Source organism: Phallusia mammillata, chromosome 3, assembly GCF_965637545.1.
Source record: "Phallusia mammillata chromosome 3, kaPhaMamm4.hap1.1, whole genome shotgun sequence".
NCBI classification, from domain to species: domain Eukaryota; kingdom Metazoa; phylum Chordata; class Ascidiacea; order Phlebobranchia; family Ascidiidae; genus Phallusia; species Phallusia mammillata.
The window spans coordinates 14,623,954-14,696,042 of NC_137254.1; the positions used below are offsets into that span (position 1 = coordinate 14,623,954).

The 72,089-nt window shown below is 38.4% G+C and overlaps 3 protein-coding genes, 1 long non-coding RNA gene and 2 pseudogenes across 4 annotated transcripts; 4 read left to right on the plus strand and 2 right to left on the minus strand.

Annotated features, from left to right (window-relative positions):
- Positions 1 to 15,800: 15,800 nt before the first annotated feature.
- LOC145219632 (general transcription factor II-I repeat domain-containing protein 2A-like) lies at positions 15,801 to 17,210 on the minus strand. Its single transcript, XM_080086967.1, has one exon. The coding sequence runs from the start codon at positions 17,208 to 17,210 to the stop codon at positions 15,801 to 15,803; it is 1,410 nt and encodes a 469-aa protein (XP_079943093.1).
- A 472-nt stretch (positions 17,211 to 17,682) lies between these two features.
- On the plus strand, positions 17,683 to 19,412 carry LOC145219063 (uncharacterized). The gene is made up of 2 exons (XR_013857840.1): positions 17,683 to 17,779; positions 18,457 to 19,412. It is a non-coding gene; the product is annotated as an uncharacterized LOC145219063 (long non-coding RNA).
- A 3,180-nt stretch (positions 19,413 to 22,592) lies between these two features.
- LOC145219633 (uncharacterized) lies at positions 22,593 to 23,845 on the minus strand (annotated as a pseudogene).
- A 570-nt stretch (positions 23,846 to 24,415) lies between these two features.
- On the plus strand, positions 24,416 to 26,206 carry LOC145219634 (general transcription factor II-I repeat domain-containing protein 2-like). The gene has a single exon (XM_080086968.1). The coding sequence runs from the start codon at positions 24,416 to 24,418 to the stop codon at positions 26,204 to 26,206; it is 1,791 nt and encodes a 596-aa protein (XP_079943094.1).
- Positions 26,207 to 55,779: 29,573 nt separating this feature from the next.
- On the plus strand, positions 55,780 to 56,907 carry LOC145218991 (uncharacterized; annotated as a pseudogene).
- Positions 56,908 to 56,997: 90 nt separating this feature from the next.
- LOC145219635 (uncharacterized) lies at positions 56,998 to 57,825 on the plus strand. Its single transcript, XM_080086969.1, has 5 exons — positions 56,998 to 57,003; positions 57,123 to 57,301; positions 57,339 to 57,432; positions 57,510 to 57,645; positions 57,797 to 57,825. Exons 1-5 carry the CDS (start codon positions 56,998 to 57,000, stop codon positions 57,823 to 57,825), a joined length of 444 nt encoding a protein of 147 aa, XP_079943095.1.
- The last annotated feature ends 14,264 nt before the right edge of the window (positions 57,826 to 72,089 follow it).

The following is a 72,089-nucleotide window of genomic DNA, read 5'->3' on the forward strand; positions in this document are numbered from 1 at the left end:
GAAGACCGCACTTACTGCCCCAAAAAGACACATGTCGGCTTTCACAGGACAGGTTCCCCACCCCTGGGTTAGTGTTTTCAAAGTAAAGTTACCAATGAAATCATGTTAAGTATGCAGTACACTTAACAGAGTTTAATATAGTCGACAACAGCAAACATATTCAGCACGTTTACATGCCTGGAGCAACAGTTGAAGAATCTATAGTTGGAACTATGGGGAATAATAATTTTAAAGAATGTAAGTGAGACTAATGTTTGTAATAAAACGTGACCTTGTGTCTACCGATTTCAACAAAACATTTTTCTTCTTTCCTTGTGTGCTTTCAAGAAACACTATTTTTTAGACTTACATCTTGTATGGGATATGTGATCAACCAGACTACGTGAACAGGTGGACAATTTTTGCACAATTTTGAGTTGGACAGTTAAACACAAAAAAATGGCGAAACTGATATTGCGTCATGTGCATCTGTCTAGCTAGCTCCTAATAGCTTTCTTTTGTTTGCACAATATTTTTGTGCCAAAACATAGCCAAGTAACTTTTAACTAATTGCATAAAATCGTTGCTATATGTTGTATATGTCATCCTGATAGTTCAGATTTTTGAATGCAGGGCGGCCACCTTATGCCTGCCTCTCAAAACGCACAATTTTGGCTTACGTCCTAGATTTACTTGTGCTTGTTTTTGTTTCAAAAATTGTAAAAAATTCTCCGTTTCCCTTTTAGTAAAATCATTCATCCGGTTGTGTGATTCAGAATACCGCGTTTTAATGGCCGTTGGTACCTTGTCGTATTTTTTCTTCCGATCGGACGTAAAAAAGACTTGGGTAGGACTTCTCGCAGTCCAATAGGAATGAACTTTAGTCTGATTAAAAAAAATACAGTTATCGTCGACAAAACAGTTTGTAGAATGCATTGCATTGAATCAAATGTACAAAAAGCCACCACGCTTTTATAAAATGGCTTAGAAATAATGACCAAACAGCAGGGTGCGGTCAGCTGCACCCCCTTCTCTTGGTCCTAAAAGTGTTCTAGTTTCACCAAGGCGTTAAGCAAAAAGGGATTGAATTTTGATTGATATACTGTCATCAATAATATTTTGCATGCAGCTGGCAAACTCAATTAGCCAAAATTTTGTAATATCGCATTTTTGTTTGTTGAAGTCATACAATATGTTTTGTGTTGTGTAGGATGTAACTTTTAGTTTATATCACTTTGTACGATACATGACTTGTGCGCTGCTTCGGTCGCACTGTACTTTATGTGAGAGTAAAAAAAAAACACCTCACAGAAGTAAAAACGAAATCTTTCTTTATGCATGCGCCCTAAAATTGACTGCATGCCGCACTTTTGCAGTGTTTTGTTTTCTTAAAATCTCACAAGCTGTTATCACATAAGTTTCAGACAAACACTGCAAATCTTCATCTTGTAGCGAAGTTGCTTTTTTAGCGTGGCCGGTTAAGAATGAGCCGTGACACGCTAAAATGAGACACGTGAACGAAACACAGGGAAAAAGGCAAAACAAGTGAAAAGGCGCTTCTAACAAACGTAATGCGTGTCGTCAACACAATCTAATAATTTAGTCTTGTGTATGTGGTTCCATTATTTTGCCGTGTACGTTTGCATATACCCAGGGTTGCCGTACCGTCCTTATTTCTAAGATTTGTCCTTTTGTACCAGCTGGTTAACGCACCGCATATCATGCAATACACACATGTCACGATTTGGCACGTGTACATGTCGTTCGATAAACCTATATCAAGGGTTGGGCAGCTTGCAATAAAAATTTCATTAGTTTAGCGATGATGAAAAAACGATTTATACTAAAAAGCTATACTAATAAAACTAAAAACAATTGCAAAACTTTGGATCGATTTGTTAGTTGCAAAACCGAAAAAAAATGCTGTTTCAGCCGGGATATTTTTTGGCGGCCTATTATTTTCTGCACGAACGCATACCCCACTAAATACTTCCTAATCGACAATGCTTTGAAATTGCTGTCATTCACATTTTTGTCTCTAAGATATGCGCTGAATACGGACAAACGCCGAATTAAAAACAATATCTTACGGATACAGTACCCTATTGCGGCAGCCACATTAACAGGATCCAAAAAATCCAGGAGCAAATTAAAAGTTGCGTTCTGGTCCAAAACGTCGTACACATGATTTTATCGTGTAAACTGTTAATGCGTGAGTCATGTCATCCCAAAATTGTTCAAAAATTATTATAACCGTATCGTCCGCTAGTTTTACTATACTTAGCAACCGACTTCGTATGGTTCTAATACATTAACTAGATTCAATCGTACGAAAGCACAATTTACAAACTCAACTATTGGTGGTTTGCGTAAACAAAAAAACCTGCAAGTAAAACAACGTTTATTTGACAAAGTTTGTTCCGAACTTTTCGCTACAGAACAACTCGAAATTCAGTAACAACACAGTAAACGTTTGAATTCGATACAGAATAAATCCTACTTTGGTAGTTTACACCAGGGGTGTGCAACCTTTTTCGTCGGTGGGCCATATAACCAACTTCGGACAAGCGAGGGCCACACAATGTTTTTCATGTACCTGATTTACACGTTTTTTTACGCTACTGTTGGTGCGGCTTGCATTATAATATCATGTCGATATTATTTCCACACCCCTGCGTTTTGTTTTATTTTGCGTTTATAATCAACTTGAAAATGTTAGGTGCAGGTGCGCATAGAAGACCATAGGTCTGGGTGAATTAAGTTCCATGCGCTGGTTTAGTTTATTCTTGTTACGTATAGCAACTTAGGAGATTTACTGAAAACGCTAAAATGTGCATTTTTACTTGCTCTGAATCAGAGTGTTGTTGAGGGCCACACTAAACGGCTTGGCGGGCCGGATTGTGACCCGCGGGTTGCACACAGACTGATGGTTTTATCTATCTTGTTATCTATAAAATTACCTACAATAACCACTGCATCCTACAAATTAACATTTTAAGTAAGCGAGTGAGTTTGTGATCTCAGGTTTCTGTCCTATCTATTTATTTCATAGTGAGATCAATTTTTAACATAGGATAGAAACCTGAGATCACAAACTCACTCGCTTACTTAAAATGTTAATTTGTAGGATGCAGTGGTTATTGTAGGTAATTTTATAGATAACAAGATAGATAAAACCATCAGGCTGGTAAACAATTCAGTACTTTCTATGGGTCTAGTGTACAATTGTACGTACATAGGTTAATGACGTCACAACATAGTTGAGGTCATATGATGACGTCATGCAAAATTTCAGCTCGCTATGACGTCATTCACCTTGTTTTTAACAACATGAAAAACTTTGACGAAGCCTTGCCAACCATTGTTGCATGACGTCATCATATGACCTCAACTATGTTGTGACGTCATTAACCTATCACTCGTGCGAAGCCTTGCCAACCATTGTTGCAAAAACGTCGAAATAAACTGCCGAACTACAGTTAGGTACCATAACAAATTACAACTTAGGGATACGTGAAAATAAATGTAAAATTTTAAGTTCCACAAAAGCTTACAATAATACAGAAGCTTACATTATATCTCTGACAATATTGGGTTCCTTCTTACTTGTTTCAACACAGGTTACAGTGGATTACAAGACTAGAAAACCTATACGTTATGGGGGAATTTACAAAAGGCTATATTTCCGCTTTGCGATGAGCTGTATAAAAGCGGGATCCATCGCAAGAAAGCTTAGGGACCGTCGTTTGATGCGCCCTCTGTGGTTATGTCACCAAAGGGCGCTACGCAGTGAGTCAGTGACTCCTTTCTCGAATAATCTCTCTTAAAAAAGATGGACAGGAAGTTGGTCGAAAGGTCCGGCGCCCAAGACCCATATACAAACTACAACAGTTTGTTCGGAATTCGTCCCTCAGAAGCGCCCTGGGCTAAAACCTCTAAAAAATTATAAAAATGCTAATTGTGACGTTATACAATTTATTTTGCAGATCAAAGACGGAAAAACGGGACAAAAAAGCAAGCGCATAGAAAGCTCTTAAGCAATTTTAACTACAACTTGTTGATATTACTGTTTTTCTTTTTTTGGTATGCAAACATAGTTTTGTTAGAATTTGTGCAATAAATTCAACTGTTTGCTATTTGAACCCATTAAAAAATACTGCGTGTGCTTCATTACTTTATAAAATGGTAAGTTTTAGCTACTTTTTGGGCTTGCTACTGATTGAGCTGCACCCAAGGGCGCTACACAGCGGCTGACAGGGTAAAACCTGTTTTTCAAAAATTGACACAATAATGCAACACAAAAGACACAAAATCGGTCGGGCCGGGTGGCAAAACATAATGTCAGACCCCTTACAAAAGACTGCAAAGTTTCAGCGGAAACGTGTCAGTACTTTTCGTTCAGCGAGCCGACAAAGTGACGTACCTCGTCGCTAGGCAAAACCCTATAGTGCCGGGCCGCACCAAGTGTAGAGTCGTACGTAAAATCGGTCATGTTTGTTTGGCTACATCTCGGCTCTGAGACGAGCGAGAGACAAGCGGTAGTCGGTGTAGGAAAGGTGTGTGCACCTACTATCGATCGAGACCCCCCAGGACTTGCTGCCCCCTAAGGCCGCCACACAGCGTCTAACGCGACAAAACCTGTTTTCCAAAAATCGAAACAATGACATAACACAAAAATCAGCGAACCAAGTGGGTCGGGGAGGGTGGCACTGACCGTGAATTGTATATTTAACGTGTTTAATAAACACAGAGCTACCAAGCTTTGTGGTTAACGGTGACAACTCTCTTACTTCTGTAAATTAGGATAGAACTGCAGGCGTAGTTACAGACTACTACAAACACTGATGCCATAACATGGTATCAGTATTCCACGCGCACATATTTTGTTCTTTCTGCCAAAAACCTGTTGATGAAGGTAAGGTTTGTAATGTCAAATGATTTTGGATTACATCAGCGTAGAGGAGAAGAGATTAACCAAATAAGGATGCTCGTGTGAAAATGGAGAAACATCGTGGGGAAAAAGTTGTAATAATCAGAAGTGGGCGGATCGGGAAATTTAAGATCCCAAATCCGATCCTGAATTGTAATTTTCTGCTCCGATCCGATCCTGATCCAACATTTTCGAGCAACAATAAGATCCGATCCGAAAAATATCCGAAAATTTTCTAATTTTATTACAACTGTTTAGTTCACTACAAAAATCATCTAAATGTAACATCTAGCCTGAAACAACAAAGAAATATTAACACCGCACAACATAAAATAAATTAACCTCTATTGAACTAGAATTACTAGTTCAATGATCAAGCGAATATTTATTTGCTCTCCACTCTATCTGTTCTTTTAAAAAAAGAATTTACAACAAGCAATGAATCTACAGTTGAAGATAATAGTTGAATGCGCTTTTTTGTGACAGTGTTGCCACAAACACTAAAGGCTCTTTCAACTGCTAGTCTGCTTAATTTGGGAAATTTCCTCAATATTTTTTTACTATTTTTTTTTCCAAAACTGGATAAGATTCAACTGCCCTTTTTCATAAAATTCATTAGTAAATGCATCCTCAAATGTAGCTTTGGAGTATGCTTCAATTTCGGTGTCTGCAGAACTGAATGATCCATCTTCTTGCCATTCACTAAACTCATCATCAATACTAAAAACCTTCTTAATTTTGCTTGGTGGTGGAGCATAAGAATGTTCCAAAAGCTCCTGTGCATAACTGAACACTTCCTCTTTCTGTTCTGGACTTAAAGGAAGCAATGTTTTAAACTTTGGATTTACAAACAAAGCAAGTTTGTGCATGAGTGTAATTTCAAACTTATCATTTAAAGCTTGCAGTGCTCGTGACTTTTGCATTAAAGGTGGATCTAAGGCTTTTGATTGCATATCCTTCTTCAGTTTTGCACACCATAGGAAAACATGATGAATGGTTGGTTGCAGTTCACCTTCAAGGGCTTTGGTAGCTTCCAAAAATGGGTCCAAAAACTTAATTAACAGTCGTACAACACTCGAGTTAATATCTTCTAATCTACTTTGTTGCTCCTCAGCAGTAAGAATCTCATGAACTTTCTCATAAATGTCAACAAATGATTTTAACATTGTCACTGTGGAATTCCACCTTGTAGCATTTGACTGCTTTACTGTAGTAGATAGCTTGTTGTTAAGACCAGATCTTTTCAAATATGATATGACAGACTTCACAGCAGATACACTTGTTTGAACCTGTGTAACAAACACCATATCTGAGTCATCCTTGCTCATTGGAAGCACTGATTTACTTAAATGGTCCAACTGCAGTGTATGTCTAACTACTGTTGCCAGCATGTGACAAGCACACGGCTGTCTTTTGAAATTAGCCAAAGCAAGTTTAATGTTACTCCCTTGATCTGTTACAAAGCAACACTTCATTAATATTTCCATCGAGATTCCTAATTTGCTGCCTGTTTCACGTTCATCTGGAAATTCATGTACTGCAAGAACTTGTGCTTTTAGCTTTTTCTCCATTACATAATGCACTGTTAAGCTAATGTAGTGCCGGCTTTTCAAATCTGACCACATATCAGTTGTCACTCCAGTCAAGCCATGACATTCAATGGCTAACTTAACTTCCTCTGCCAGATTTCGTTTTATATCTTTCGATCTTTCAACAATTGTTCTCTTTACAGTATATCTTGATGGCAAAAGAGATTTAGCCGATGTATTGCCATGTTTCGCACATATCTGGATGCAAGCTTGAATTAGACCCACCAGGCCATCACCTTCTATTGCATATTTGGAACCGCTGGCTGGGTGAAACAACTGGTTATTTTTAGTTGGCGGTTGACAGAATTATTCTTGTATATGATTATTCAAATGAGTTATCCCACTTTTTGCTCTGTCATGTTTCATCAGCATTTTGCAGTTGTTGCAAATGGCATAACCAATATATTCGTCTAAATTACCATTATTAGGCCTATAGATCAGCTGGTGTGCTTCCACACTTCACTTTTTCCTTCCATAAGACAGCACTACAAAGTCTACAGAATTTGACAAGGCGCTCAGTGGCCAGCGCTAACCTCTCTTCCTTTTACATTTCCAATGGAAGCACAGTTTCCAAGTATTAGTTGTTTATAGTTAAGTTATTCAGTGTTTCGCCACTAAGTCTCGCATATATGCATTTTATTTTGTGCACTAGGCCTATGCAGTATGCACTTAGTATGCAGAGGGGAAAGAATGATACCGTATTTTATACAACAAAAATTCACAAATATTATATTATTTTTCCTGAGTATGTTGTACAAAAACTGGATCGGATAATCCGGATCCTGATTCGGCAGCTGTAAAGTAGTATCCGATCCGGTATCGGTCAAAAAACGAAGATCCTGCCGGATCCGGTATCCGGATCCATGCCCAACTCTGGTAATAATGGTGAGAAAGGTTTTTGGCGCGAAACAGCAGGTGCGTCATTAGTCGTGGAAAAATTTTATTGCGAAACAGCAAACGCGTTTTTTTTTCTTACTATATATTATGTGCAATCCCTCAAGCAGCATTATCGTTACAAGTTTACCAACATGGCTTCCCTAGTTGGAATTAACTCTAGAAGAATGTCACTTTGTGGTGCTTTTCTCGAAAATGAAAAGGCAATTGCGTGGACTCGAACCCACGGTATACTTTCCACCCGCAAAGTTTGCGAATGTGGAGGAAATATGGTCGAGCAACAGCTGAGGTAAGCTGTGTCCTTGTGGAAAAAGCTAGCTAGTTATTTTGGGGTTTTGCAGGTTATGTAAAAATTACTGCAAACGTCAAATTATCATGTTACATAGTTTTTTTTACCATAGATTGTTTTTTGCAGGACTGCAGAAAAAGGGACTCCGTCAGAGGGGGTCCCTGTTTCGATAAAAGCAACATAACAATGGTGCAGTTGCTTACTATTGCGTACCACTGGGCAGAAGAGCGGACGCAGGATGCAATCTGCAAAGAGGCAGAAATTAGCAATAAAACCTGCGTCGATTGGTGTGGCTTTCTTCGTGAGGTAAAAGATTAAAAGTAATAAACCACTCGTGTAAGGTTGCTTACAAAGCAAAGGAGAAAGCCAAGCTCAAATGCCCAGGCGCGACCGATCCCTCAACAGTGGGTTTTTGGTGGAATTGACACCGAAACTAAGTATGAATACAGTATACTTAAAAGAAGATCGAAAATGTAATATTAGAAACAATCGTTTTTTTAGGGAATGCTTCATGTTGTTGATTCCATCAAGGGACCAACAAACCCTGGAAGGTGTCATACAGAGGCACGTGTTACCAGGCACAGAAATTTGGTCCGATGAATGGCGGGCATACAACAACTTAGGAAGTAGGCAAAAGAGGTTTCATAAAAGTAATGCATTTCTGAAGTTCACAATCTTTTAGATATAGGATACATTCACCCGACAGTAAACCATTCTGTGCAATATGTATCGCCGACGGGGGTACATACAAATGATATAGAAAGCCTGTGGAGCAGTGCGAAGAGAGAGTTAAGACGGAGAAACGGTGTCAAACGGGACTTCATACCGACCTATCTGGATGAGTTCCTATGGCGCCAAAGAAGACCAAAAAACAGGTACTTTGCGGACAAATCCATTGCAGAAAAAACAAAATACCAGTTTTAAAAACAAATTAGCCTGTCTTCATTTTTTGCCACCCTGCCCGACCGATTTGGTTCGCTGATTTTTGTGTTACGTCATTGTTTCGATTAAAAAAAAACAGGTTTTGCCGCTTCAGCCGCTGTGTGGCGCCCTTAGGGGGCAGCAAGTCCAGGGGGGTCTCGATCGATAGTAGGTGCACACACCTTTCCTACACTGGCTACCGCTTGTCTCTCGCTCGTCTCAGAGCCGAGATGTAGCCTCACAAACATAACCTCATTTGCCTTGCAAATCATTCTTTTTTCAATGGGGAAATCCCGTTGTTGAAAAGTATAAAAAAGGAACCCAAAACGTCATAAGTCATAGAAATCAACGTTCTAAAATTATTTTTTTGCTTCACTTTAATTAACCGTTTTGCAATGTGTTCGGTGTTAAACATATCTTTTATTGTAGAAATGCACAAGAAAGCAGTTTTTATGGCAAATACGCAAAAGGTAAGTTTGTTTGCTCAAAAGTTTCTTTTTCCTCATAACGCTTTTTAGTTACTGCACCTAATTACTATTCTAGCCGTTGCTTTTACGGACTACGTAAGAGGTTGATGTAAGAGGATGTTGCTGACGTCATAGCGATTTGAAATTTTGCATGACGTCATAATATGACCTTATAACTATGTTGTGACGTAATTTCAAGATTTTGTGACGTCATTAACCTATGTACGTACAATTGTACACTAGACCCCTTTCTATAGTTAGTAAACGTTATGATAACAAGTATGTTTTGGATTTAAAGTCAAGATGAATTGTTTTTTTGCTCTTGTCCAAATTTACATTCTGTCTGTAGCCTACACTCTGTACGCATATTTCCAAAATGTTTCCGAATTCGAACCACAGGGCTTTTTCAGCCAATCACAGCAGCGCAAATCTGCGGGTTGCCGTTACGTCACGTTTAGGTTGCTAAGCGGTTATTTTGACTTCAGTATAGTCGACGTTGCAAGTTTTATGTCAGTTTTGATTCAAAAAAACGTTTTTACAAGTCAGAACATGGTGAAGACTCATGCATTTTGGATGTTCGAACTGAAGGTAATGTTTATTAGGTTATGTATAGCAGTAAATTATACACACATAATTTTTATTGAGTGTCAAATCACTTTTGTGCAATATATGCTTCATAAATGGTAAATTATACACTCATACTTTTTATTAAGTCTGAAATAGCTTTTGAGCAAAATATTTTCTGTTATTAATGGTATGTGTTTGTTTAGGATAGCAACGCATCCCCTTCAATCAATCAATGTCAAAATTTTTCTTTGTATATGATGAGCACGGCATGCAGTCAAGTTTGCATGGCATAAAAACAGTGTATTATGCCTCATTGTCTCTAGTGCAAGCACCTATGATCAACACAATTTAACACATTATGCATGTCATACCTTGGGATCAACAAACTGTTCCTAACCTACAGAGATGAATGGTTTATTATTGTACACAGTGCAGTTCTGACATAAATGTACACTAGGCACACCATTTGCATAGTTGTTCCAAACAACTCCCAGTATTTTCAGTTATGAATGTTGTTCTGTGCCATCAATGTATATGTTATTTTTATTGTGCATGCTGGAATTTTGTCGTAAGTTTACAATAAAACAGAAGTGATCTTGAATAGCAAATTAAAGTAGTGTGCTTGAGAGCCAATGCAGGATTAAAAAAAACTGCTACAGTATAAAGTAAATTATGAGAAGATTTACTTGTGCTAGCATATTTATTGTTTTTCTTGTGACATTGAAATGATAATAGTCCCAAAAAATGTTGTAATGAATAGCTACCACCTAAAAACAGCTATGCAGCAGTATCAGAATTTTATTTTCTTATCTCACCTCATGTGAGCAGCTTTTTCTCAGTTATTTTATCTTTTCTTGTTTACACCAGTTTTTTTTTATTTGCAATCTCATGTATGAAACAAAACACCTTTTTACTTACAATGCTCTAAATTAGGGCAAGCTTGGCTATTGACAGCACTCTATATGACCAGTCTTATTTGTCAGCAAGTTAAATTAGTTTGTCTTGACCTTGCTACACAGGCTAATTATTTTTCTTCATGGTTTACATCAGTTTATTTATTTGCAACTCTTTATATGGAACAAACAGTTGCACCTAAATTAAAACATTATATCACTCATTTCAACAGTCCTCCAAAAGTTTGTTTATTATACATGCAGTAACCACAGTTAAAAATAATCAGTCAACACTGTTCTATAAAGTAGATCCAATGATAATCTATTGGTATCACATTCTCCATGATAGTCAATATGTTTACTAGTACAATAACTTTAGTTATAGCTAAATGTCAAGCAAATGCCTTTTAACTTGGAGTGCTTGATGTCTCCGATCTGCCCTTTCCTTTAGTCCATCCCTTCTCAAGGTTTTATTTGTTTTGGCAGCGCAACTGCTCTTCCTTGGTTCCAGTCATACAGGCCTAAGCTCTGGTGGCTAAAGGCACACTAAGCTATAGGTATAATCACTTTGGAGCATGGAAAAGTAAATTCTAATTGTTAAACAGCAAATCTGATTATGCATCCATGCAGGTTCTGGAATAGCAAATAGCCCAACCTACAATCCAATAAATTAATCAAAAGCCAATTGCCCCAATCTACAAACCAATTAGGTAATAATAGTAAGCAATATGATATCTACCAGCAGTAACAATTTTATCCAAGACCCTTTAACAATTTATACAAAAATGCACGGAAAAGCTGCAGGAAAAAAAGTAAAACACATAAGGAAATGAATTTTTGTACCTCCTATACCAAGAAAATATATAATTTTAATGTCAGTACCAAAAAAAACCAATGTATTTTGCTCCCAGCATTGCGGCTGCCAATTGAGTTTCTTCTAAATGAATGAAGTGCTGATCTTATTTGTGCAACGAAATGAGCAGAAGAGATAGAGTTCTTAAACCTTTCTAATGCTTTTTTAGTTTCCTTTTAATTAAAGTCACTAGAGTGCTTGGTCTTTATAAACTCAGAACACTATTAAATTTAAGAAAAGTTCTCTGCAGTGTAGTCTGGTTTATGTGATGGTCCAGCAATGCTATCAGACAATGAAGTGGTTGGATTGATTTCCATGGCATTTGAACAGCCACCATGATCTTATGTTGATGTGTAGTGGCCAAATCACTAAAGAATTCCACTGATGGTGCCTGCTCTTGACCCAATTCAACGCCTGCATACATTTGCTTCTGAGGTGCTGATCCCTGATACATCCCCAATTGGAATACCACATAACAGGACTGTAAGTGAGGCATTAGTCTGAACCAGATTGGTTGTAGAAGCCACAAACACTATCTCAGAAGACTGTAACATCATTTTGTGGATTCTTTCCATGATCAGCCTTACAATGGCACAAACATAACAAAGCGGATCTTAGCCTCAGATTCTTCAGCATACTTCTGTATAGCACAAAACAAATTTATACCACTTTATGCCCCAAAGTTATATTTACGCCACTGATCCCAGAGATAGTACACAGAGCAGGGCTTTGGATTAGTTGTTAGTGACTGCACTTATTCCATCTGTAACAAGCAACTTGGTCTCATGGGTTTGTAATGCTTGAGACACTGACAATCATTGCCAAAAATACATGAAGAAAATCTTTCTTGTAGATTCACTGATCTTTAGCTAACCAAGGTTTCTGGCAGCTTTAAGCAAGTGATTGTGGTTAACTGCCACACTTACTATACATGGATGAGTAGAAACCAACTTATGTGATGTTTAGTTGACTTGGTGTAAAGTTTGATCTTAACATCCATAGACACAGGACACAAAGTGTTGAATTTGATACACCAGCTTCATGTTGGCAAAACTTCAAAGGTTTCCCCAAAATATTTTAGGGTTTAGAAATGTTTTGTATACATTCCAGCTAGTAATAGAAACTACACAAAAAGACTCAAGCCACTCGTCCCATTATTTTGCTGATTGTAAGGTCAATCTAAAAACCATTTCTTCATTTCCTTTTGTTACTATTTTTTCTCCAAGTTACACCATTTGCTGCTGGGAATCCACTTAACAATATCAGATGATTATTTGCAAGAAAGCTTATAATTAATTATTAAAAATGCCTTTTAAAATGCTTATATTTTAGTAATACAATTATAAAACCAAGCACAACCTTAACTTTCAAATATTGTAACTCGAGGCAGATTGACTGGTTACTACGCAAGCTGTTGTGAGATTGGTTCAATGAGTCGACTAGGCTGATTGGTTAGAAAGTCACATGACCCGGGAAAACCCGCCTTTGTGATTGGCTTAAAAAGCCCTGTGGTTCGAATTCGGAAACATTTTGGAAATATGCACTCTGTACACCGTGTCAAAGACCAAAACGCTGAAGTTGTTTGTCTTAGCTGCACTGCAGGACATGTAAAATGTTGTGATGCTTTACATTAAAGCTTGCTAATAAATAGGCTCCATTGTCAAGCAATGTACATCACACTTCCTATTATTGTTTAGTTTAAAACAAAGGTCCAACTACCCTTTGTGATACCTTCTCAAAAAAAAATGTCGGTCACATCGAACTATTTCGCTTTATAATGCCAAAGTGAAGTAGGTAAACCGACACATATATTTAAATCAAGTCCCAAAAATTCAAATAAAAAAATTGATTTTATTTGTGCCCTATTCGTAAGTAGTCCTTTAGATACCATTGCTGCATATGGCTTTATTAAGCCTTCTTCCTCCCGTTTACGACTAAACTGTACTTAGCCCGCTCCCAATCTGTCCACATAGCCCTTACTTAGCCCCAGTGGTGGAATTCAGTCGGTTCGCACCGGTTCTACAGAACCGTCTCACGAAATTTTATGAGATCAGCGAACCGGTCAGAATTACTTATTACTGTCAATGGACTTTTTGTAACAGAACGGCCTAAAAACGTGACTTTTGTGATAGAACCGGGTGACAAAAAATGTGAATCCCACCACTGCTTAGCCCGTGTTAATTTTGTTAAGCGATTAGTTGACCTTGTTTCGCTCGCCAAGCCCAGACTTAACCCGCTTAGACTTGGCCCCTGTTCAATGAACTACGTCAGTGATTTTCAACCGGGGCCCTCGGGGCCACCCGTGTCGGTTCACTAGAAACATTCGCCAAGAGACATTAAGTCATGTTTCTGTCGTGGCGTAACCCCTTTCTTTCGCAATGCACAGAATTAAGGATATGTTACAAATGTCTTGTGAGTGAGTTTTTTATCTGCGTTTTTTTGTGCAGGGGTCACCGGGTCCTAAGGGGTTACATATTGGGGGCACAGGTCCTGAAGGGGGCCACGATCTGCGCCAAGTCGAGAACCACCGCACTAAGCCATCGCTTAGCACACCTGGCCCGGGCAAAGCCTGATTAGGCGATGGCTTAACAAACTAAACATGGCCTTGGTGAGCGAGGGCTAAGCCAGCGTGTATTTTTTTACGGAATCCTTAAGCTCGGACTGTAGCCTCGCCTATTACGTCATTTTGCAATTTCTGACACGCCGTGTAAGTCTGAGTTGATGGAGCCATAAATGTTTGTCAAAAAAAGTTTGCAACAAAAAAACTTTTTTGCACTGAAAAATCAATGTTTGCACCAAAAATAAAATGTTTGCATCGAAAAATAAATGTTTGCATCGAAAAATAAATGTTTGCACTGAAAAATAAATGTTTGTCAAAAAGTTGTTGAATTGCACTTGTGAGCCACCGTAGGTGGCATCTAGGTTGCGCGACTAATTATACTAACTACTTAATCTAATGGTAAACGTCTGGTCATATCAGCTCAGTAAGGCTATTTTTTTCTGTAGCAAGGTGAAACTGGTTGGTAACAAAAGTGTTTAATAACAGCGAAATTTGTTGAATACTAAAACATGTGATTACAGGTGTTAGTGAATGTGATCTTGGCAATCTAGGCTTTTGGCAAAAAGATTTTGGAGAGAAAGGTTTGTTCCAGGGGGTTCAAATAAAACGCCTAATGTTGAAACACAAAATAGGAGAATAACATCAGGACATGTTTGTAGAAAAGCCTTTTGAAAAGGACCCATATTAACGCACACCAAAATACCTTTGCATATGTGCTTTGTAAGAAAAGATTTAGTAATGCAGGAAGTTTAAAAAAACACATGTTGCAACACAAAGCCTATTCATGTGTTGTTTGTGAAAAGAGATTCAGTCTCGTGGAAAATAACAGGTTGACGAATATTAAACCATTAGCCAACTTAACAGTAATTTGATGCTATTTTTGTTCCAACTTAGCAGAATGCTACCCCTCGTATACTGCATATGTCAGGTTCTCACGTTTAAATGAACAGTTCATCAAATTCATCAGCTAAGATAAACTAACACTCTTGATGTTCGGTTACAACCTTTCTTGTAGCTTATAATCGAGCTGACATAAACAACTTCCATTGGACTCACAGCCAAGTACTACATTTTAACGAACTTAAGTTATCCAGAAAAAACTAGTTCTTTATTTTTTGACAAAAAAAGTGATTATTTGAGTAGAATTTTATAATTGTTTTATAAATTTCCCACCAAACGAATCTTTTTTTAACAACCATCACATCGAAAAGATTTCTCATTGGAGTGTGTACAACATGTGACCTTTTCAAATTATCGCTTTAGTGCAGGGGTGGCCAACCGGTAAGAGTTTAAGAGCCATATTTTTTACTGTGTTTCCACAAAGAGCCACATTATACAGATGGGCCCGCATGTTTATTGCCTCGTCTCTTCTTCACACACAGAGACCTGTGCTTAGCCGGATTTATTCTATATGTCGCACACAAACATATTAACGACACAATTTGACTTGTACACACCACCGCCCAGTCATTTTTAACAACGAATGGTTTGCACACACAAACTCTCATTTCAACGAATCCCACAAACAAAAACCTAATAATTAAATTATTTATTTTTTCCTCTTTCGATCAGTAACGTGCGGTAAAATTCATGTCTGGTGAGGCATTGAAATCATTAAAGTCAAATTTACAAAAAATGAATATTTGAAATTAGCATTTCGTCATTTGAAGTCTCACGGTGAGCCTCAAATGCACGTCTCTTCACGTGATTAAAATCGTAAACACGAGAAACTTAAGATTTCCAAAAACTAAATGAAAGTTAAAAACTAAAAGAAAAGAATTTTAGTACTGAATAAATATAACAGTCGAAGCCATTTTTCCATGCCTCCTTTCACAGCACTGCATATTATGCATGTTGCTTAGTGGGACTTCTGGCATTCCTTGCCTTGAAAAATCCTCTTCGGATCTGGCTTGTAATCAGTAGTTGCCACTCGAAGCAATTCTTTAACATGGGTGTCAGTCAGAACAGATCGGTGCTTTGATTTCACGTGTTTCCGGGTAGAAAACACAGACTCGCAGACGTATGTTGATCCAAATATTGACAGTATCTTAAGCGCAGCCCGTTTGACATTGGGGTATTTTTCCATTGGCACACTTTTCCAGAACTCGATGGTCCCTTCCCTTAAAGCGGGTTTCAGTCGGTCCTCCTCGCAAAGATCACTAAATTCTAACTCAGCCGCAGCCTCATCTGTGACCAGCGGGGCTTTTAAACAGTTGGTCTCTACATTAAGTGGATCAACGAGGAATGACATCTGTGGCCTTTTGAGTTGTAGATCGCGGAACCGGGTCACGAAATTTTGATGCAGGTTTTCAACCAGTGTTGTATATCCAGCTGTTTTCTGATTCAGGGCGACACTGGTTACTTGCCCGCTGGCTTTTAGCAAAGTGGGAAAATGCATTAAATCTCCCTTCTGAATATGCGCCTTGAACAGCATCAGTTTGTTGACAAACGCAAACACACTTTGCACTAGGTCAGGCAGCATTTTAAACTTACCCTGCAGGGTCAGGTTCAGTCTGTCCAAGTGACACAGCAGGTCAACTAAAAAGGCCAAGTCCATAATCCACTCGTGGTCTGAGAGGACGGGATAACCCTTATCCTTCTCTTCCATGAACAGTTTCACGGCATCCAAAAGCTCAAAGAAGCGAAAAAGTACCTTGCCATTTGATAGCCACCTCACAGTGCAGTGCAGCGGCAGGTCATCTGGAAGCCTTTGGTCCAGCTCGGCGATAAGATTCTTGAATTGCCTGTGGTTAAGCGCATGTGTGCGGATGTAGTTGACGATTTCCATCACAGGCTTCATGACATTGTCTAAATTCAATGATTTAGACACGAGTTGCTCCCTGTGAATGATGCAGTGAAAATTCCAAAACTCGGGAAAGGTTTGGTCAACTTTGCACAGCCCCACAAGTCCGTTCACAGACCCTATCATGTCTGGCGCCCTATCTGTGACTATTGCAGTTAGTTTCTGCACAGGCAGATTTGCATTCGCAAATACAGTCATCATTGTTTGTTTCAAATCTACACCACGAGTTCTGTCTTTTAACGGCACAATATCAAGAAGTTCTTCTTTGGTCACACAATCGCTTGACACGAATCGTGCAAATATTGCCAACTGAGGTTTGTCTTCAATGTCACAACTCTCATCCAATGCGACACTAAAACACTCACATGCTTGAAGGGCAGAGTGCAACTTTGATTCAATAGTGGTATTAATGTCAGATATTCTGTGTTCAACAGCGTGGCGGGACAGCTGGACTTCGGATACCATTCGCTTTAGCTTGCTGTTTTCAGGAGATAAGATTTCAATAATGTCACTGAGGCACTTTTTGAACGTCGGTGGAAAGTAATTGGCACTGGCATTTACAGCCAACCAGATGTAGTAGCCCCTGTATCGATCGCGTGTTCAAATCACGTGGTCTTCCGAGATTAATCAGCAACCATCTGTTCTTTTCTCGAGATTGCTTTTTTGTAATTTATATTTTTCCCTTTTTGGACGACCCTATTAACCTTGAATCAATCAAGCGTAATGACTTTGGTACATTGATTTCAAATCCCCGTGTGTCCTATTTCTTTTCCCTCGAGTTTCGTTATTCGTTGTTCGTTCGAGATCGTCATCGATTTTAATCTTGATTTAGTACTTTTTCAGTTTTTTAATCAAGGATTTTCCATGTATAAATACCATGCCACAAACATTGAAATTCATTCTAATTCGGATTCTAGTTTTAAATTCTATCTTTCAACCGTTAAAATTCTGGTCAAAGTGCGAATACTATATTCTGTCTTTATTCGCCAACGTATGCGTCGATCGTGAACTTGATGTCCGCTGAAATCGTATAAGTAAGTTATCTGTGTTCGTTTGTTTGTTATGATGCTTGTAATAAAACTCGTGAATTAGATACTTAAGTCTGTGCTATGCTCAGTTATTAACCGGAGTCAGCTTTGCATTCGCTGCACCCCAATACGTTTCAAACCTTTTGTGTTGTTTTGACAGTTGTCCTCACTCCAGTTTCATCACAGTTATAAATTTCGTGTCTTTTAAATTTAATTTAGTTTTATTGTTCGAAAAGAAAGTGCTGCGTTAAGGCCTTGAATCAGTCAATCTCTTCATCCGATAGAAAGTACATCCCGGCTCCAGCTTGTTGGGTGTGTTATTTTCTTTGGCAAATTGCCAGGCCATGAAACTGCCTGGCTGCACCTTGAATACACTCAGCAATTCTTCATGGGTGGCACTGAAAACTAGTCCTGTCTGTCTGTATCAACTGATTTTTTTAAAGAATCGCTGCAATGTCATGAAATTTACCTGTAAATAAATGTACACAAATCAACTTTCTATTACGACCAGGAAAAGAGTAACGGTAAAAAAATCTTTTAAACCACATAACCCAGGCGTCGTGCTTTTTCTGATGCAAGATTTGTTTTCTGGTCAAGCTAAGCTTTGCATAATTGAGAAATTTGGAAATCGCACTTTTTTTTGCTGCATTTAGCATGATTTTCGCATAATTAATGTTTTACAGGCGAACATGCAACCTTTGCAAGATCTGTTGTTCCACTGTACCCAAAAACCAGTAGACGATAATTGCCTTATTCGTCGTCGATTCCAAACGATCTGGAAATACACTTATGCAAAGTTTATTGAGCCATTACCTTCACTGATGTATAACTTTTTTTTTGTAGCAAGGGGTAATTGCAATTTACGTTTACAAACTGGCAAAAACATGTACTGCTGCAATCTTCTTTTTTTCAGTTCTTGTCGAACTGCCCATCCTGTAATGAATGCATGCCAGACCATTTTTTTTAACAAACATCACCTTCCAAGTATACGGTTTCACTTACCCAATTTCAATGACTTTAAAGATGTTCGATCTAAGTATACTTATTATTGTATTATTATGATATGATTTATAAATCTAATGAAATTTGATTAGACCTCATGAGTTGGTCACGTTTGGCAATAGACTTTGGAAACAGTGCGCCGATTTCAGTCCCTTATTTTCTTGTTCCTTTAACAGTTTTTTAATCCAAAATATTGAAACCTAAATGTTACTTCGGATTTGACAAAACACTGATTGTTTGACATTCAAACCGTCACAACCTTAGCAGTAAGGACAGAGTAGGCTACTTACTTACAACAAACTCCGGCATTACAATTTCGTGATTAAGCAGGCTGTTCTGGTGTTTTTGTAAACGTGTGGCATATCTGCTATGGAGTAGAGTTTTTTTTTCATCAGTTGGATGTGGCACTAATGAAAATCTATCTGCATTTTTTAAATATTTTTGCTGCATTATCACTTTTTACCCATCACATTACCAATATTTTGTTGAAATCCCTACCTTCTACATACTACCCCAGCTGCTGTCCACATACCCTGATTACATCCTGCCATCACACTCACAATTGCCCTGCCTGACATGCCAATCTTACTTAAAATTAAAATCAAGTTTTTAGCGACAGCCCATAACATTTTTCCATCTACTGTATTTACGGTCAAATAGTATGCTGTTGAAGGAAATAAACAACACATTTACACAAAAGTTTGGTCTTGTTTCCACTTGGTGCTGAGGCCGTTTAACATAAAACACAACACATGAGTTGGTCAGTTGAACAATTGTTACTTTGGAAGGCTGGGGCCAATATATTGATTTAGAGTAGACCAACATCGTAGTCAACTACAGCAAATGTCTGTACTTTACCGAGAAGTGGACAGCTTTTCTTCCTTGTACTTGGGTGGGCATTATGCAATTTTAATCCAATCCACTCTTGCTTGATGTTGTTTGCCAGGAGTCATGGCCAAAGGCAAGAATCTTCTGCAACGGGTTGAGTAGGATGGAAGCGGGTGGTGAACGCTTCTTAAATACTCGCCTTTAAAAGCAAATATTTTTCAATTTGAAAACAAAAAGAGGATTCGTTAAATCGGTTTATATACCTCTTTACTCCAGTGGCAAAATGGCAAACCTAGAGCTTTTTGTTGGTCACTAGAAAAACTTTGCTTTCTTTCTTCACGTTTATTTATTTCTCAAGATGCCTGATCTGAAGTATATGTGGTAAGTTTGGTTATGAATTTTGGAAACTTGTAGGAATATAATTATAAAACTGACATTGTGCATATGTGCAGGTGAAAATGTAAACACAGCCAAGGTTGTATTTAGGAGTTTAAAAAATACAAACGGAAAAAGGATAGCAAACATTGGTTTCTTTTATTTCTAAAAACTTTACAAAATACTTTTAACAGGAAAGCATGAAACACCAGTAAAAAAGAGGTTCAGGATAGATCATCACTCTAAAAACTGGCTGATGCTGTAAAACATTGTGCTACCTATCTTGGAAACACTGCAAATGAAGGTATTTTTTAATTGTAAAAGTATAATTTCTGCCAATATACACATTTACAAACAGATAGACAAATGTTTACTCATCTGTTTGTTTTCAGATACAACTGATCAGTTTGTGCCACACTGGCCTATTCTAGTTTTCGAATTAATTTAACGCCAAACCCGTCCATTTGTACGGCAATATGTAGTAGTCGCTTAGTGAGTTCGAGACTAATACTACCACAGGCAAACTTAAAATTATTATTCAACAATCAAAATAAACATGTTTCCCTTCAACTCCATCGGATACAGTTAAAATGACTAACGAGTTACCTACTATCACTTCAGTAACATATGGAGATACCTTAAGTTGGCCTATAATACAAAAGGACCGAAGCTACCAGCACAAATGGAAATCATAGGAGATGGATTGTCTCTATCATTTTTGGCAGACATATAATCAAGTACTTTTTTTCAAGTCAAGTTAGATTTTTGAGCATGGTTAACTTCATCATATTACACTTTCTACGTAAACAGCGGTGACACAGAAAAAAACATGGCTTGAATTTTGGGTATATTTTGCCGTAGAATCCGTCCTGATTGAAGACGCTGGTTAAACCCGCGGCTCTAAATGAAACTCGCCTAACGTAAATACCAGTGGGGTTGTTCGGAACGTTTCCTGTTGTGATCCGGTAGACAGAGCTGGGGTTCCCGAGGAAAATCATTTACGATGATGGAAGCGTAACATCTGCTTTCGTCAGGTCGATATCTCAGATGGTGGTTCGCTGCGGAAAACGTGGCACTGCCTTGGACCTGGCTGATCTGAAAAGACCGAATCCTACGGCATGTTTGTCTTCTTTTGTTTCTGACCAACTTATTTAGCTAACTGGTATGATACTAAAAGGTACATCTGAGAAAAAATAAGAGCAAAAAACAAAAGTGAAACTTGTCGTCCTGTGGTATTTCATCCTATACTTAAGTAATTTTGTCACGGTGCTGACTTAACAGGTTTTATAGGATTGGCAAAAAAACGATGGGTAAACTTTGGGTCTTTCTTTTCGGGTTTTATAATAATCCTTTCCGATCGTCATGTCGAAATATTAATAACAGTATACCATATCTTTAAAATGGTCCATCACTGAGCTTTAAGCGAATCGCGTATAGCAGAAAACACAAGATCAAACAATCTTAGTCTGTCAGTTTTCCTCCATCGACTCCCGTCGGAATCAGACCAATGATTACCTCCAGGTTTCTGGAAAACGACTGATTCAACTCGGGAAGGCCAGACTATTGTGAGTCATTATGTTAATTATACGAATCTGGTTCAAATATATTTTTGTGTTTGCAGGTTCAATTGAAAATTATAATGTAAAATGAACAGCAAATTTATTAAAGCATTTTAATGCGTTTCTTTGCAATAACCAAACAACCAAAAAACGGGTTTCTTAGCCAGGTGTTTAGGAACCCGTCCCTCGACACAACCTGGATGATACCAGTCTTCGTCGTTGCAAGCTAAACGACAAATACAGTATACAGTAATCTGAAAACTCTCACTGTGGCACTTTGAAATACTTTTCCTTTTAACTAAGTCTTTCTGATGTACTGTTGTATTTTGAAGCCACCATGACACCACTTTTCGCAAACTTTTTTTCTGGAGGAAAACCCAAACACACAGCGGCTGCAAACATTGAAAAAGGACCACAATTTCCAGAATTCTTTGATTGTTTGATAACACCAGGAAAAATACAATTTAGCTATTTATGTTCACATGAAACAAGTTTGGATAAACTGAACTGATCGTAAGGGCTATACTGCGCTTTAGGGGCGCTGTCATAAACAACAATCGTTTGTTTGGTGAAAAAATATTAGATACAGTTACCCAGTGATTTCCGTGTACATTAACGATTTGGAATTTTTTTGTGGGCGTGTAACCGGGTTATTATTATCCGCATACTTGAAGAAAGCCAAACAACTCTGTAAACCCATAGCATTTAGAAGCTGCTGTGCCAACATGTGCGTTGCCGAGTCGATGTGCGAATCACCTAACCATTCATCTGCTCGCAGCAAATCCGAATAATCTTGAGAATTCATTGAAAAATCTGGTATAGACTTGTCAGCACAGTAGCGTCTCGCCAAACAATCTTTCGACATGCGACAGGTACACAACTCTATCTTGCTTTTTGTGAAATCTGTTTTCTTTTACTCGTACAACCCCGCAAGTCATTTACAGGGGCCTGCATATACTTGCCTAGATTTTTATTTGGAGTCGCTACTCTTGTTCGCTTGCTCCACTTTTCCTCAGGCTCTGACTACTCTGTTTTTGTTCTCTTTTCTATTGCGGCTAACTTTCTGCTGCAAAATCTTCCAGCTGCCCTCTGCGTGGAGCGGATCTCGCGTTGAAAACAAAGTTGTCATATGATACACAATTTGTTCTATTTCCTCCATGGAGTCTGCACAAGTAAGTAGGTCCATTATATACATGACTTTCTGTCGACGTTTTTTGACTAAACAAGTATTTCATGTTCTTCATTGTGTGGCTGCCACACAAATGCAGAAACTGCTGTGCAAGCATTTCTGCGGTTGCCTTCCCTGTTACAACATAAATACAATGAGTCAAATAGGTGTCCAGACTTTCCTCAAAAAACTCAAAACAGATTGAATCAGGGGAACACTACCGTCGCAAATTAAAAGTCTGGGCGCGTTTTCTCGCAAATTTTGTTTGCGTCGCTTTTGGAAGTCCCGATAAAATGTTGAATTAATGTTGTGTTGTGAGAATTGGCGATGTACGTTCCTACAGCAATCGGTGCTCTACCCTTGTGCGAATGGCGTACGAAGATTTTGTATGTAACTTCCTGTTCCATCAAACTGGGAAAAGTTCGCAACGTCTCGTCTGACCAAAGTATAACAGAACGCGGCTCGTCCGATCATTTTTTGACAAACCTGGAAGCTTTTTCCGCCTTTTTTGTCCATCAAACATTTTTTGCTACGCCTCCTCGGTTCTTGGTGTGCTGCTTTCTTTGAAACTGTCTCATTTAGGGCTAAATCTCTGTTGCCCGACTCAAAAACATTCTCAGCCAGTTTCTTTCAGAATATGGATTTTTCAATTCAGCGCGACGAGAACCTTTCAAGGGGCAAGCCACAATTGTATTCATACGGTGTTTTATGTACCCGCTGTTGGAAACGTAAAATTCCTTTTCTGTCTAGGTCTTTTTAATCAATTCGAAATGTTCACTGACAAGCACCAAACCTACACTTTCAGTGACACGTGAAAACAAGTTTCGAATCGGATGGTTTGAAGTCTCATTCATTCATAGGCAGGAAATTTGAAAGCGTGGAATATATACACAAAATTTCAGTATCGTATATTTATGAGTTTTTGTGTAACTGCTGTTGCAATTAGACGCTACCGAACTATTTATGAAAAAGTTTAAGGTGATAATATGCAATGTAACATTGACCAAACTTGGTCGTCATCATCCAATGATTTACGTTGTTGGTGATGAGTGCTTTTAATAGGTCAAACTTTACCTGACACTGTTTGCCCCAGTTGGAACACACACACAACCGTTCTATGAAGCTTATTTTACGGTGCATTTTTGTTTCCAAGTAGTCTTATTTCATGAAATGCATCTTTCAAGTGCTCCTTATTGTTTCGAATTACTTATCTAATACAGCCTTGCATCCAATTCCCTCAGCACTCTGCAATCAATCGTTTATTAAGTAGCACATAAAACAGTAACAACCATTGGCCATCCCGAGATGAGGAAAGGGGCGACCAGCAATAATAGGTGGTCACGTGGGGAAGCAAGTAGCATAATTGGTCGATTGCTTTAGGTCAGGGGTGGCCCGCGCGGTATTTTTGAAATGACTTATATTATCAACTTAATCGCTACGTAATTTATGGCGTATTTACATTCCGAGAAATCGGTGTTTATTGGTTGCTTTTTCCTTTTATAATCGAGCAATACACAGCTGGTCAAGTTACTTCTATTGCATCACAATGCAATTGTTACGCATCACATTTTCCACATTGTTACGTCAACAATCTTATTCGTGCTTCAAGAGTCGGTCAGTAACATATCTTGCTTTGTTGAGGTATATGTGATATCAGTTATAACGTATTTAGCAGTAAAATTTCTTCTGAAGTCTGCAGTGATATAGATTATGTCAAATAGAAAACGAAAAGGAAGTAACGCGAACAGAATATTCCAAGAAAGGTGGACATGTGACTACTTTTTTGTAGATGTCGATAATAAGCCAATTTGCCTGATATGTAATCAACCAGTATCAGAATGCAAAGAATACAACATAAAGAGACATTACGTCAGCAAACATTCATCAACTTATGATAAATATCAGAATGAATTTAGAAAAGATAAAGTGAAAGAATTAACAAAAGTTCTTCGTGGACAGCAAATGTTTTTTTCGAAAGTTTCTTTGCAGCAGGAGTCGGTTGTGAAAGCGAGCTACTTGGTGGCAGAAATAATAGCAAAAAAATCGAAGTCATTTGCAGATGGAGAATTTGTTAAGGAATGCATTGTTCGTGTTGCTGATGTCATATGTCCGGAAAAGAAAGAGACATTTGCCAAAATAAGTCTGTCAAGACAGACCATAACTCGTCGTGTTGAAGAGCTCGGAAATTCTATAGAAGAAACACTAATTGCAAAAGCGCAAAAAATGTCATCGTATTCTTTGGCGCTTGACGAGAGCACCGATGTCAAGTCTACTGCTCAGTTGGCAATCTTCGTGCGAGGAGTTGATGACGATTTCGAAATTACCGAAGAACTTGCAGCCATTGTCCCAATGAAAGGCACAACTAGAGGCATAGATTTGTTGGAAGCTGTGATGACAACAATCAAGCGCCTTGGTTTATCATTGTCGAAGCTTTCGGGAATTACAACTGATGGTGCCCCAGCAATGGTTGGAAGACAGCAGGGTCTAGCAAACTTACTTAAACTTGAAGCAAGCAAAGTCGGGAATGACACTGTCATGCAATTCCATTGCATAATACACCAAGAGAACCTTTGTGCCAAGTCATTGAAAATGCAAAATGTCATGTCAGTTGTTACTAAAACGGTAAACTTCATTCATTCCAAAGATCTGCGCCACAGGGAGTTTCAAGAGCTACTACATAGCATGGATGCTGACTTCGATGACATTCCATACTACACCGAGGTCCGATGGCTGAGTCGTGGCAAAATGCTAAAACGAGTGTTTGAACTCAAGGATGCAATACAGAGCTTTATGGAAAGCAAAGGAAACAGTGTTGAAGAATTCATGAACGAGCAATGGATAGAAGATTTTGCATTTTTGGTGGATATTACTACCCATCTAAACGAACTAAATTCACGTCTGCAGAGAAGAGGGCAACTGATACACTCCATGTTCGATCATGTCAACGCCTTTGCTGTGAAATTAACCCTGTGGGAAGCGCAGATAAACAACAAAAACTTCGTTCATTTTCCCACTCTTCAGAGTCTTCAAGTTCAAAACTCCCAGAAATACGCAAAACTAATAACGGAACTAAGGAAAGACTTCGATCACAGGTTCGCTGACTTCAAAAAGTCTGCTATGCATTTCAATGTGTTTTCCTGCCCCTTTTCTGTAAAGATAGAAGATGTACCTGAAAACCTACAGATGGAGAGCATTGATCTTCACTGCTCATCTGATTTAAGAGAAAAGTTTAAGGACTTTCCATTGCTAGAATTTTACATAAAATTCGTCTCTAAAGAAAAATATCAGAAGATTCACAAATTGGCAGTATTCGTGACCTCATTTTTCGGCAGCACTTACTTGTGCGAGCAAGTTTTTTCGCGGATGAACCATGTCAAATCACCTGTGAGGTCACTAATTTCTGATAGCCATATGGAAAACTCGCTTCGTATTGCTACATCGTCCATCTCGCCGAATATTGCCAAACTTGTGAGAGAAAAACAGTGCCAAACTTCACATTGAAATGTCGCCGTGTAGCACAAACTTTGTTGACTTTATTTTATCTTCGTATCGTTATTGTTCTTATAATTGTAAACAAGGATAATAAACATATCTGACATTAGAGTTTCGGATTGAGGGTTTTAATTAGACATTATCAGATAGCCATTTGTAAGATTACAAATCAGCAGCAACAGTCAAGTGGCCCGCGCAAACTTTCGTAAACCGCATTTGGCCCTTTGGCCAAAAAGGTTGGACACCCCTGCTTTAGGTTAATCATGGCAAAACAAAGACGAAGGGTTGGATTTGTTACCATAGTTATGAAGAAGGGCGTCAGTATCCTTTTTAGTTGGGAGTGGTTCTGAAAGTAAGTTGCAGGCTCCAGGTTATTTTTGTGTTGTCTGAGCAATTGTATCCTAAAAATATCATTTTCCAATGTCATAAATCAACATTAATTCTTAATAACCCCAATACCTTTTTTTCCACCTTTTACATGATTTGAAATGTGTATTACGGTCTGTCTGCAATTTGGTCATAATTTCATGCAACTATGGGTCGTCGTTTTGGTTAGTAATTTTGTAGGTCCCAAACATCTTTGTTGGTATTTTTATTACGCATCCTTTACCCAAAACAAAGCATGAAAATGGGGTCAACCTATAACAAACCTATAAAAATATTTTAACTTCACATTTGGAATTTAGTAATGAAAAAATAATCCACTATTTATCTAAGGGGTTTAGAATTACTGAACATATAATTGGAGAAATGCTGTCGCTGGAACAAATTGCTGAGATCGTTACGCGTATATTAACTTCCGAAACAGAGTCGGACATTTGGACATTCTGCATCGATGATTGGCGCACAGGATTCATCGTTCGAAGTTGTAATACACACGACAAACCAAAGGCAACCCAGGCAAGTAATATTCAGCTTCACCGGTTTTGTACCTTTTCGGCATTGGATTTTCAAAGGCATTCGATTGGTCTCAAATCATGTGACACTCTACAGAACGTCCGAACCACGAAAGAAAGAAAATCTATTCGACCGTCGGTTCGTGCGAGATTAGCCAGACAAGAATCTTCGTCGGAAAGGGGTGCACCTAAACAATACAGGATCATTTGGACCGCTTGGTGCACCTTTTTTATATTATAAGATGGTTGCACTAGAGGTTACCTACCTTGATATTGTCTTAAATTTAATCGATCAAGAGACCCAAAGTTTTCTTTTTAGCGATTAAACCGCTCCTTGCGTTTAACGTTTATGTTATGAAGATAGTTGCAAAACTCACGCTTTTCCTTGTCTGCAATAAATGAATGAACGCAGAAAAGCTGGAATACTAGGCTTCTCTACCAACAATAACAATCGCCGTTTGTGTCAAATCGCTTGCGTTTGTTGCAGCCAGGGGATATATATTAAAAACGAAGTAGGCATAAGCCGAGTTCTTACAATTAAAAATATGGCATCACAGGTTTTAAGACCCAAGCATGAAATTAAACAATTACAAACTCGTTGTGGCCGTGAGAACTTTTCACTCTGTCTGAACTAACCGAGAGAGAGCACAATGGAATTTTTTGTTTGTTGCACAAAATTCGGTCGTAGCGGGCGATACGCAAGTGTTAAAGCGAACATGCCAACTTTCCTTTCTTTAAGTTACTTATTTCTAATGTTGAGCTATTGTTGGTAGTTCCATAAACAACTATGTCTATGTAGCCCAGAACATTACACCTCTTTGACCTTTTCACGTCCTGTGCGAATAGCATCCAGCGGTTAGATATTTAAGACGCTTGTAAACTGGTGTGATGCTAAACGAAATACTACTTATTTTTGCTGACGCTTCGCCCACCAGAAAAGTAAGTCTTCTTCAGAGCAATGAATGAAATATTGCGAGCACACACTCGAAAATACACATGAGCATCAGGATACGAAAAAATAATTACATATAAACCGAAGGCTTTCCGTGAAGAGTTGCAGTGCGCAACAAATGTCCGATAGTTTGTGGGAAAGTTGGACGTAATAAATCGCGGAAAATAGTTTTTGCCGTCATTTCCAATCTCCAAAATGTCTTCACATAAGGCGGACTTTTTAATTTCCATGTTTTTACTGCCACGTAGTGTTATTTAGATTCCGCTTGGTTTGGCCAAAGTAAATCATATTGCAATCACGGCAAGGCGTAGTAAACAATTCCTGTACGGTGTTCTGGTATCGTGGTTTTGGTAGCAACTGCCCGATTGTTTTAAGAGGTTTCATTGCCACTTTTACCCCAGAAACGTTGAAGATTCGTTTTAGGCGCTCAGAGACACCCTGGACGTATTGTAAGCTAGTGAATGATTTAAAGTAAACTGTCTGTTTTGTGGGGTATTAGTGCAAGTTACGCGGAAAACCGCGCGTGCAATGTTCTTGCATTCATGTTTGTGAATAGCCGTATTCCTGATGTAGTTTTGGCTCTCTTGTGAAGCGTTTTGACGACCGTAAGTTTTTGGTGCCTTGGATGGTAAGACGTGTAGTAAAGGTAGCGGTCAGTGTTCGTGCGCTTCTTGTATGTTAGTGGTGAGCCTTTGGTCTGGCTGCCTGGTGACAGTCACATCCAAAAACGCTATGGTATCGTGTTGTTCGGTCTAGGATATTTCACAATTCTATGAATTCCTTTTTTCAGAAATTGCACACTTGAAATTTGTGGTCAAATTTGAATACAAATATTATCGATAGGTGACTCCTATCTATGTGACGCCGAGGTACTTCGCTACTAGCGTCTTCTGCAATATTTGTTGTGAGAAGTAAAATAGCTGATCACCATCAAATAGTCCGTTGTTTAGAAAAAAATTATGAACAAAGGCTATGATAACATTTCAATAAATAGTGGCTCGGAGAAAACAACTGTTTTGTGCAGCATCCTTTTTACCAGTTGGTTCCCAAACTTGACAAAACACATATTGTAGCAACAAAACTAATAATTTGCAGTAATAAAGGATTATGACAAAGACTAGTCACTAACGAGTTGGTTGATAATATCTCCAACACTCGTCTGTTGTTGTGTGTGTTTTTTCTCTGCCAAAGCACAGAACAGCATTTCCAGTATATCAGTTGAAAGGTCATCAACATGAGTTGTGACATCTGGACAAACAAACGAAGGGATCTTTCACTGCTTGCAATAAGGACATGTTTCGAGCCGGTTAATTTGCAAAAGGTTATGTTTTTTTGCTGAGGGTTGGTACCAGGCGTTTTTGTACAATTGCGCAGTCAAGAACACGATAATCGTTAGATGGGCCGCTGCGTGACCCCCCTTCAGAAACAGACAATAAAAGTTCACGACAAAAACGCCATCACACTCAGCCCACCAGTTTGACCTAGCCAAATTGCATGGTTGTGTCTGTGCCAAACAATAAAGGGATTAAATGTTAAGATGATGTAGTATGATATAGGAATAAGTTGCGAGATCGAATTTGAGTAAACGAATTTGCGTCGAAGCACAAAATTGATTTGGACATCTTAGCAGGTCGACCATAATGTACAGAAATATTGTCCCGGATAAGTCGATGAAGAGCCTGGTGTCTTTAACCAGATAAGAAAAAAATGGATGTCTGGACTCACCCCTGTCATGAGATAACGAAAAGCAAGTCCCGGGACACTAAGCTTCCAAAATGGGTCAACACCGATCCCCTGGTTTCAGCTACACTGTGACGGCACTACATCTCAGTTATTATGGTTTTCATCCCCTCCCGTGCCCATGAATATCCATCGGAAATAGTACGACATATAAGTGAGCTGAAATTGGCATAAACATAGTTTCATTAAGTTTTTCAACATTGTCCATGCATTCATTAAGGAAAAAAGCCCTCCTGGGCAAACAATTGAAAGCATCCCAAAATGTAGCATATGAGTGGATCGAGACCAAGTAGTAGTTATACATGTCAAAAATTAAAAAACGGTGGTTTGAACGTACATAAAGTTATTGTTCTTTTTAAATACGAAATTTCTCCCTCATCCAAGAGCACTGGAATAAAGCACCGTTTGGTAATGTTTATATCATACTTGCCCGCGTTAAAACTGATCACAGGTAGCACAGTCAGGTGTTTGATAACATCACACTTCAGTATTGTTAATGTGTGCTTTGAGATGTCATCACATTTTTCGTGTAGTGCATCGAGGCTTTCAAAAATTAAACGAAATCGGGAGGTCGTAATTTCGTGAGTGGCGGAATGGATTTCGTCAAGTACAGAAATAAAATTGTTAAGCAACGCCTGCGATTCGCCCGGTGTAATGAAACACTTTGGTTCGGTAAAACCAAGGGACATTGGAACATACAGACACACCTTAAGGGAAGTGTTCCGCCGTCCAACAGGTTTTCTCAGCGTTTGGGAGCATGTTTTTATTGCAAAAGTATGATTCAAAGTGAAAAGTCGCGTAGAGTAATGTCTCAAATGGAGATTAAGGGTTCGGTCATGTCTGACTTTATGCCTTCGCACACTTCTTCAAACTATTTTGCACTTTATTGTGCCTTCACCCCCCATTAACTTAAACACGTTGATGTTAATGCCAAACAACTTTTCAATAACGTGGAGATTGTTAAGCGACACACCCCTGAATTTAGCCACGCTTCCAAGCACCAACTCAACAGAGCTCTGATGCAACGCGAGTTATGGGTTTAAGAAACAGGCCCAATCAATGCAATCAGTAAATTTATTATCTACTGTTTTCACGTCGGACTTGTGCCCATGCGAGGATATCCCTTCTTTCTATCAGCTCACCTAGAGATGCCTCGTCAGGACTTCGCACTAAAACGGGTGCATCAAATACATTAGTGAAAGTGGCGCTCTTCATTGTTAAGGTTTCTCAATATGGATCCAAAGCGGTAATTCAGATTGCACCGGGCCACGCTTCCAAAATGTCTTCGGCGATATCTTTTAAGGAAAGCATAAGTGGAAGACGGTAATTAAATGATCTACACTTACTTTCCTGATCTGACGAAAAGAGCGAATGGAGGTCCAATTTTCCGATATCAGTCCACTTGAGGGCGGCAGGACATTGTATGTCACACCACAAGGTTGTCGGGGCTCCTGCCCCTTCTTCTTACACCCGTCCTGACTGACAGGACCTGCTTAACAAAACAGTTCAATACCAAGTATAGGTATCAAAGCCGGATAAACTTATGTATATATATATATATAAGATAGGTAAACATACCTACCCCCAAAGTGGAGGGCGACAGTTGTTGATGCAGACCATCGCTTGTCGTCGCCGGGCGCAAGTATGTTATGTCTCCTAGTTTTAATCCTAAAACATTTTCATAGAAAGATTAAACATCTCATCGCAACGCAATTTTTTTTTTAATATACAATCGGAGACATCCATTCTTTAAACATTGCTATGTTGGTTTCTGGAGACACTGGGGAAAAATAAATCAATACACGTCTGTTTAGCCTGAGGACCATCAGCGTCTGCTTTAAACGTAAGCATCAAAAATCATCTGTTAAAAGCATTATTTTTACTAGCTAGGTAACTTTAAACAGTTTTAAACAAAACTAGAGCTGGAAAAGCACGTTGGTACTATTTTTTGCAAAGCACACGCAAGGAAAAGACTCCCTTAAAGAATATTAAAACTTATTCGTGTCAACCGATGAGGTTTCATTTAAAACGTTGCCAGAACCACTGGATGGCATTGCATTGGGAGAACTACTAGGTGGGGTTGCATTACGAGAACGTGTGAGGTTTTGTTCTTTTGCTGCCCGGTAATTAGACAGACCTCCAGAGTCTGCTTGAAATCTAAGAAAAAAACTTTAAAGAAAAATATTTATTCAACATAAAATGCGGCCACAAACTATTTTGAACGAAGGCGCTTTCCAAACCAAGTGGCACCATACAGTTTTCCAAAGTCTCGCAAAGACTAGAAACTTCTGAAGCGTGGTAAAGTCGTGGAACCGCATGTTTTCATCATATTTACGTGATTCAAAATTAGTGTAAAAACTTATCAACAATCAGTTTGTTGTAATACATTTCATGAGAGACCAGACAGAATATAGAGAGTTCGTTAAGTGCTTTAAGTTTTTATTTATTTGACATTTGTATGTCCATGGGGTTACACTGGGTTACAAATTACACTGGGCAACAAAAAAATATTTTTTACTGGTGTCTGGAATGTTTTAACTGATTTTGACTAATTCTAGTGCTCTGATTTCAAAAATGCAATCAGTTTATCTGTATCACGTCTAGTTTTCCTGTTATGGTACATCCACATTTGAAAAACAATCTATATGTATACACAAAAGTAAAACTGGTTTTGAGTATTTTATTTGGAATCAACGTTATTGCAAGAACAAAATTTCGAATTTAATTTTAAATGTAACAGGTGGACACTCCTAACAAACAAAATTCAACACAAAAAAATGTTTCAAATTTGTAAGTTATCAGGTATACCCCTACACATGTACTTTGGTAACTTTCGGAACTGAGTGGCAGCAATATCGTCCCGTTTAATTGACCAACAGCAGTTAGCCAGGACCACTTTATTCCCTCTTCCCTGACACGTTTCGTTTTACTGATATCCTGTTGGAACCTTTCAGCTTAATTCTGATCATTTATATCACCTACGTTTTAAGGGAAGTGTAGCTTTATACTGATTTTCGTACCGAATTTTTCAGACCGCTTAATAACTTAGTTATGTACTCTTTCTAATAATTTCAGTCCCTTTCTGCTGTTTTTGTCCATTACTGCAATATTCCAGTCAACATTAGGTAAGTGGAGCCAATTGCTTGTCCTAAAGGCCACATCGAAGTGTGCAAGATATGCACATTTGATACAGACCTTTTTTTTCTTTTTAGTTGTGTTGTATGGGTTTACACCAGAAATGTAGCATAAAACATCTTGGTAATTCATGCAACACCTTATAGATGACCTAGCCACTATTAATTTTAGTTTTACCACCTTGCTTTACTAGTCTGAAAATCACTCCATAAAACATGTATAGTTTAAAGTTACCACTAGCCTGCACCAACCATTTTTAGACAGAGCATAAGCATAGAACGCATATTCATGCTATAAAACTGACTGCACTGTAGGAAATTGATGTGTATAAAGTAACAAAACTTTAACAAACACACAAAAGCATGATTTTAAAGTCATTGAATCAATATGGTCATAAATTTTGATTTGGTAAATAACTTAAAAAGTTGATCTGATTGAAGAAAACTGTAATGATTTTTGAAATCAGCACCCCAAAATTAGTCAATATCAGTTTTAACATTAAAGACACCAAAAATTGTGTTGGCCAGTGTTATCATCTTACCACTTTAACGTATTTACGTTCTGCATATATTAAAAAATGTAATAATCTATGTGTTACATTAACAGTATTTTACAAATTTTTTAACAATAGACTTCTTATCTAGTTCTAACTTATCAAAATCAGACAAAAAATCTAAAAATTGCCTATCGATTCGTACTATGGCGGAGATTCAGATTCTCCTTGGCTGTCTGCTAGTTTCAGAATCTAAAAGATACGAACTTATAGACCACATGCTTCTTGCTTCGTCAAACCCTTAAATACCTTTTGGTCCCATTTAAGTAGTTGGTATCGTAGGAGGAATGTTCTGGGTCGCCCTTTATTAAACAAACTGAACAAGATTATTTCTTGGAAAAAAAGGGTATTGCAGTATGTGCCTATTTTATTATTTATTTAAGTTCTAACGAATTTGGGTTTCTGTTTTGTGTGACAAAATGATGGGTCTACCACACCAAAAAAGGAACAAAACTTTCCGAACTTTGTGCCAAATGCTGTTTAAAGATACTCAAGATATAGCCAACTTGATGGTAATCAACTCAATACAATTCGTGCAGATTCAACTAGTTTTCCTGGGTTTGTAATGTCATAAAATTGATCCTAAACTCTCTAAATGGCTTTTCAGCCCTCGCCACAGCTCTTCGTAAATTCTTTGGATTATTACAGTGGTTCTTAACCCAGGTTCATTTGAAATATGGGTAATAATCGTCTTTCTTGTAAGCAAAATATTTCATTTTATGGGTCCCCTTTCCTGAAGGGGACACATATTGATTTTACTCGATTTGTTTTGTTTTTTCTTCTGCCCAAAGTTTGTCCATCTCGTTTTGCTTGGAAATGTTTGATGGATTACTAGACCCCTAAAATGGGTAAATTTTGAACAATGTCCGAATTGGATGAAATTTGGACAGTTTGTTTATTGTGTCATTTTAGGGCATCGTTTGTTGTGTTTTTACCCTGTAGCCCCAATATTTACCCCACTAGACCCCTAAAATGAGTGATTATTTAAACAATGTCCGATTTGGATGAAATTTGGACAGTTTGTTCATTGTGCCATTTTAGGGCATCGTTTGTTGTGTTTTATCCTGTAGCCCCAATATTTACCCCACTAGACCCTAAAATTGGTGTTTTTTAAACAATGTCCCATTCGGATGAAATTTGGACAGTTTGTTCATTGTGCCATTTTAGGGCGTCGATTATTGTGTTTCACCCTGTAGCCCAATATTTACTGCTTAAGCCACCTATTTGTTTTAAAACGTCCGATTTAGGTGAATTTTTGATAATTTTTTGAATTTGGCATTTATAGCTGTTAAATATTGTGTTTCACCTTCCAGCCCTAAAATGGGTGAATTAATCAACAATACTTAGTGAAATAAGTTAGGAACACTATGCACGGACTTGAAAAGTAGTTTAATCATAAACATTACTGCCAAGGTAGTGGTGTATATAGAATACATCGTGTAGACGTTTCGACAATCTCTGTTGTCATCATCAGTACATGTTGCTGATGATGACAACACCACAATATTGATATGTGCCGATCTCGCAGTTCAATAATTCCATGACCGAGATGGTTCTTCCTCCAGGAATGCTTAGCGCTGCAAAATCAAAACAAAATTAAGTTGAGTTGATTTCGCCGTTGATACAAATCGTAGCAGCACAATTGCGCTAAAATACTAACCAAGTCGGAAATAGCGGCGCAACGTTCATTCAGACGTTAAAAAGCGCGACAAAGTTGAGGGTACAATTGGTGGAGGGATGATAAACACGCTGCAGCTACACCGTTACTAAAAGCGTTATATGGCAGGGACTCATAAAACGTTTGTGTAAACCAGACATGTTGGGACCGAGAAGCTCACCACCCGTGTTAAGGAAATGGGGTCGAGTTCAACAGGAGACGAAGGTTTTACCGTGCAAGGGACCAGATTCCTTGTGTTGCTGTCCGACACAATTAACACGCTTTTCAGCTTCCGTGGTTCGGACACGATCCATTCAAGCCACAAACAGCACTGTTTTGCAGTTAAGTCACACCCGGCTGAGCCACTTTTGTCATCGTCCGAGTATTCAATCACGACGTTGCCTTTAAAAAATTACACGTGATTAAATTCACACCGATGAATGAGAAACACAAAGCGTCATTATCTTATGGGAGGATGCCACGTCGCACCCGATGGTGCGGTAGGGTTGGTTTTTGCACGTTTTTACCAACACGTGGTAAGATCTTCTCCAATCGTTCTGTGAACATTAATCAAGTCCATCAATACACCCAATTTTCATTTTTTTTTTCAAACTGCTAATAAACTTTTATTCCTTGTTTTATTCAAACCACTTTTTCTTCTTGTGTAGTTTGAGTTTCTTTTGTTTGTTCTCCAGTTTGAGTTTCTTTTGTTTGTTCTCCATTTTCTTTTTCTGCATTATTTTCGTTTAGTTGTTCTGCATCAGATAGTAGCGGATGTGGGACGTCATCTACAGAATTTGTTTCTTTGAGTCTTTTGGCGTTCGATGAGCCTGCTTCTTTTTTAAAATCTCACAATGTCTAAAAAAGCATTTGCGCTTTCCCTTAGGCAAATTTTCTTACATTTTGTCTTAAATTATATCGACCAGTATTCACACCGTTTTGTGACATGATCAATTGATAAACCTAATTAGATGAGATTTAATCTTATTCAAATAGAATTTTCACGTATGTATATTTAACGATGGGTTTGTACAAAAATTCAACTTACCGTTTTGGGGCGCCACCATAAGGAGCAGGTCGCTCGCTGTTGGTATCACTGGTTCGGGATCTAAAAATGATAGGTCACATTTAGAATCACCACAAGGTGTCTACGGGTACACTCGCGTATAACGCACATGCGTGCACATACACACGTCCTAGATTTCTAAGTAGCTGTATTTCGTACTTGGGTTTTATTTCTCACACCCTTTTTTGAAACAAACTCATGCTTCTGTTTATTGATGCGCAATAACAAACGAAAATAAAAAGTGCATGTATACATATACACATTAAACTTACCCCTCACAAGCCGGTTCAGCTTGCTCGATATCGGGGTGACCACCCCCCAGGTTCGGACATTCATTGGTCCTCGGCAAGGATGCTGGCCAAAGTACCCTCGCGTAGGGAGGAGTCTGTGGTCGCAAGCTCGTTTGGCATGAGTAATGTGGGGGATATCAGCATTACCCCCGCTTGAGTTCCTCACCGGGGTTGCCAAAGAGCAATCGATCTAGATCAGCCGACATCCTGACTCCCGAATGGTTATTTTCAACCGCTTTAATAGGGCTGTGGATAAATAGTTAAGAGTTAATACCGAAGAATCAACCTTTCACTCAAAGGTAACTTTTTCCACTCAATCCGATTCTCAGCAAACCGTTTCGCGTTGCTGACTCTTTAACAAAAATGTTGTTCAACTGGTGTTAATGTTAAACAAAAATACTAGTTGTTTCTATCCATAACTTGTATTTTCGCTGACGTTTCGTCCACCAGAACGGTAGGACTTCTTCAGAGCAATGAATGACGAATGCAAGCAACAAGCGAAAGGCGCAAGAACAGCGTGATATCATGAAAAATAATTATATTATAACAAAGGCCATCCGAAAAGAGTAGCGTCCGTTGCAAAACGATGAAGCGGCACTAATGTCCGAAATTTGATGGATTGGTCGGGCGTCTTGGGTGGATTCCTTTTCAAACCGTTGGTACATCGAGCTGTCCCCTAGGAGCGATTGAGCCTAAGTTCGTAATGTAGTCTATCCAAATCTGATGTGGCCATATTCTTTTTTGATGGTACCGATATCGACTGCCTTGACATACCTTCTGATATAATCTCTTCTGATAATAGAAAATGCTGTACAGGCGTTTTCGTCCACCAGGTTGCATAACTCACAGTCCACTGACGCTAGCAACTGCTTCGTCCGGGACATTTCGCCGTCGAGCAACCTTACCCCCTTGCCATCTACTTAAAAAGACGGGAAGTGATTAGACATGTTTATGCTTAGGGTGATTAGTGCAATAATAAATCGCTAAACAAACCTTCGACTGGTTTCTTCACCTGCAGCAATATCCCCACTGTTTTCACGCTTCTGTCGGAAGCATCTTAACAAACGCATGTGACAACAACACAAATTAAATGGGTACAAGCAACCAATTCTTTCGTCATTGGTATGAAATATTCCTGCGCGATCCTGGCAAACCGCGGAAAAAGGGCTTTAGCGAACACACAAAAATCGCGTAATTTTGTTGTAGAACAGATAAAAAAGGTCAAATTTCACACCTGTACTAAGTCGAGCACGCTGAATTCAAATATATTCGGCAAAAACCTAGTCATGTTTTGTCCTGAAAATGACGAAAATGCTTTTTAGTCAGGCTCCGGGTCTTTTTTAAATTCTACAACGGGCGCTTTTACAGCACTGAGTTGTGTTATCATTGCGTGGTGCGAGTTTGCGCTAAATCCACTTTTTACTGTTAGTTTTAGCTTTCTTTTTGAAATGTGGTTCGAACGCTGTGAACGACAAAGGGCAATTTTCAGTTCTCGGACTGCCGCCTGATTGTCGAAAAATACAATAAAAAAAATCTGGGTAATGAACAACCATGAAGTCTAAAAAATTGAACAAAGTTGCCAAATACACAATTTTGTTTCTTCCGAAGTTTCATTTACTAGCTTATCCTTAACTGTTTGTAAATCTTTTGGGGGTTTGATAAACAACTCAAATGTTCAAGCATGCGATTCCAATTATTGTCATCGATTGCTTCATACTATTTAAAAACAGTTTGTAAAGAACTCGGTTTTGTACATTTTGGCCCCAAATTTTAATTTCCTTTTTTTTAAAGCAGTGGTTCCCAACCTTTTTGTTCTGTGCACCCCTTTTTGTCGATGTTCAATTCTAATTCCCCGCCCTACAATTTTAGTTTGCTAAAATATCGTTTACATATTAACATTTTAATGTACTTCAGCTCATATATGGCAGATGCAGTTAAATACATAGCACATATGACACAAATTCCCCCACCCTGGTTGGGAACCGCTGTTTTAAAGTCTAGATCCTTGTGCATTTATTGTAAGGTGACTGCAATAAATCTTTTACAAAAGCAGCCTTGATAACCACTGTGTTTTTTTCTTCGATTTGTATACCATGTAATACCAAAAGTCTTCAACTGGGACATCTGGAACATTTTTATAAAATTGGCCACAGTCTTTAACTGGACATTTTCTCCAGCATCTGCTGCTTTCACCTCTGAAAAAAATTATACAATATATATAATAATGTTGACAGCTATGACAAGGGGCTTCTTAAAAATACTATTTTACAGTATATATGTCTATGTACATACTGAATTCACTCATATTAAAATTGAAGAAACTTACAAATACATATATACACATACATGTATGTGTGTAAATGCCTCACATGCCAAAGTATGACTACATAATGATGCACAGCCAATGAAAACTGACACACCATAATAAGTTTACCACAAAAAGAGTTATAACCATAAAAAAGGTTTCTTGTTGACATAAAAAGCAACCACTCGGTGAATTGATGTTTATTTCCTTTTACGTTCTTGTAACTTTTTTTTAAATTCAAGAACTATGTTTTGCCCATGATCAAGTACTATCCTGCAATTTGTAATACAATAACATGGATAACTTTATGTCACCTAGTTGCAACTCATACAAATGCGAATGTGTTTCAAAACTGTTTTAAATTCTAAGTACTATGTAGGTATGTGATATACAAATAAAATTGGGTTGACATTTGACAAATTAAGAAATTAAACGAACTGTCGCACTTTTCAGAATTAAGCCGAGGATTTATACGGGACATCTTGATCTTACAGGTGACATATGGCCATATAGCAGGGGGGGTGGGGAACCTACTTTATGCTGCGGGCCGCATGAATTGCACAACAGTTCGGGCGGGCCAAATATTTTTTTTGTTTTCAAATTCCGCATAACATATCCAAAGCATTGTTTCATATAATTTACGAGCGGAAAAAAACTCTCAGTGAGATGGCTGATAGTTTTAAGTCGAAGATGTTGCTACTTGCAATTAACGTTTTCATCAGTTAATCTCGAGCGAAATCGACTCTTCGTGAGATTCAGTTTAGAAAAAAAAATTGTTCGCAGCAGTACGTGCTTCCATAAGGGACAAAAATTTGAGACCATGTTTCCGCAGGATAGGAAAATCATTGTAGCGATTACGTTGTTTCTAACTTAACCCCAACGCAATCAGCCAATTACAGAAATGCTTTAACTGAAGCAACCGCTTCATTAACAGAACCCTACAGTACGCTTAAACAAGAAATAATTGATTCGGTACATGGGGGGTCGAAATTAAACTGGTTAAAGCATTTAAAATCCATTACGTTTATGTCGCCTGATGAAAGACCTTCTGCTTTAATGCAACGTTTAATTGAAGCGTGCAAATACAATCCCCAAAATGACGCAGTTACGCGTGATTTGTTGGATGAAGATTTCACCTCGCTAATGCCACCAGATGTCCAAAATATCATTAAGGCTCAAAAAATTTTGAGACCCTAAAAGATTTGGGAAAATTTTCAGACAAATATTTTGACCCCGATAAAGTAAACTCGCCCAGGGATTCGAACAATGAACAAATTGCAATGCTAACTGCTAAAATGGATGAAGTGTTAACTTCTGTATCTCAATACAAACAAAACCAGTCACAAATGTATGCCCAACCTCAGGCTGCGCAATTTCAGCCCCAAATGAAGCGAATAACCAATCGCGCAATTTTTACAATAATTCACAAAACGGCAATTTAGGCATCAAGCGCCCGCCAATTCTTATTCCCAGCCCCGATACTTCCAACCTCAAAATAGCCAACGTTTCCATCCACGGTTTCAAAACCGTGGAAGCTTCTCTGGATACCGTCACAAAAACCCTAATTTTTGTTACCATCATGATAGATATGGGAAAGATGCATACAAATGCACAAAAACCTGCAAATTTGAAGAAACTCAAAACATAATAAGTCAAGGAAATGAAAACCTGCCTCACGTTTTTGACACGATAAACAATCAAACATTCCTAATAGATTCAGGAGCCACAAAAAGTTTTATGCCTGTCCCTCCAAATGAAAAGAATAATGAGTCACAACAGCTTTTCGCAACTGCCAGTGGCACCCCAAAACCCTGGAATGTAATCAGGCGTAAAAGTTGACCTAATCATAAAACCTGATAGCGGATCACAAATGCCTATTTTAAATGAACAAAAGTACTTGCAACTTTTGGCCAATTACCCTGAATTGACTAAAACACAGAACAACAACATTTACCGACAACAGGTCGTCCGAGTTCATCCTGAGCTTTACAAACAAATGAAAACACAAATTCAAGAAATGTTGAATTCAGGTTTGATTAAAAGATGTAATTCCGAATACGCGAGTCCATTACAAATAGTTAAGAAGCCAAATTCAAGAAATGTTGAATTCAGGTTTGATTAAAAGATGTAATTCCGAATACGCGAGTCCATTACAAACAGTTAAGAAGCCAAATTCAAATGACCTAAGCTCTGCGGCGATTTTGGAGAAATCAACAAACAATTAAAGAAAGATAATTATACACTTCCGTCACTACTGCGTGGCTCTACCATTTGTTCGACCCTTGACCTTAAATCTGCTTTCCACTATGTCCCAATTCGTCCAGACGACCAAAAGAAAACTGCCATTCGAACACCCCTTGGTACTTTTTGTTACACGCGGTCCCCATTTGGATTGTCCACTTCCGCACAGGTGTTTCAACGCGTTACTGACCTTGCCCTATAGGTTCTTTGCAATTCTGCTATGCGTATTTAGATGACATAATCGTATACAGTCAAAACGAAACTGAGCATATGGAGCATTTAAACGAAGTCTTCCAAAAGCTCAATGAATACGGGTTACATTTGAACATTGACAAGTGTTGCTTTGGCCGCAAACAAGTCAAATTCTTAGGCCACTTGGTGACGCCAGAGGGTGTACAGCCAAACCCAGACAAAATTGCGGCAATCAAAACTTCTCCCAACCGACCACGACCAGACAATTAAGATGGTTCATTGGCATGGTTCAATTTTTTGCCCCAAGTGTACCCCATTGCTGTCACGTAAGTTAAGACCGCTGTACCAATTGCTTAATGGAAAAGACCCCCGCAATAAAAAAATAACTTGGAATGACACATTACAGGAAGCGTTTGAGAGCGTAAAACAAGCCCTTACTAATTACACCGCCCTCGCTTATCCTCACCCAAAGGGAGAACTAAGCTTAGTTACAGATGCGAGTGATAATTCCGCTGGAGGTGTACTCCAACAAACAATAGGAGACGACACTCAGCCACTAGGATTTTTCTCAAAGTTGTTCAACAAAACGCAAATGAAATATTCTGCCTTTGATAGAGAACTCACGGCGATTGTATTCGCAATAAAGCATTTCCGTTATTTTCTTGAGGGTCGAAAGTTCACCGTACATACAGACCACAAAGCAATTGTTGATGCATTCAATGCAGACAAACCGCGCGAAAACGCAAGACAATCCAGAGCCTCCTGTCCGGTGCTTCAAATGTGGTAGCTGACACAAAGTCACGCCCTAACATAAACTCCATGTTCAGACATGCAGCAGAAATTGACTGGCAACAAATAGCTATTGCCCAAATGCGTGATTCCCTCAACCTCACCTGACTTGACTTTACTGTGTGATACTTCCATACCTGGAACAAACAGGCCTTTAGTACCCACAGGTTTCAGGAAATTAATTTTTGATAATGCCCATAACCTCACCCACTGTGGTGTGAAAGCAACGCTGAGACTAATTTCTTCCAACAACTTGGTGTAAGACGTGCATAATTTGTCAACGCACAAAAGTAACAAGACACACTGTAACAACTCCATTCGTTAGATATCCTGTTGTGTCAGACAAATTTAAAAACATAAATGCTGACGTCATTGGACCGCTCCCACCATCTGCAGGTTGTTCTTACATATTTGTAATAATAGACAGGTTCACAAGATTTCCTGTAGCGATACCACTAAGCAACATTAGAACTACGACCCTTTTAAATGCATTCATGCATAACTGGATAAGTAATTATGGCATACCGGAAGTCTTGTACAGTTCTGTGGCAAAGCGTGGAAAGACGCGGAAATTGATTTTTGATAATGCCCAAAAGCAACGCTGAGACTAATTTCTTCCAACAACTTGGTGTAAGACGTGCATAATTTGTCAACGCACAAAAGTAACAAGACACACTGTAACTCCATTCGTTAGATATCCTGTTGTGTCAGACAAATTTAAAAACATAAATGCTGACGTCATTGGACCGCTCCCACCATCTGCAGGTTGTTCTTACATATTTGTAATAATAGACAGGTTCACAAGATTTCCTGTAGCGATCCCACTAAGCAACATTAGAACTACGACCCTTTTAAATGCATTCATGCATAACTGGATAAGTAATTATGGCATACCGGAAGTCTTGTACAGTTCTGTGGCAAAGCGTGGAAAGACGCAATGCAATTTTTAGGAATTAGACACAACATAACCGCCACTGCTTACCATGCTGCTGGGAATGGTTTTTGTGAACGAGTGAATCAAACAATTAAAAAAAGCCTCAAAACCCTTTTACATGATGACCAATGGTTTTTCTATTCAGCGGCGGCTCGTGCCTAAAATTTCTGAGGGTGCTGCTCCAATTTTTAGCCTTTATTGGACAAATATAAGTTGGCAATATATAGAAAAGCCACATTTCTAGTTTTCTAGTCATTGTCGAAAAACAAGTAATACAAATCCTAATTAGCAACTCCATTGTGACGTAATGGTTGTTACGCAATAATGTACACTGGTATAAACAGCAGACGGTATCATTGGGGAATTTTGTTTACTGCACAGCGACAGGCCAAACTCAATAACATTTAGTCATATTTTGGTACTTGCACAGCGACAGGCCAAACTCAATAACATGCAGTAATAATGTGGCACAAAAACACACGTGACACAGACTCGAAACAAAGCGGTTGTAAATACGGTAAAACACAACAATATAGAAAAAAAATATTAATAAATGAATCGAAAAAGGTCGAAGTATTTCAACTGGACAACATTTAAGAAAAACTGGTTATAACAATAACTACTAACTAACACACTTGCTATTCAGTCATTATTATGGTCATGTATCATTTAAGTACCTTATAGCCACAGTCAGCATTTTCAACATATTCCATGACACGTCACAGATTATAATTGCCACACAAAAAAATTGCCGTAAAGCTTTTTATCCGTACCATATCTGACAAAGTCAACAACCACATTACATTTGTGTCAGAACTTGTTTATTCAACATCTTTTCTTAATTTTTGTGTACAACTATTAATTGTTTGTAAGTTTATTGACTGCTAAACTTGCTGCTTTATTTGGTGGCAAATAGCTTATAATTCCTTTTTGAAGTACAAAACTCTGCAAGCTTTGAAAATTACAACACTCTCACTTAAATTTAAAACATATTATTATACCTTGTGCTTCTATTTTACAACCAAAATGAATCATAAATTGATAGCTTCTTCCTTGATTTCCAAAAGACAACCAAGAAACTTTTTTATTTTTATTTAGTGCTATCACTGCAAGTGCAAGTCTTTTTGGAAATAATGGTGTTCCTTGAAAAAGTTTGCATCCTTTTCAGTGTTGACATCCTTTTCAAGAACCGTTTTGCCTTTGAGAGACTCATGGAAATTGCTGGCTAACTGGCTTTTCCTTTAAAAGTTTTAGTAACTTTTCTAACAACAGGACATGTTTGGTGGTCACTACTATCTCCCCTGTAGAATTCTTAAGAAACATTTCCTGTAAAGCAATAGCAATTTAGCAGCTACTGTTTAAAGAAACATAACATGTCCATTATATCAATACACAAGATTGCACTTGGTTGCAAATACTGTCCACATAATGTGTTAAGAAACCAAAACTTGAAATTGTCATCACTAAGGTATTTCAAAATTCCTGTTGCTTGTGCAATTGTTTGTTCTGCATTTAATATTGCCTGAATTTCAGTGAAGCATTTAACTTCACAGTGTGAGTAGTTCTTGTGGTTGCTTATTCCTGCATGACATTTTTGGAATAGAAGATGTTTTATCCCATTTTTCTTAACTTATTTTTCAGGTTTTTATTATAAAGGTTAATCGTGACTTTTCAAAGTGTTAGATGACCTTTTTATTTTTCAAGGTGGTAGATACACTTTCTAATTCAATGATAACTGCAAAAACTGAAGCCCACTTACAGTCATCTTAAAAATTCACGACTAACCTTCAAATTCAAACAAATAAATTAAAACATGGCAAAAAGAATATTTAACTGTACTACTCACTGTCGAACTTAGAATATAGTACACGGGTTTGGCTTTGGAGCACAATAAACCCGGAACAGACAACACAACTACGCGGCCGGTTCACACGCTGCGTGATTGGTGGAGCTGCGCGAGCCGCAGCACCCAGTCACCTATTTCGCCCGGCATGTAGCTTTTCCAACTGCGCACAAGTGCAAAACGTCACGATTCGTCATGAAACTGGAGCTGCAGTTCCACCATAGATAACATATTAATGCCATAATTTTTTTTAATGAAAAAAATGCCGATCAAGGCGGAAATTATACTTAGGTGAGTATGAAAGTTATCTGTATTGTTGTGGCAGGAATATTAGGTGAAAATATCTAGTGGGTGCTGCAGCTCCGCAGCACCCTAGCACGAGCCGCCCCTGTTTCTATTTACCTATGGTCATGCTTTACGTTGCAACTACAAGGAAGACCTCGGCACGACGTGTGCTGAAATGGTCTATGGTACCAAACTACGTCTACCAGGCGAATATTTCCAGGCCTTTCCAACCACAGTTACGCCTTCTGAATTCATAGAAGCGCAACGCACTTTCCTCCAACGATTTAGGTATCAGCAAACGCGGTTGCCTAACAATCAAAAGACCTATATCGATCTTTTCAAAAGACAGCACACATGTCTTTGTAAGACATGACGCCGTAAGAAAACCTTTGCAGCCTACTTACGACGGCCCTTTCAAAGTCATAACTCGCAAACCTAAATGATTTGAAATAGATAGATATGGCAAATCATACATTGTGGCCATTGACCGTTTGAAACCCGCACGTTTAATCTCAGATCCGCTAGTGACACAACCAGTGCATCTTGCACAGGTCACACCAGAACCAACACGACATGAGATTAGAAAGCAAAACCATAACGACATGCCAATTTCTGTCCCGACTTCCTGTCATGGAAATTCCAGCCCTCAACTCTGGCGCCCGCAACGACCCTTCGTCCACAGTGCCCGCCCGCAACGCACGCGCAGAATGCCCCGTCACCTACAAGACTACGTACTTAACGGAAACTGATGTAAACAGATATCGCTATTTGTTGATGCTTGTTGTGATAATGTTTTGTGTACAGTCAACTGCCACTTCCATGACATTCGACATGCGCATTTGTTCTCTTGAACAAACAATTGCAGAATATGATATTGCCCCACCAAAACCCTGCCCACGCCACCAGGAACACAAACTAAAGCATTGCATTGCTAAAGTTTTCAAACCTTCAGACCACCTTCTTAAAATCCCAGCAATTACTTGTCAACAAACCATTACCCGAACGACTTCCACGTTTTACTTTTTGGGTGTTAAACAAACAAAAAGCATTGTAGATTTTTTACCGCCTCCAAATCAACAGGCGTGCATTTTTTTGAATATATCTTTGCAAGCATTCAATGCAGGAAACTTGCATCCAGCTGGCCAACAAGTATTTAAGTCCAATAATAAACCTAAACCCGATTATCGCTGGCCGACCACAACACATACATCTGTACAAAACGCTGTCTTGACCCGTGTAAATATTCTTTATGATCATGTACAGCGAAAATTGATAAGCCCGTTCCAATCATTAGATCATTGTTCTATACATCAAGGATCTTGCTTGGTTCACAATCGCCTGTTCGTTTGGAATACGCCAAAACGAATAGACTGTCCTCAAATCAAGTATATAACAAATACGTCAATGCTCATACATTACAACACTGACGGAAAGCCTTTTCGTTTACAAATCCGTGCATAGAAGAAGATAGTATTTGTGGTTTAGGAGACCTTATTGTAGAAACACATGATTGCGAGATTGCTACCAGACGCCCCTTAGCGAAAACCTTAGACCCGAGCAATGTTCCTGCACGATTTTTAGCTTATTTAAATGAATTACAAGACAACGCAGAGAGTGCGTTCCAACATCAGACAGATGAAATAAATTTCCTTCACTGCTGAATACAAAACCTCCTTGCTGTAGTACTTGCGGGAAATAGCGCTATAACACTTAGTATTCTGACAGGTCACAGGCGAGCCGGAATTTTACGGGCCGACACTATTACTAAGCTCGGTTGCTCCCAGCATAAGGTCCGGTTAATTAGATCTCTTCGATATGGCAAACTTTACGCTACGCGTCCACTTTTCAAAAAAGTAGGAACAAATTACTCCTCTAAAGTATCAGATGGGCGTGTTTATCAATTATACGAAGAGAACAATCTATTTCGCGATGTGACATTCCTAGAAACCTATCGTCCTAATAGAGTTTTCCTTTTAGAATTCAAGAAATGTATTGCTTGTTTAAGTCCATCATCTGTCACCTAACTTATTACCTATCAATGAATCGTTTATTACACATGATTGCATAGAGGCCTCAGAAATTGTGGGTTATGGCCACACAAATGACAGAAACTTATATGCCATCCTCGCAACTTTAAGCAGTGCACAACTGCTCAATACTCGCATCAACTCCTTCATGGATGCCCAAGAAACGAAAACAGAAGTTGCGTCGGCTGACAGCGACCCTGCTCAATTTTCGTCAGCAATACTGAAAAATAGTGTCCTAATAATGTTAAGCTCAATTACAAACCCGTTTTTAAACGGACTTGTATCAGTTATAATCATAGTTACGCTCGGCTGGGGTGTAATTTTGACGGCAATCACTTTTTAAAATCTAACGACTCGCATTGCGCCCACAATCTTCCCAACAATAAGACGCCAATGGGCAACAATTCACACTCGTTTCGTCGCGACAAACAATTTTGAAACACCTACTCGTCATCAAGATGACGCAGAGAACAATAGCCCTATATTGCGTACTTCGTCAACTGCAGAAAATAACACACAAACGTGAATAGGGTGAAATCCCACACCGAATGACATGCTAATATTGATCATAAACATTGAACGTGTTATTTTTTTTTAAACAGCCAAGGCTATAATTTCAATTGCCATCGTTCATTGCCTATCCAAATTTACAACTGAAAGTTGTACATAGCAACAATTTTGGCAATGAATGTGCCGCTCACAACTGCGATTTTGCAATGTATAATTGTTGTATTTGTTTGTATAACGTACAGAAATTGTCCATGTAAAAAAAAAATTGCTTGTAGAACTTAATGTGTCAATGCTATTTCCATGTACTGCTTGTTTTATTCTTGTTTCAGAAGCGAAAGGACTTTCCACTACTATTGTGATCAAAAGCGGAGAACATTCAATTTCACCATTCCGACAGACACCAAATTCAGACAATTCTGATGTCTGGCTCCTGGAGACAATCAAACTCCAGAAACACAAAAACGTTACGCTCAAAATGCGATAATCAAGTTTGATAATTGGTGTGGTGTAAGTTGAATGTTGTTTGTTTTTGAATGTACATGCTCATACTGTTTCAAATGTCTACTGCTAAAATTGTAATTTCTGTGCTGTTACGTGTTTATTGTTGTGAAGTTGATCCAGAAATTTTCAGAAACCAACAAATTGTCAATTGTGTCCCTTTGTATTGTACATATTCTGTGTGTTATTTTAATGTCCATAACAATGCAATGACCATATATTGCCCATTGCCTAAAAACATGGCGTGGGGTATTTTGTAGCGATTACGTCATAATTTGTGCAAACTTTGCAATAGTTGTTTACCAAATTAGCTGGTTTTACTTGCTAAAATGCTCGAGTTGATAATATTCCCTGTTACAGTTAAATTAGGAGGTTGATCGACTTTGCTATCTGGTGTTTACCCGCTCTAATCGTATGTTTTGTATTGTGCGGTAAATTAGGCGCTGTTTTGTGTGAGAAAATGTGCAAGCGCCAACGGCAAGAGCATAGTTGTACAGTTTAATGTCGCGTGTTATGAATTTATAAAACGTACCGCTGATGTAATTGCTCATAACAGTTTTAGTCCTACCGCAGTTAACTCTTTGGCTTACTGTTTAATTACTTGCATTGAAATAATGTGTTGGTTGCTAGTTTAACTTGAATTTATATGTAAACGTTATTACTATTAATTTCTAACGACTTGTTTTTGTTTCCCAAACATTCTATTTGAATAAGACATTCTATGTGAATAAGATTCTGATTGAATAAGACAATAAACAAATTGAGGTACAAAACCCTTGTTTGTCGAGACTCATGACATTGATTGACGAGGAACAGTCTGAAAGTGAGGACGAAAGTACAGGTAGTCTTTACCTACCACACTTAATACCGCTTGGCGTGCCACCGCGCCGTCCGCTGGTTTTCTACAAAAACGTATACAGAGACTGGTGCGCTAGATTCTTTGATCTAGTAGACTATTTCGAACTACCTCCTAGAGAAGAGTTCATCGAAGGTGTTTTGCCTAGAGACATTGCCGTGCAAATAAGTTCATTCAATACCAACAGAAGGTATATCACTACAACGTATAGCTTCAATCAACTAATCATCCGAGACCCAGACGAGGCTGATCTTTATCACGATCTATACGCTATACGCAAATTTACCAACAAAAGCACGGTGTTGCTAAGCAGGTTACGAAGGCCATTTACTACACCTTTGTACCCACATCATCAGCATTTACATAGCGTTGATAAAAGTCAGCCAGCGGTGTGTTAAGATACATAGCTTTCAATGGATCATCAGACTGGAGCTGAATGATTTCAAGTTGAAACTTACTAGAAACAGCAGCTGCAGTTACGTTGAAAGGAGTGGCAAAAATAGCCAACTGCAGTTGCTTGATTTTCATGTCCTGGAATCTTTCAGTAAAAGCCTCAGAAATATTTTCACATTCACGAGCATATTTAGCTGTTGTAGACGGTTTTTGCTCTTGTAAGGTGGGAAAATGTGTGGTGTCATTATTTTGAAGTTGCACTTTTCACAGCTGTAACTTTGTTTCAAATGATTTCACTCTTGCAAACATGACGTTTAAAAGCTAGTTAGGCCCCTGCAGCTGCACATTGAGTTCGTTGTGATGCTTGCTGATGTCAACCATAAATGCGAGATCACACAACCATTGGCTATTGCTAAGTTCGGTGACAGGGTTTCCCTGCATATTCATGAACTGACAGACTTCGCTTCGTAGCGAATAAAAGCGTGTTAACATGTCACTGCGACTCAACCAGCGGACCTCGCAATAGTAAATAAGATTGCAGTGATCCGCATTTAAATCTTCCAAATTTTTTTTAAACAAGCGGCTGTTGAGGCCTCTGCTTTTGATAAAGTTGATACACTTCACTACTGTTGACATGACATTACGAAGTTGAATTGACTTTGCACACAAGTTTTGTTAATGTATGATGCAATGGCATAAAACTAAGGCATCTGCAGCAAGACCGCGACGAGTCATTTTTTTAACCAGTGTTGTCAATTCTTTTTGTGAACCAATCAAGGCTGGAGCACCATCTGTTGTAAGGCCACTTAACTTTTCAAACGAAAGATTAAATTTGCGCATTGCCAATAGAAGTTTTTCAAACAAATCCTCATCACGCGTAGTTCCATGCATAGGTTCCAGTGACAACAAACCCTCATCTATTTTGAAACCGCAAGTTACTCCTCGAAAAAAAGATTGCTAGCTGAGCTGTGTTTGTAATGTCAGTAGTCTCATCAAGGGCTAGCGCAAAAAATTGGAAACATTGAACTTTATCTTTCAGTGTCTTTTCAATACCATCTCCCATTTCCCAAATCCGTTCTGAGACGGTTCTTCTTGACAAACTAACTTTTTGAAACAATGTGACTTTGTCCGGAGCTAACAACTTAGCAGCTGTAACAAGACATTCTTTCACAAATTCTCCTTCCATGTGTCGCTTTAGCATTTTTGCAATTAGGTTTCTTATTGCATAACTTGTTTGAATAACATCGTTATCGGTTTTGCAGTACCTTTGCAAAGTAGTTTGCTGCGCTTTTAACCTTCCTTTGAGAACATTAATCTTTTTTCTGCCGAGCCTGTTCTGTTAAATTCTTTAAATTACCATGGCAGGAGTCATAATGACGCTGCAGATTTGATTTTTTCTTTGCTGCGACATGTTTACCACAAACAAGGCATACAGGTTTGTCACTTATTTCAACGAAAAAATAGGAGTTTGTCATTCCTTTTGGAACAACCTAGCTTCATCACTGATCTTTCTTTTTTTGCAAGTAGCCATTTTCCAAGATTAAACTTTTGGAAAACAATAAAAGGGTCCAAAGTTTGTACAGCAAACTAATAGCTCTGAAATCAATTTAAAACTAGCACCACATGGCGCATGATTTGTTACTGCAAGGACAGTGGTTGAATGTGTGGCAATTTGTACAGAAGTTTAAAGTCATAAAGTTGATGTGAAGATATTCAATATAAATTACCAACAATTTTGAAGTCATTTTAAGAAAATATTTGTTCATTAACATTTTATTTATGTTTGCTATGTTGTATACTGAACAAAATTGAGGCGCGGGCCGCAGGTTCCCTACTCCTGCCTTAAAGCTTAAAGTGATTGCCAGTCTTTCATCTGGTGATATTGCTTTTCTCCAATGTGTTTGCTTTTTGTGAATAAGTGGTTCAACTGTCAGCAACAGTTCATCAAAAGTATCTTTGTCCATTCGAAAGTATTTGTGGAAACTTTCTGGATCTGAGCGCATGTTTTTGACTAAATTAAATTCTCCCAACTCCTCTCTGTCCAAATGAATTTCTCGAACCCATTCTCTAATCACCAAAACAACCATGTTTAAAAGCCCAAGAAACATGTATTATTTAAAATAAAATAGGTGCTTACCTTCTATATGCTAGATTAAGTGTCAAAAACAATATTATGAGACTTTGTTGTTGCAAAAGTAGCAGCAAAAGCAAATACATGTCCCCATTGTTTGAAATGCCAGCAACTGGTCAATGCAGAACGCTTGAACAGCATGTGTCACGCCGTCACGGCAACCGCGACTTGTGTGCAAAGGTCACCGCACGACGCCAAACGCGGCGGGACGCATAAAATGCCGTTCCGCACGGCTGACGCGAACGCTTGAAGCAAACGCAGTATGTCTGTAGAGCCCTTAAGATTTCAGCGTTTACAATGGAAAAGGCAACCGGGGTTGTGACATTTTTGGGACACCTGCCACGTTTGGGACATGTGTCACGGACACCTGTTGTATGTCACCGAATCAGAGACAGGCTGTCACTGAAGTCGCTGCGAATTTGGGTGTCCCTGGTTTTAAGTGTCACCAAGAATAACGACAGTTAGTATTGACATTTGTAAGTATTATTGTTTAGGAAACGGCAGTTAGTATTGTGACATTCGTAAGTATTATTGTTTAAGAAACAGCAATTAGTAAAACAATGTCCAATGAAAAGTATTTGTTTGTTGAAAATATTCTTCATTGTGTCCAATATTCTTCAAGTCTTACTTACTGTCCATTGTGTCCAGCCGGTGATTTTAGACCGAAGAATGCTACAGTGACAGAACATTTGAAAATTCACCACATCCCATACAGCAGGGGTGTCAAACATGCGGCCCTCCAACAGTTTTTGTGCGGCCCTCGATATAAGTTTTAGAAATACCCTGTCCAATGAAATCACACGAAACAATCTTTCTCTGTTGGTGGTACATGTAGAGTTTTGATTGAATGATCGAAATAGCCGATGTTCAAAATCAGCAATGACGGTTGTTGCGTCATTGTATGCCATTGTTTTCACACAAAGCAATAAACTCACAATGGCTTTTTTCACTCTGCTACACTGAATACATGTTTGTTATTTATGACAATATTGTTTTTTTTAATGCAGTTAATGGCATTAATGAACTTTTACTTTTTAATCATGCAATTTTGTCGTTGTCATGTTACACTATAAGAAATGTTTCGATAGAGCGGCCCTCGACTTACTGAAAAGTTTGTTTTTGGCCCTCAAGGCAGCATGAGTTTGAGACCCCTGCCATACAGCATTAAATGTCCCACAAAGAAAAAAAGTTGTTAATTGTAACTAGCACATCTACAATGTAATTGTAATTTATTTTTCAGTTATTTCAGTACCATACAGAAGGCTATGCTTACCCGAAACCTCCAACAATACAAAGTTTCGCTCACACTTTTACTGCCCTTTTTGCAAAAGAATGTTGACACGGAGTAGTGGCCTGAAAGCACAAGCACACTTAAGTAAGTATGGGTGTCAAATTGTACTGCATTTTGCAACTTGTTATCTTTGTGTGCATAAACCGTTGTACTGATGTGGCGTGAAGTGGGCGTATTTTATTGCGTTGCTGTTAGCCGAAGCGCTTAGGGGTCATTCAATACAAGGGTGTTGTGAGTGAAGCAGTGTGTTTGTGGCAGAAAACATTTATAATGACTAAAATAACCCACCAATAAAGTAAATCACATTTTATTTCTTTTAGTTTTTGTATTTTTAACTTGTATACCAAAGTATGACAGAATTTGATTTACAAGCAATGAAACATTACAATATGATCAAACCTAAATGTGGTGTTTAGCTTTGTTTAAAATCGTTGTCAACTTCAGGAAAATGTGGCAATCAGGAGGCAAAAATCCATCCGAAAGCTGAACCTAAAAAATCTGTTCAAAATGGTATGTAAAATACGACCTCTTCAAATTCAAGGCCTTTTGTCCTTCTAATATAATAGATGCATGGCTAATGCCAAAAGTTTGTTTCAAATAAATAATTTTTTTCAGCCCCAGTCAATCAATTGTCTTGCCCACACTGTAAGAAGCAATTTAGCACAGTTTCAAGCCTGAGAATACATGTTCAGCAGCAACATTTGCAAGGTGTAAACATTTTTCCAGCGATTTGTCTGGATTGTGATGAAGGGATTTTTTGTTGTTGCTAAGATTAAGCATGGATTAATAGCACCCATCCATGTACGAAAAAGCTTAAAAAAGAAAAAGAGGTTATGCACAGAAATTGATTGCATTTGCACATATTCCAGAGATAAAAACTTTAGATGAACATTTTTTACAAGATCTTGTTTTGAAGCAAATCATTTAAGCAGAAACGAAAGAAAGATGTATGGAAATGTTTAACACCAGCATAGAGTGTAAATGCCCACTGATTGTTTTTGGGGACTTCGAGGAACTTGGATACAGTGCCAGGACTCTGTATTATTCGGTTTTTACTGGAAAGGAGAAGTATTTTTCAAGGCTAAAGCGTTTAAGAGTTACCTTTGATACATTCACTCGTAACTGGTCATGTCAATGTCCAATGTCAGGCAGCAACAGATCTTGTGTGCATGAAGCAATCTGCAAGTGGTATATGCGCCAATATCAAGAGGAAATGTTTGCAAAAAATCAGAGCAGGTTTGATTGTAGGGTGCTGTGTACTTTTCCTTGACTACAGAAAAAAAATGCTTGAGGTTAATTTTCTTGTATTGTATGGCAGATGTAAAAAAATCAGTTTTGTAGTTGATCTATGTGTACAGAATCAAAAGGTGAAGCCATTTTATAGTCAAGAATTCTATTTTAATTTTAATTTAAAAAATAAAAACTAATTTTTGGCCAACATTGGACTTCGAACTAACTAACAATGATAAATTTTTGATGGAATATTTTATGACGAAAAAATGTATACCCGAGACATTACCCACAAGTCTTGAATGCAATGAAACAAAACCAACTAAAATTCTTACTCCAAGTGAAACAAATTTCCCAGCATGTGGCAATGGGTTGACAAATGGAATGAAAAAATCGTGTGCAATATATATGGAGTGGGAAGTATTTGGCGGGGTAAGGGCTTTTCTTCGTTAAAATTGCTCAGCACTAAATTGTTGTTGTTTGCTTCTTAGGTGTCCCACTTCTTCCAAAAAAGTGCAGTAAATGTAGCTTGGATATAAGAATTCAAGAGTTTACATCTGGTCTGCACAACTTCAACAATGATACTCTGATAACTATTAAACTTGTTTGATAACTTATCAAAGGAATAAAGGTTTCAAAAATACATTTCCTAGTAACTGTGGTTATTTTTAACAGTCATATTTGTGTTGGGTTACTGGATTTGAAATCAAACCCTTTGTAACACAACTTTTCATAATATTTATAGCAATAACTTCAATTGTGTAACATGAATTGATTGTATTTCTCTTTTATTCAGAATCGTGTGGCTGTAAAAAGAAGTTTAAAAGTTCGATTTGATGATCAGCCATTGCCAGTGTCCTGCATAAGAAATGCAGTTTATCATTTCATTACAATGCAAGAAATTGATTATAGGTTCCAATGCATTAAGTGTGGCTAACATCCAGGTATTCTTATAGCCGGTGGGAACTGGAAAAATACTTGCCTCCGACCTGGTATGAATCTTTTTGTAAAGCATGATTGATTTAATATGCTCCAAGTGTAGTTATGGGCGATTTGAGCCACTGTCTTAATTGAAGTCACCCGAGCCCTTTTTTTTATTCGGTTGTTTAATAATTGGACAGACCCAAAATCTTGGTTTATGCAATATGCTCATTGGTCATTAAAGGTGTGAGAGAAGGGCAATAAAAAATACATTTTGCCTATTAATGAAAACCTTCCTAAATCTAAACTGTTTTTTGTTGAATAATAATTTTATGTTTTGTACTTGGCAGTTGAATGTGTAAAAAAAGTTTTTTCAACTATCGCCCAATGATGAAACTGACATAGAAAATGCATGGGAGAGTTATGCAAAGGAAATCATTGGCAGAGGATTTTTCGGTGGGTTAAAAACGCTTTTTTATGCGATGTCCTGCAAAAAAAAGGATTTCGTACTAAAAGATTTTCTTGTAATGTTAGGACCGACAAAAAATCCCTGGAAAGTAAAAATCTGTTATGAATCAGTTGCTCCACGGATCGGTGCATCTTCTAGAAAAGCAGGAAAGGTGCAGCGTTAAACCGTTCCAAACCGGGTAAAACAGAAATTGAGGAAAAACAGGAAAAAAATTCTCAGGATGACATTTTGGATGCCCTTTTCAATGCAGACCAGGTAAGAAAAAAACTTAAAAGAGAATTACACACTTCATGTTTCATACATAAATTCTTCAGACCTCAGCCAATTCTTCAGACCTTTTTCTGTCTCAGGCGGAAATCTTCAAGAGATTCATTGATGACATTGTTTTTATTTGCGTCGGTGAAAATTCTACCAAGCGAATTATCAATGCTCTCAAAAATCAATTTGCACGATTTGGGTTAAAACTAACCCTGCGCACTTTACAAACAAATGAAGATGAGAAGACATTGGAATTTCTTGATGTGCTTCACAGAACAACGCCAGCACATCCATATCGGTTTGTTACGTGCAGCTACATAAAGCCAACCAGTTACAATCGACTGTTTTTACATGGATCATCGCACCATCCGCCTGCTACTTTTCATTCAATTATACGAGCTGAAGCGAATCGCTTAAGATACCTCAATCAGTTGTATCCGGATTACAACAACAGTCTGAAAAGGTTGCAGTTAAAGGCAAACTGCTTCGGGTTTCGTTAAAGAATGACCGCTGCTGTAATAGAAGAGGCAAACGCTTGGAAGGAACAGCGCCATCAATACACAAGGCATTCCAAGGACAGTAAGTAAAAGAGCAAAGAAACTCGTTTGGGACACGGAATTTCCAGCGCTACTGCGCCTCTCAGATAAAGAAAAGGTACTCAAACCCAACTGTATGGTGACTTACAAACGACTACCCTCACTGCAAGAACTGTTTTTATCCCCTAGGAAACTCGCGTTAGGGCGAGTGAGTCATTGCGCCCCATCAGGGTGCTACCACTGCGGTCATTGTGCCTTAGGTGGCAGCCATGGAAACCACAAAATCGACATGGTTAAATGTAGCGCATATCTACAAACCTCGATTCGGAGATTTAAGATCTCACAACATCTCACATGTAGGAGTTATGTCATTTATGTCGCCACTTGCCTTTTATGCCAAGAACAATATGTAGGCCAGACCAAAAATCGATTAGCCACCGGGTGGTCGGGTCACCGTGTAATTTGGGCGAAGTTTGACACTTCGCAGCGCAACGACGGGACGGCGCTTTTGCACCACTTCAAAGACCGTCACCCCAACGAGTTTGCAAAGAAACCACCAATGGAAAGTTGTTACTGTGTCGTGTTTGTCGAACAACCTCGTACTGCGGACCTGGATTTAGCCGAAGATAGATGGCTAAATAAAATTGATGCAAAAATTAACATTAAAAAAATGGTTTTACCCAGGTGTAAGTGACGTGTGTTTTTCTTCGCCTTTTACGGTTTTTATCTTTCGTGCGTTTCTTATCTTTCATTGCTTTGCGTGTTCACAGTCAGTTTAGTCTGCTAGGCTTTCAGTTGTGGAATGATCGTGTTTGTTAAAGAACTATTAGACACTGAAGATGCTTTTTTAGCGAAATATATATTTTTTTTTTAAAGATTGTCAACTGATTTCAGCATGGAAATAAAGCTTTCCCAAACTTGTGATAGACCTCAGCCAAGGCGCTTAAAAATCTTTGCAACATTTTTGGCGTTGGTAGCACTGGCAGTGCTGATGATATGATCAATAATCTCACAGAGCTGGTAATATTCAAAGAATATTTTCCAAAGGCTTTCCGTGTTATAAAAAAATGTGGAAGTAGATCACTATTTTTTCATTACTTTAATTGGTTGATTGTGGTAAATATTGGGTGTTATTTTTAGGAGTAGTTCATTTCCGGAAAGTGCAAGGAATTATATTGACGCTTTGCTTTCTTTTGCAACACAACCAACAGTGATGATTTCTGATATTGCGTCACAGGTATGTTGTGAACAATAGCTGCTAATATTTGCCTACATGTTTTCATACAGTTCCGTGATTGTATTTGATGCTTTTAGGTTGATTTGCATGGGGAGCAAAGGTGCAAGGGAATGTTTTTCTCGAATAGAGGAATGTTGTATGAGTTGAACAGCAATAATATAGACATGGAAAAAAATGGAACTTTACCTAAAGTGCACATTGATCTTGGCCTATGTGATGCGTTTCACAATAAATCCAAAAAGAAAGGGATACATAAGAGTTTTAGGGATATTGGAATGTCTGAGCAAAGAAACGCAGACATAGCCGCATACAGGATACTTTGTGCTTGTTTTTTCAATATGGTAACATTTTCTATTTTGCTCAGATATTCCTTTTGCGGCGTGGATTTTGTAATTTTTTTATTTCTGAGTCGTTTCTCAATCCACTTGCGAAACAAAGGTGACAACCAAAAGTATTTCAATAAATTAAAACGCCAATTTGGAGATCTAGCATATGCAACTGATGGTGCTGTTGTGCCTCTCCTGAAGGGTATGTGTAGCTCTGTAATAAAGGTTTATTATACAAAAAAACTCCTATACAACACAATGTGCTGTGCGAATACAAAAGAAGTACTGGACAAATCGCACTAGCTTCAAGTCTTAGCAAAGTGGGCAAGAGAAAAATGCAATTGGTCAATGTAGTAATTTGTGATAATAACTGTCGGGCAAAAAAATGGTTTACTTGGATGTAGTTTCCCACTCCTATTCTACACCATAATATATCCTTTTTTATGTGTAGACAGTCGAACTTTCCCAAAACAATAGACTTGAATGTTCTGACAAAAAAAGAAAAATCTCAACAACACAAGCATCACAATTTCCAGAGGTGGGTTGCAGGTCACACATGTTTATATGCTTGTTTGTACATGTTTAACTGGGGCACAGCATACAGCATTGTTTTGGAGAAAAATGGTTTATAACTTGATTACCTTTAATGAAATATTAATTAGCATCCTGGCTGTACTATTTAAACATTAACAATTTGCTACTTAAATAACTAAAAGATAGCATTAATATTGTCATCATTATGTCTGGAATTAAACGTACACTTGTACAAACATTTTTTCACATAATAGGTTACAGATGATGCAAATTAACAAAAAGGCTTCAAAGTAAGTAATGATGAAACTGGTGAAAAAACTGAGGATGTTCCAAGTAAAAACAGTGAAATAGAAGATTCAGGCACAGTTAAGAACCTTAAATTAATGAGGATATTGGCACAATAACTGAGGAGGTTCCCAGTGAAATAAAAGATGCAAGCACAGTTGAGACCTTTGAAATGAAAAATAAGAATGTTCCAAGAGAAAAAACTAAGGAGGTTCCCATTGAAATAAAAGATGCAAGCACAGTTGAGACCTTTGAAATGAAAAATAACGATGTTCCAAGTGAAAAAACTGAGGAGGTTCCCATTGAAATAAAAGATGCAAGCACAGTTGAGAACTTTAAAATGAAAAATGAGAAAGTTCCAAGTGAAAACGAAGATCCAATAACAGTCCAAGATGTTAATTTGGGCAATGCAGACACAAAGAAACAAATTATTGCAGGGAAATATTGTCCCACTCCCCCCTTGGTTTTTGTTGCAAAGAAGTTGTGGGAAGAGAAAAAACACAATATGATTGTTGCATCGTGTAATAAGGGTGTGTCCATTTTGCGACACTCGTCGTTTTGCACCTTAGCTGAGACAAACTGGCTTGATGGAGAAGTAAGTACTTACAATTTAAGGTAATATGTGATTAATGTTCAGTGGTTTCAACAATTTCATACTAATGTTTACCATGATATGTCTTCATTTCTTGCAGGTGATGAATTATGCACTCAACTTGTGCGCAAAAACCTTTGGTTTTGTTTTGGACTCCTTTGTTGTAAACTGTATTTTGGACAACAACTTTAAAGTGGCAAGTCAAAATACACTAAACAATGTAATCTCACTATATTTGTTCAGTTATATTTTAATTATGTACACAAATTAAGAAAATGGTAATATTTCAGGTAACATTTTCAAAGTATGACGGAATTATGGGAGCATACGACATACACGGAAATCACTGGAACCTTCTGGTAAAGAGTAAAAAGTTGTATGTGTACATTTTGTAATAAGCTTGCAATTAAATGTCCAACGCTCCAAGTTAATATATTTATAACCAGCACTGTCGCGTTTATAATACGGTGTTGTACTCGATTTGAAAATAACCTTGTGAGCTTTTCTGCTGATACTACGAAGCTGTCAGTCAGTTTCGAAGCATATATTTTCTTAAGCAAGGTCCACACAGCGCAGTTTCCAAATAAGAATGACTGACGCCACAAAAAAAAACTGCAAGGTTCAGAACAAAACGTGCGCCTCCGGAAAGAGACGGGCAGTCACAGGCATGCTGCCATCAGCCACTTGCGCCGTAGCCTATGTACTGCTTACAATTTTAATATATTACTTGTGTTGTAGTTTGTCCATTGGAAAACTGAGACTGTGTACAAAATTGATCCATATACTTCGAACAAAGATTTGATGCAATACCAAAATTTAAGTTAATGGATTCTAAAACTTTACTTATCAAGCCATTTGTATCATTGTTAGATCATATTTTTTAACCTTAGAACATATTTGTCACTTCATGCTAATGATGATGACAAGTATCTTCAAATAAAAACATACAAAAGCCTAAACCATCCAGTGCAAACTGATGCACACAATTGTGGAATGTTTGTATTAAAGGTAAAAACTTAATGCATGTTTGAAAGCCACAATTGAAATTTTAATGCATTTAGATTGCTGAATGTTTGATGGATAGCTGCAGGAAAAATATTCCCAAAAAAGTAATGTTTCCTAGTTCCCCAAGGGCTATGGTTAATTCTCAGAAATAAAATTGGACAGCAAATACTAAATGAATCAGGTAGGTTTATTTGAAAATTAACACTTCCCACTTTTTGTTATTTAATTGTTATTTTCTGTATTTTACTTAAGCATTGGCTATAATTTGGTTTGATATAGCTGGCACTGTATTATTGTTATTTTTATAGAGCATTGTGGATCTATGTGCTCAATGTGGAAGCACCACAGATGGAAATTGGGTGTGTACTTTTTTATTGCTTTAATCCAGGGGTTCCCAACCTGTGGTACGCCAAGGTTTTTCAGGTGGTACGCGAGTAGCTTCCGTTTTGTTCACAAAAACCTGGATTCACAACTTGATATTTTTTTTTTATCTTTTATCTTGGTTTGTTTACAAAAAAATCACCGAAACCTGTAATTATTGTTACGTAACTAATCCTGTTGTTTCGTATCATTACGATCTTCAAAATACAGGTCATGTAAATTGTTAACAAGAAGCACAGTTGCTTTGAAAAGCCGTACAACGCTGTGGGACAGTGGGCGTTAATTATGTCGAATGATGGCTCTTGATAGATATCATCTACTGTTTTATAGCTTAAGTTACAAATAGCGTTAAATTATGTTAGTTGTAAGCTAAAAATAGATCGGAAAGGCAAGAAAAAAATTTTGAAAAAGTTGTAACTGCCATTTTGTTACCAACTTTAGACTATCACATTTGTAGGTTTGTCTATTTTGTATTTACTTTAGTTGGTACGCGTGGCAGTACAGAGCGTCCAAGTGGTACGAGGTCGTTAAAAGGTTGGGAACCCCTGCTTTAATCTAATTGACCGGAGATTTTTGCATAAAACAACTACAGATTAAATTTTTTTTTCAAGTCAAATCCATTTTCTACTGATGTTTGTAAATACACCGTATATAATGTGATCTAAAATGATATTTGTCATTGACACCCATTTTCCTCATGTCTACTGTGCTTGTTAAAATACTTTGTTATTTACATAAAACATTCTTTGTGTCAATAGATTGGATGTGACAGTTGTTGGCGATGGTATCATTGCCAGTGTGTTGGAATTGACTCTGTGAGGCTCAAGGCACTGAAATATTGGCACCAAAAAAACTTGATTTGGCCGAGAATACTGCAGACGGGAAACGTCACACTGAGTTTTGTCCCAAGTTGCAGCAGGTGTCGGTAGTTACCGTCAGACGGTAATAATCACTTATGCTTAAGATGTCATCAGGAAAGACTTCATCATGTCACTATCGACACTGCTCCAAAAAGGTATGTTGCAACAGTTTGTTTGGAAACTCTGTTTGCTGTATGACTGTAGGTTTAGCTTTTACAGAACTATTAGGTTGTTGTTACAAGATCTGTTCGGTCAGTCAAGGTTTTTCCTGTTAATTTGATTACTTAGATATTGTTATAGAATGTATTTGAACAAGAACTGTTGCTCGCCAATAGGAATATTCATTGGGTCAGTTATTTTAGAGAGATTTCAAAGCTAGGCTCTATATCCATAGACAAGTATATCTTGATTTTATGCTCACTATTTTCTGACTTGTTTACTCAGTCAAGTACTTGCTGTTTAATTTAGGTCCCTAGCTGTTGTTTTAGAAAGAAGCTAACATAGTCAGTTGGTTTGGAAACACCCATAAACTAGGTCACAGTGTGAGATTGTGAGGTTTATCAGTTGTTTTGGGGACATTTCAAAACTATGCTTTGCACTGTAACATACCTACACTAAGATATAATGATTTTTGTAATGATTCTTAATTAATTCATCACTATATGATTCAGAACATGTTTGAAATCAAACAAGCATGAATGAATGCTTTTAATGTAGCTTAGATTTTAAAACTGTAACAACTCAAAGTGGCAATTGGTGTGTCCATGGTAGTTTAAATTTGAACCCATGTACTGTATCATTCCATGCTTTTTGTTTTCTTTACATACATACTAATGACATATATTTTCACAGATCGGACCATGACAGGGCCTTTATGGCCACGACCGGCAACAAACCCATAAACCGGTTTTCAGGACCTTTTCGTTTTTTTTGTTGTTGCTATTAGCAACATTGTTTTATAACGAGTCATTAGATTGGGTTGAAACTAAATAACAGTAAAAAACTACACGTCTTTGCACTTCCACAAAACCAAGTAAGTAATGTTAATTAGACACGAAAAGTAAATCCGTGTCGCACAGTCACTATATGTGACAGAGCGTCAGCGAATCATTGATAGTGTCACTAAACAAGTGACGATCCGTCACTAAATAAGTGACATCCTGTCACGAATCAGCAACATCCTGTCACTAAATCAGGGACACCCTGTCACAAAATCATGGATAACCTGTCACGAATCTGGGACAGCCTGTCAGTGACAGGCAGCGAGTGACACCCTGTCACTAAATTGTTACAGCCCCGTCTCCACCTATCGAAGCCATGACAAATGAAAGCTGCTTCTATATGACTAACTAAATTTAAAAAAATTGTGACGCCTTCACATTAAAAGCTACAAGAGTTGGTCCTTATGCTGATTTCATACATTTATATGCCGCAAGTTCAGCATTACATGTGGCCTTTGATTCTTTTATGCAAGTACTGGGCCACTAGATATTTGGAGTTCAACAAACACCCGCAAAGTAGGGAGTTGTTCAAAAACTTCAGGGGGGAGATCTTTAGGTACAATAATGTGGACCAGGACAAGTTGTGTTGAGCAGCCATTTAAAGCCAATAATTTTGTTTTCCTGAAAGAAGTTCAAGTCAATACGTCACCTGTAGTGAAAATTCAATCCGACTTTGACATAAAAACAGATAATACTAATCCACAGCAAATCTGATTGTAAACCATATTCAGTTGATGTAGATGGAGAATAAAAAAAAGTAAAGTCTGGGAGCAGTAAACCACATTTGTTATTGTAAATAAAAAGGGCAGATAAAAGTCAAGCAAAATCGCCATCAGTAAACAACAATCCGAAAGCAGTGAGCAGCAATTATTCCACAAACATCAACAAACAGATAACTTTGAGGAACACTTCAATGATGCAACAACTATCCCCCAATTAAAACGAAACAAAAGATTTTATGACTGCTAGGGCAAAGATAGTTTTGCTGGAAACTCTCAAACGTTTTCCAAAGTAACAAATGAAAAAAAAAGAACATACTGTGTTGTGGACAACAAAATAAATTGAAGAGATAAAAAATGGACAAATGTCACAATACATAGATGACTGTGGTGCAGGTTCACTGTCCCATGTTTATTTTTTCTAAAAAAACATGAAACTTGTTTACAAAAAAAAAACATTGTTTGTAACAAAACTTGAGATTAATAAAAAACATTATGTGAACAAATCGAGCCACAACCTTTATGGGAAGACTTAATTCATCTTGCAAGCTATAAATCAAAACTTAAGAAGAATAAAAACTATACTTGAAACACAAACTGGAATTGTAAAAGACCCATCTCCTTCCAAATAGGCGTACATAGAAGTAATGAAAAAAGCCAGTGAAACATAATGCAACACTTAAGAAACAGCCAAAAAACCTCTAGCAACTGTACAACATTAAGTATGTTTCTCAAAAAAGTAAAACCGGAATTAGCATTCGACATTGCTGATGAGTACTTGCAAGTTTTAAACAGGATTTATTTGCCCCCATTCGTTCAAGAGGTAAGATATTCATTCAAAGTCAAGCATTTTCAGCAGTTTTGTACATCCCACAATAAGTTTCAGACTTAAGCGATTTTGTTTTCTTGGGACTAAAAACTGACAAACCAAATAAAAATTTTCACGCAATTACCAACCTTTTGAATTTGGGTTAAAGTTTCAAATCAAATTCTTGCAAGGTTCTTGCATTTTCACCTCTGCAAAAAAAAACATACTTTTGTTCGTAATTTATTTACAAAAAAATCTACGAGGCTTGTTTTGCATTGCTTTGAGTCATATCTTGTGAATTTGAGTCCTCCATCCTGTTTGCTTGCAAAAATTAATTAATTTTAAGTAATAAATTTTGACCGTGAGTATCGACGCGGTCACACTATTGATGGCAGTTGGCGGCAAAAAAAGGGACAAGGATTTCAAAACATACAAGGAGGAAGAAATTCTGATGAAAGTGAGGAAAATCTTCCAAAATTATTTTAGCAATAAGGGTCGGGTTACATCTCAGTTGGACAGGGTAAACAAGTGTCAATGAAACTCACCACAACAACCACTTTGCCTAGATTTTTTGGTAGAGCTACTAACACTGGAATTTGGCTGGCGCCTGGTGTGGGAATTTTTGATAGGTGGAAGGAGTATTGGCGCGAAAAAATGGCAATAGTTCAGTGAGAAAAGAATGGCGTTTGCGATGGGGCAGTAAAATTCCCTTCAACATCTAATCAGTATTATTGCATTTTAGAAAATGAATATCTAATTTAAGAACTGCCGCGTCGGGCAAATTTATGTTTCTATACTACATGGTTTAACATTATTTCGTATTTCTGCAGATTTATTCCCAATAACAAATTTAAGATAATGCAAAGTAAGTGAACAAGTGTTTATGTTATGTTTTATAATGTATTTACAGACCGTTTTTTCAGACAGAACAAGATCTCGAAGAAGACAAAGTTAGTTACAGATGATATAACAATTTAGGACCAAGCATATAATGCATTATTATTTACAGATGGTTGCCCCAAAAACAATTTTTGAAGAAAAGTAAGTTTTTGATTAACAGTATGCAATTCACAAAATTTAAGAACAAGAGGATGTTTTATTTAATAGCTTATAACACCACTGTTTTTAAAGAGAAAGAACAGCCCAGGTCAAAAATGTAAGTATGTTATGAGGTATTTGTTGCATCTTTGTATAAATTTGCATTTTTTTTGTAGTTTCAGGATCAACCCTCCCAACCAAATAAGAGTGTAAGTATTTGCCTATTATACCTACAGAAAAGATTTTTGATGGCATTGTTTTTGTAGTTTCAGGATCAACCCTCCCCACCAAATAAGAATGTAAGTATTTGTCTATTATACCTGCAGAATAGATTTTTGATGGCATTGTTTTTGTATTTTCAGGATCAACCCATTTTTGTTAACACAGACGCCTCGCCAGTAGCCATATGAAACTGGGGGTTCTTAGAACCAAACCTGTTGAGCGTTCAAGCCTTCAGGTTTTTTAACCACAGCGTTGAGCGTTCAAGGCTACAGGGTTTCAATCTGCAGACTTAAAATGTTGAAATGTGTTTGATAGATTCAAGGTCTTGGATACCTTGCTCCAAAGCTTTTTAGGATGTTACATCATACGACACATTTTTATGTCAACCAACAAATCGTTGAATTTCCGGATGGTTTGCTGTCTTGTGGAGTGTCTTCATTCGCAACAGTGGGCGAGTTCACAGTTGTGTTCAAACACAACGAAAAACTTGAAATAATATTATTTGTAACAGCTTCTTCATTCGATTTTGATGCACTTATAGAGTTCACAACATTTGGATCCAACACCATGTGAACACAGTTGTGATACCTTTCTGGTAAGCTGGACCAATCAACATCATCATACTTGTTAAACACAGCAACATGTGCATTGTTACCAGAATGTTTTTTTCACTTTCATCCCCTCAAAACAGAAAAAGGTGTTCAGAAAAATGGTTTTATCACAATGACAGCAGATTGAATGTTCCAAACCGGCCGATGGGCGATGTTTCTATCGTGGAGAAACCTCAACCCACTTAGGATATTTTGAAAATAATAACAAACATTTTCGTCGGCAAAATACAGTGATGTCATGTTTTATTGCAATAAAGTCTAGTAGGGCTGTTATCAAATAAAAGTTTTTAATTTTTCAAATAATCAAATAATTTTTTTCCTTTCAAATCAAATAATTCAAATCAGTTAAAATACTGGATACATAAGACCGAGAATCATTATTAAATAGGGATAGTTGAAATTACTAAACGAATTTTGTAAGCTCCTAGTCATTAAATCTAGGCTACATCTTTTTTTCTGTTTAAAACAAGTAACTACACGTTTAGGTCCAAAACGTCCGTTAAACTGCTCTCTATTTTCATTTTCTTGGCAATGGTGGGTGGTTCAGCATCTTCCATCCATTCCGCTTCCACAAACCTTCTCTTCATTGGACGTATGTCCTCTGACTTTGCGATCCTCTCTAACGGGTGTGTCATGTTCGTTGTAATGTAAGCGCATGTTGCTTCATTATCCTGGCGGTCCCCGTGTGTCTTTGCAGACCAGGTGTTATGAAACATGAACTTCACCGCACTTAGAATAGCATCGTTATTGAAAAAGGCCGGTCCTGCGTCGTCTATTTTTAACATCTTATGGCGAAATCTTAATGCCATTTGGCCGACTCCTTGGCTGTCATTGGTGAGTATCGACGCAACTTCTGTTGGGAACAGCAACTGACCTAACAAGGTCTTCCCCTTTCCCGCTGCCCTGTGTAACAAGAAGTGGGGTGCGTGTTCGATTCCACCACTTTCCACGTTTCTTAATTCCAAGGCTGTCTCTATTAGGAGAACCCTCAAGTCTTCTACTGTAAGTTCTTCCCCATTCCAGTTGATATTCTTGGCCTGGCTGGTGATCTTGTGAAATATTTTAGTTGCTTCTTCCAGTGGCATTTTTTTGGTAATCTTGTCTTTCATTTTTCTAGACACCTTGGCGAATTTCCTGGTTTTATCATTGAATTACCTGTGTTATAAGCTCGCTTGGCAAGCAATTCCGGGAAGGAGAAATCCCGTTTGAAGAGTTCTTCCTTGTACTGGTTCATGCTGGGTTTCGATTGAAATTTCTTTGCCACTTCTTTGGCTATTGTCTCGTAATGAGACGAACCCTTTGCCGTGCTGTGCTTCGTACTTGTAATTAAATCTTTGAGTTGGTCCGGTATCATTGAGCGATCGCTTTTGTACACATAGTTGACGTACGCCGCCATGTCCTTGATCGGGGCTATGTACGTAACCTTCACACCCATTTGCTGCAAGATTCTGACAACCGCACTTTTGGTCCTTGGTGAAGGTTGCTGACCGGGCGTCTGACAAACACAACTGAATACGCCATGGGTATGCGGATTGGCGCTTCTCCCTTGCTCTCTTGGGCCCCAGTATAAGACAAACGTTGGGCCGCTCTGGATGCGATTTTCTCCATTTATATCTACATCTGTTGTTATGGCCCATTTGCGGCTTCTTGTACTCTCGCTCGTACAGCTCTCGGATCCAATCACATTCACGTTCGCATCTGCGGGCATGCTCACTAGCAGTTTCAGTTTCAGATTTTGTTATATAATTATCTATAATTCGATCAGTCTCTGTTTTGCAAGGAAACATCTGTAAGGTTACATATTTTTAATGAGCATGCAAACTGAAATAAACGGAACCATAAATCATGCAAACAAAAAACGTAAAATAAAATATATTCATTTGGTCGTTGATAAACAGATTTTTGCTGACATCGTATAAGGAATTGCTATGTAGTTGTCCTCCTTTGCTGCGAACCCGTCGTCTGTGGTTTTGTAAGAGGCTGCTTGTTGGTCCTTTGTCACCGAGTCTGCATAGACTACCATCTGTGTCAGCATTGCTTTCGAGATCGGTGCTGGACATTGGGTAATGTCGTACCATGGGGTTTCGAATGCTGTGTTGATTGTATCTGCTGTCTGGTTGGTACTGGTCATCCCCACTGTATGTGAATCCCTCTGCATGAATTGCATCGGTATCGAAGTGAAGTCTTCTCCGAGTTGATACCTTTTTAAGCTTTTGTTGTGGCTTAGGGGAAACTCGTACACATTGATGTTTGCTCCTGTCATGCTGGAGTCCTGAAACCCCAAGTCGAATTGGTTCGCCCGCAATAGAGAATCCTTTTCCCACGCAATGTCCATGAATATCAATGGGCTTGCTCTTCCCCCGTTTCCTCCTCCGTCTGGATTGGCTGTGTGGAGTCGATTCATGCTGACGCATGGCCACAAGGTTATTTCCCAATCCTTGAACTTGATTTGTTCGTACGTGTTGTACAGAGTTGTTATCGAGCTCAGCGAGGTAGAACTCAGAGTCCCGATCCCACCGATGTCCGTGAACCGCCATCTGCTACCTGACTGCGTACCTCTGTAGTCTAGACCCAGGTTGATCTGTCTGCCGATTACTGATGAGGTTACGATGCTTTTATTCGGTAGAGATGGTAACGTTATTGCATTGGACCCTCCTGTTCCACCGTCGTAATTATTATTGCCTATCCAGTTTTGCCACGGTTGGAATGTCCCTCTAACTGTGCCCCCATTGGTGTAGAACCATAGGAATCCTTTTGTTCTTACTTCAATCTCACAGTACCCTCTCATCAATGGTCTTATTGGTATGGGTACAGTTCTGGATCTATTGCCTGAAGTTGGGTTACCCTCTACACCGGTTCCCATTCGAGCCTGCTTAGCTGCTGGCCCATAATCATCACCATCTATTTCGTCATCTTCCAGACTCATCATGTCTGTGGGTACAAGAGTGTAGTAAATGGCCTTCGTAACCTGCTTAGCAACACCGTGCTTATGTTGGTAAACTTGCGTATAGCGTATAGATCGTGATAAAGATCAGCCTCGTCTGGATCTCTGATGATTAGTTGATTGAAGCTATACGTTGTAGTGATATAACTTCTGTTGGTATTGAATGAACTTATTTGCACGGCAATGTCTCTAGGCAAAACACCTTCGATGAACTCTTCTCTAGGAGGTAGTTCGAAATAGTCTACTAGATCAAAGAATCTAGCGCACCAGTCTCTGTATACGTTTCTGTAGAAAACCAGCGAACGGCGCGGTGGCACGCCAAGCGGTATTAAGTGTGGCAGGTAACGACTGCCTGTACTTTCGTCCTCACTTTCAGACTGTACCTCGTCAATCAATGTCATGAGTCTCGACAAACAAGGGTTTTGTACCTCAAATTTGTTTATTCTTATTCACATAGAATGTCTTATTCAAATAGAATGCTTATTCAAATAGAATGCTTATTCTTATTCAAATAGAATGTTTGGGAAACAAAACAAGTCGTTAGAAATTAATAGTAATAACATTTACATATAAATTCAAGTTTAACTAGCAACCAACACATTATTTCAATGCAAGTAATTAAACACTAAGCCAAAGAGTTAACTGCGGTAGGACTAAAACTGCTATGAGCCATTACATCAGCGGTACGTTTTATAAATTCATAACACGTGACATTAAACTGTACAACTATGCTTTTGCCGTTGGCGCTTGCACATTTTCTCACACACTAAACAGCGCCAAATTTACCGCACAATACCAAAACATACGATTAAAGCGGGTAAACACCAGATAGCAAGGTCGAACAACCTCCTAATTTAACTGTAACAGGGAATATTATCAACTCGAGCATTTTAGCAAGTAAAACCAGCTAATTTGGTAAACAACTATTGCAAGGTTTGCACAAATTATGACGTAGTCGCTACATGTCCACTTGACTTACAGGGGGGGTTGTCCTTTTTCTGCTCATATCTCCTCGTACCTGGTCGTCCTGTATATTGGAGGCCTGCTCAGTTCTAGCTCGTTTAGCCTTGTTAACACGTTGAATTATTCCCCAATTCTTGACTGGTGGCATATGTGGTGCAACAGCTCTTTTAAACCGGAAAATACTACTAACAATAGCACTACCGACCCCCCGAACAGTAGAGAGATCTTCAATAAGTTTGTCGTCTGCGTCGTTGTGCAACCAGTAAGCTGAGTTGCCGAGGTCACCGTATCTGATGTCGTGTTCACGACAGATTCTGTCCAATTCATTTACTGTTTCTTCTCCTACTTGATTACCTGGCCCACAATGAGGAAAACCTGGTAATGTTACTCCACCTGTTGCGACCTTCTTATAGAAACTACACGTTTAGGTCCAAAACGCAGCCTGGACTATGCTTTTATCACGACCGTTTTGGTGAAAAAGCGGTCAAATGTCAGAAACCTTGCAGCTGGCAGGGAAACTTACCAGCCGGTCGCTCCTAACATCGTCAGCGACCGACCAAATCAACAATTTATTTTATGTGTGGGATACAAATACCTGTCAACGTTTTTTGGTTGACACAGGAGCGGAGATTAGTGTTTATCCTGCGTTTCAGCGTAGGAATTGCCCTCGTGGTAAAGAGCTTCAAGCAGCCAATGGCACCCGCATCTACACATACGGCAAGAAGCAACTTCAATTGGATTTAACAATTGGAAGGTTTTCCTGGAATTTCACGTTGGCGCAAGTTTGTAGACCACTCCTTGGTGCTGATTTCTTGCGCGCACATTCCTTGATTGTTCTCGAGCATTCCTTTGCATGCCGCCAAGCAAGCCGCCCCCAAGCTGAACAACATTGCCTTAAACACAGACGCATACACGAAGCTTCTTTCTAAATTCCCGGTGATTACAGCATCCACTCTACCTTCCACGCCGCCAAAACACAACGTCAAACATCACATCTTGACAACAGGACCGCCGGTGCATTCAAGGGCTCGCCGCTTATCTCCTGTAAAACTGGTCATAGCCAAGCAAGAATTCAAAAAAATGCTAGCATGGGAATAATTCGAAGATCAGCGAGTCCCTGGGCTTCGCCCTTACATATGGTCCCTAAAGATGGTACAGGTTGGCGCCCTTGTGGCGATTATCGCAGGTTAAATGCGATAACAGAACCAGACCGATACACACTGCCACACATTCAAGATTTTTCTGCAGGTCTGGCTGGCGCAAAGATATTTTCCAAAATAGACTTGGTCAAGGGTTACTACCACCAAGTACCAGTAACACAAGAAGATATTCCAAACACCGTAGTTATAACGCCTTTTGGTTTGTTCGAGTTTCTGCGAATGCCATTTGGTATGAAGAATTCCGCACAAGTTTTTCAGCGATTAATGGACAGCATCTGCCAGACACTCAGTTTTGCATTCGTTTACTTAGACGATATTCTGATAGCAAGTAAATCTAAGAAGCAACATCTTTCTCATCTTGAGCAGCTTTTTCAGCATTTGTCTGAAAATGGACTTGTAGTTAATTTAAATAAATGCTTATTTGGTAAAACTCACATTGAGTTTCTTGGTCATCACATTGATGCAAACGGAGCTAAACCTCTGACAAGCAAGATAGCAGCCATTCAACGCTTTTAACGCCCACACACAATTAAAGGTCTGCAGCAATTTGCAGGAATGGTAAATTTCTACCACCGCTTTATTCCTTCGGCCGCGAGCATTATGCTACCCATTTATAAAGCTCTATCAAAAAAGCCCAAACAGTTGGTTTGGAGAAAAGAACTGCAGTCTAGTTTTGATGAGGCGAAAAATGCTTTAGCTAAAGCAGTGACACTTGTTCACCCGCAGCCACAAGCACCTGTGTCATTAACCACGGACGCATCGGATCATGCTGTAGGCGGGGTACTAGAACAAAAGGTAAATTGCTCCTTGGAGCCTCTTGCGTTTTTCAGTCGTCAATTAAGACAAGCTGAAAAGAAATACAGTACGTTCGACCGAGAACTACTTGCTTTGCATAGCAATTCGACACTTTCGCTATTGTTTGGAAGGAAGGGCATTCACAGCATACACCGACCACAAACCATTGACATTTGCTTTTAAAAAAGACGCAGAACCTTGGTCAGCTCGACAGCAAAGGCATTTGACAAATATTTTTGAATATACAACTGATGTACAGCACATAAAAGGCAAGAACAACGTCGTAGCAGATGCCCTTTCTCGGTCATACATGGCATCAGTTCGACAACAAACAATCGATTTGGATTACCATCGGTTAGCAGAAGCTCAACATTGTGACGAAGTTGAAGAACATCGCACAGCTGTGACATCGC

Excerpts from the sequence above, each read along its gene's own strand:
- LOC145219634 (XM_080086968.1), top strand. The coding sequence starts at position 24,416 with ATGTCAAATAGAAAACGAAAAGGAAGTAACGCGAACAGAATATTCCAA.
- LOC145219632 (XM_080086967.1), bottom strand. The coding sequence starts at position 17,210 with ATGGTATCCGAAGTCCAGCTGTCCCGCCACGCTGTTGAACACAGAATA.
- LOC145219635 (XM_080086969.1), top strand. Across the intron at positions 57,302-57,338 it reads TTTTTTCATTACTTTAATTG|TAGTTCATTTCCGGAAAGTG; the intron begins GTTGATTGTGGT and ends TATTTTTAGGAG. Across the intron at positions 57,433-57,509 it reads TTTCTGATATTGCGTCACAG|GTTGATTTGCATGGGGAGCA; the intron begins GTATGTTGTGAA and ends TGATGCTTTTAG.